General features: G+C 41.9%; 1 protein-coding gene across 2 annotated transcripts; it reads right to left on the reverse strand.

The window, feature by feature from the left end:
• Positions 1 to 544: 544 nt before the first annotated feature.
• Positions 545 to 31,551, reverse strand: SMAD5 (SMAD family member 5). 2 transcript variants are annotated; one of them, XM_014253175.2, is made up of 7 exons: positions 31,426 to 31,551; positions 12,192 to 12,725; positions 10,720 to 10,971; positions 9,635 to 9,754; positions 8,806 to 9,027; positions 6,253 to 6,509; positions 545 to 5,326 (listed from the first exon to the last, which is right to left on the reverse strand). In XM_014253175.2, the coding sequence occupies exons 2-7, from the start codon at positions 12,592 to 12,594 to the stop codon at positions 5,183 to 5,185; spliced, it is 1,398 nt and encodes a 465-aa protein (XP_014108650.1). In that variant the 5' UTR covers positions 12,595 to 12,725; positions 31,426 to 31,551; the 3' UTR covers positions 545 to 5,182. The 2 variants fall into 2 exon arrangements, with proteins under 2 accessions (XP_014108650.1, XP_005523581.1); XM_005523524.3 differs by lacking the exon at positions 31,426 to 31,551 and adding an exon at positions 23,127 to 23,215.
• Positions 31,552 to 57,767: the final 26,216 nt, after the last annotated feature.

The raw sequence follows: 57,767 nt of genomic DNA on the forward strand, positions 1-57,767 counted from the left end.
TAATATACAGTTCTAAATGTACATTTTATTGCAGCAGTAATGATACAAGAGGTATCTGAGCAACCTTCAATTCATGAAACACTGTTGGTCATTAGTTCAAAGCTCGACACATTCAGACCCAATGAGTTGTTTCAAAATGTTATGGTTGGCCCCAGTGGTAAAAAAAACCCCAGCCACCCCCAACAATCACCAGACTGCTGAAGTCTTACAGATAAACAATTTTCTGTACTACCAACTGAAGTATTTCTGTAAGTATATCAAAATTATACCATTTTGGCTATTGCATTCTACACGGAAAAAAAAAAACCAAAACCCTCTTTAAAATGAAGTAATGAAATAATTTAAGTCTCTGCTTCCAAGAGCACAGCAGCTTTTATGTTACCAAAAAGCTGCAGAAAAGTATTTTTAAAATGACAGGATCACCTCTGTGTGAGGAGGAATATGGGCATGGAGAGATAGCAGCAGCAAGTTACACGTGATAAATTAACCCTTGTAAACAAATACTTGAGACACAGAGTTACAGATAAAAGAAATCAGAAGAATATGTGGGGTTTTTGTTTTGTTTATTGAAATATGAGCAGCAGTATGCAAAAAACATTTTTAAAAACATTACATAGCAAAACCTAGTAATTTTAAAATTAACAAAATAAAAAGATGTTCAGAGTTAAATGAAAAAAAAACCTCATTGCTAGAACTGTGTTTCCTACAATGTAAACAAAAGCATAAAGGTTATGCTCGCAACAAACACAGAAGCAGGTTTATGGAGCAGCACAAGAAAGCAACATTATGTTGTAATCTGATGGTTTGGTCTATTGATTTGAATTCAGAATGGGAAACCCTCCTCAAAAGAAACCTCTCAACTACAGAAGAAAGTTAGTCACATGTCTGTCATTTGAAGCAAAACATTCAGAAAATAGTTTGGTTTTGTTTTTGGTTTTTGTTTGCTTGCTTTTCCAGAAACTATCACCAGCAACACTTTGAGCAAGTAAAACAATACCCTGAAAGTTATTATTTCAGACTAGTGAGGACATTTTCATGTCTTCTAGAGTTACACTGCAAGAATCCAAGTTGATCTTACACCCAAGAATTGACAACTTTCACACTGTAATACTGCAGGGAAGAAAAAAATCATTGCTTCAAGTAAAAGAATTCCAGCATTTTAAACAATTCCATCCTGAATCGTAACACCTGGGCTGTTTCATCACTATTTTGCCTGCTGGGCTGTTGTGTCAGATTTGTCTCTCACTGCTCAGTTGTGCTAGAAGGTTTGATTTTGGTCCTGTAGATTCTACAACCCAGTGTCAGCCCTTCACAGACAACTACTTGATGCTGATGCAGTTCACAAGTGTGATACACAAGGCACTGCCTGACTGCCAGCAAGGCCCAGGTGTCTAAGGAGCAACAGCCAAGCTGCTGTCCTATCTCAGGGACTAGAAAAGCACTCCCAGGACAGTGTCCAGGATAAGCCTGATCCAGGCTCTCTGCTGGTATTGCCAAAGCTGACAGTCAGTTTGGGGTTGGTGCAAAGCAGAAAGATGCCCAGAAAGAATGCACTAGGAAAGCCAAATCATTTTTTACAGAGGAGTAACAACGAGTCTAAACTGGGCTACACTGGAAAGGCTCCATCTGCCACTGTCTGAGTCAATGACCCCATCCCTCCAGCTAGACCAAGGGGTGATTTCTGCACAATGTGCTGTACCAGGAGCAGCACTCCCTGCTCTCACTACACTTTACACATCGTTGGCACCAACTTTCCATCCAATCTCTCCATGCACCCATGTCTGAATTTTGTATCAGCAGCACAGATGAACAAAACAGGATTAAGCAAGACCATGAACCAGTAGCACACAAAATCTGCTCACCAAAAAGCCCCAATAGGAGAGAAGTGGAACACAGACAAATCTGACTGGGTTTGCTCCTGCAAGCCTGCCCTGCCAAAACCAGCAGTCACAAGGATATCCCAGCACTGCAACTATTACAGTCCCAGAATATATACACAAGCAGAAAAACGCCAGAGCATTTCAGTACTTAATGACAGCATCAGAAGTGGGTTAACTGGATATTATTGCAGAAATTATGGTTCAGTGCATGGGTAGCCAATCTAACCACAATACTAGCACTAAGCACCAGCTCTGGCTCACAACACCCACTGCAGCACCCACTCTTGAGTCATTCAGTTGGCCACACATAAGCATACAAGTGAACAGAGAAGCCAGGTGAAAAACATTTTGGATAAAGTAAAATGTTGTACCTACAACTGCAATCTTTTCTTAATTCAATGTGCCATGTCGTTCATTACATAAGCTAGTTAAGAAATAGAATATACTGTAGTGTCAGAACAGCAACTTGACAAATGTCAGGCCCCGAGAAGAAAATAGAAGCTGGATCCTGTGGCCAACTGACTTGGCATCTTATTCAATCAAAAGAACTCTGTGTGGGTTGCAGCATCAAAGAATGAAAGGGAAGAAACCAAACCTATGTGACAAACAATGTCACTCCCCCTTCTGAAGATGCAATCATCTGTTTTCAAACATACTTGAGAAACTGTTTAAAAAAAACACAACAAAACACAAAAAGCCAAGACAGTAATACAGAAATTCCTGTACAAAAGAACATTAGGGTTCTGCAGAAGTGTTACAGTTTATTCCTTTAAGGCAATTCATAAAAAACATTTTAATGACACGTAAACAATTTTAATCCTTTAAGATAATTTGTTACTTAGGTACCATATGATGAACGGTTTCCACATTTGAGGAGAAACTGTCATTCAACAGAAGACACAAGAACTTGTTTAAAAATAATTTTCTCAGGACTGCAGCAATTAACTGCAACATATCTTTTAGTAAATATTTGCATATTAGTTTTCAGCTTCTCCCCCAAACACTGAACCCTTTTCTGAAGAGGTGCTCAGGAAAGAGAAAAAGCAAGGTGAGGTTAAAAATATAATAAAGTCTTTCTGCATGCAAAGATTTTGTATATAATTCACTTCTAATTTTCTTAACATGTTTCTTTCAGCCTCTTTTTTATCATATAAAGGAGGGAAATATGCATACGTTATGTAATTGATTTTTAGTGTTTAACATAATGTTTAAATTCTCTACCAAAGTTTGCCAAATGCAAACATCATAAAGCCAAGTGCAAGGTCCTACACCTGGGTCCCAGCGATCCCAGACACACCCACAGGTTGGGCAGAGAAGTGACCAAGAGCAGCCCTGCAGAGAAAGACTTGGTGATGGCTGATGAAAGGCTCACCAGGAACTGGCACTGAGCACTCAGAGCCCAGAAAGCCAACAGAATCCTGGGCTGCATCCCAGGAACGTGGGCAGCAGGGTGAGGGAGGGCACTGCCCTCTCTGCTCTGCTCTTGTGAGACCACACCTGCAGTGCTGACAACAGTTCTGGGGCCCTCAGCATAAGGAGGACATGGAAGTGCTGGAGCAAGTCCAGAGGTCACAATGCTGGTGAGAGGACTGGAGCACCTCTCCTGCAAAGAGAGGCTGAACAAGTTGGGGCTGTTCAGCCTGGAGAAGGAAGGTTGAGTGGAGACCTCGTGGGAACCTTCCACTGTCTGAAGGGGCTACAGGGAAGCTGGAGAGGGACTCTTTGTCTGGAGCTGTAGTGACAGGACAAGGAGTAATGGGTCCAAATTGAAAGAGGGCAATTTTAGCTTAGACATACAGAAGACATTCTTTACTGTGAGGCTGGTAAGGCACTGGCATAGGTTGCCCAGAGAGGCTGTGGATGCCCCAACCCTGGTAGTGTTCAAAGACAGGTTGGAGAAGGCCTGGAGCAACCTGGTCTGGTGGCAGGTGCCCCTGCCCATGGAAGGGAAGTTGGGACCAGGAGATCTTTAAGGTCCCTCCCAAACCTTAACATTCTGTGATTCTTTAGCTGTGAGAGAGAAATTCCATTGTCATATTAATACAGTCCTTCAATCCCATAAAGATGCCAACCACAGTTACAAGTCTTCTGATTGAACCCCTGCCATCAGGGACAGGATCGAGAGCACTGTTTCATTCAGGCTACAAAGAAGTGATTACTTTTGGTCATTACCAACAGGTCTGAATTAAATTACATGATCTGGAAGTAAAAGCTTCTGCATTCAGTTACTCATTTGCTAAGCCACTCACAGTCTTCAGAGACTCAAATTCATACTCGAAAGTGAATTAAATACAGTGTCATCACTAATACTGCATAGTGTCTACTGAGAGACTAAAAAGGCCTAACACAGATCAATTCCAGACAGGCAAAATAAACAGCTAAAACACCAAAAAGAAAAAAAAAACCTAATCCTTCCAAAAAGTAGTAAGCACTGCCATTTACAAATAGTAGTGTTTATGTTAAAATAGAGAAAGGTACCTAAAAAGAAATAGCCTTGGCAACCAAATCCAAACTGTATGAGTGTAAATCAAAGCAAAACAAGAATCACTACTCCAGAAACGTGCAGGATGTTTACCTTGGATCAATTACTACTTTAAATGGTGGTTACAAGAGATATTACAAAACCAAAGTGGGAAAAGGCTAAGAAATGCTATTCTGCATTAATATACATTGTGTTTATGACAGCATTTTCCAATAGAAAATACAAGTATTTTTACACCACTCCAATATTTGTAAAAAGTATATTTCATGTGTACACTTAAAAAAAAAATCACATTGCTCCATCTGAGGCAAATTAGCCATGATAAAGTCTAATTTTGCTTATGACAGATGTCAACCTTAAGATGTTAAAACACTATGCTAAAAATACAGCTTGCAAGCTTTGCTGCATATGTTCAAACAGTTTCAAAAACATTAAGAAATCCCAAATTATGATATGTATTTATTTTCTGAAGTCAGTCTTCATTAATTCTTGTCCCTGCAGGAAAAAAAGGTTTTCCAGTTAAGACATTTGTCTGTTTAAGCTTTAAGGGGAAGAAGAGGAAAAGTGTTCTGAATTTTTCAAGACTTTTTTTTCCCTTAGGGCTCAACTGTCACTTAAGCATCAGAAGAACAATTTGAAATGTAAAACTGATTAGCTATACACAATGGAATTGGTCACAAGGGATCTAAAAAAAAAAAAAAAAAAAAATAGAAGTTAAATCATTAGCTCCATTCTCCATATAGCTCACAGTATCCACTGGAAGTTTCTCTAGAATTAGAATAAGTTCGCTAAAAATAAGGCTGAAGATGGAATTTCAGCACTATGAAACAGATGAGATGGGATTAAGAGGAGAACCCATTTGTGTAAGTACTTTATCAAGCCACTGGAGGGGCCCATGAAGATGAATTTCTATCCAGCACGGGGTGCTTGTGACATCCTGCCGGTGATATTCAGCTCCCCAGCCCTAGAAAATGAACAGAGTGGTACTGATCAACTTGAGAACATGCTTGTCTTTTAAAATGTAACTACTAACAAGAAGCAGGAAATCTTGATCTCAAGATACTTATCTGAAGGTAATTCACAATCTAATAACAGTGATCAAAAGGAACAAACCCAAGGCTGGGAAGGAGCAGGAAGGAAGCTGCACCTGGAAGTCTGAATCAAGTCTTGTGTGCTCCAGCCTCCTGTGGAGCTCACTGTTGACCTGAGGATGACTCCTGGCCATGGCCAGGAACATCTCTCTTCACTTTCAACCTCCTGTTCCCTCTCCTCCACACTCTCAAACTGAGCAGTATTTGTCGTAACTAACAAAGCCAAAGAGACTTATTTTGGACAAGTTACAAACAAAATGCCTGGAAAGCCCAAGTTTGGACTCCACACTAAACCTGAGACAGACTGAGACGTGATTAAACGACGTTCAGGAAACTCTCCTGTGACAGTAACAGCACAGCTTGACTTGAGAAACTCAAATTCTGTCTTTTTTCCATAACCAAGAATTTTTGAAAACTAATAATCAATTTGAAGAAGCTGAAAATTTTCTTTAATAATTATGCTCCTTTCTACTCACATTCTTTTAGTGGACTTGTTATTCACTTTACTCCTTGAAATTTAGAGCACAAACTTAAATCTCCTTTAACAAAATTACAGCAACCATAAAGAATAAATTCCTGTCCTGAATACTGAAGTAACTGAACACACAGCCAATATTCAATACAGCAATCTGTGCTTTTCCCTTCTTGCACCAATTTCCTTCTCCCCCAGTTAATCACTTTAATCACTTATCATTGAAAAGAAACACATCAGGCCAGAACAGCTTTGCTACAGTGCTAATGGAATTACTGCTTAATACCCAAATCCACAATAAGCTTAAAAACCCTCGCCATAATTTACCTTTACAAAACTCATTCGAATTGTGCACATTTTGGTGAGCTCATATACTGCTTCAAATCCATGGTTGACAGACTGAGCTAAAAGCTGAGCGAACTCCTGATTGTTAAAAATTTTCAGACTGCATCCGCTGGGAATCTTGCATACAGTTGTTGGATGAAAGCCATGGTGGTAGTTGCAGTTCCTGCTCTGTACAAATATGCTGCTATCACTTAAACACTCAGCATAGACTTCTCCACCAACATAGTAGAGATGAACTCCTTGAAAACAAAGGTAAGAACATTTTAAATTACTTTGTTGTCTCTGATTTTGAGGTAGTTATCGTAAATTCTATTTTATTGGAAAAAAAAAGAAGTATCTGCCTGAGGAGGTTTCCAGAAAAGCTTTTGCTCGCACTGTAACACACTGTGTCATTTCAACATAGCAGGTTCATGATACACCAAGCCACTAGATGTCCTTCTCTGATCAGTTACACAATAGAATTAAAAAATTACTGCCACATTTCAACTGTTATTTAAAGCTATTTTTCTAGAGAATTTATGTGGATTTCCAGTTTTATGCACCTGGCAGCTTCTGCCTATGCCAAGTAGAACAGAAATAGGTGTGTCCTGGGAGAAGGGTCAGTGACGGACATGAATGAGAAAGTATATCCACAGTGTGCTCTGACTTTCAGTACATTTTATCAAGCCAAAGGACAATAAGTCCAACAGTTGCTGCACTTAATTAGCATCAGGCTTTACAAACCTTAACATCAACAAAGTCCCTAGATTTATCACATCTGTCTGTGTTCAGCTATGCATGTGTTGAAGACTACACAGCATTATTACTGACTAAAAATTAATATCCAGAAGTTGCCCATCCCTTCAGCACCCAAAACTCAGGTGGTGCTGCTTCACTGAGACACCTGATTTCCTTCCCCTATCCCAGATTTTACATGGTTGGGATACAGCTCCTCCTAAGTCTTCCCTGCAATACCCTGAGAATCCACTATGGACTATCCTTTGGTGTGCAGAGGAGGCTGCAGCAAGTCAACAAATGCAAGTTAATCTTTCAGACAGCAGCAACTGTTGTGAATGTTGCTAGACCCGCCTGGGACTAAGGTGGGATGGAGGTTACAGAGGAACCGTTGGTTCAACACCTACAAGCAGCTGTCAGGCAATCTGGGGTAGGCAAGAATGAATTTTCAAAACACAACCCTACTTATTTAAAAAGACAGTGACCACCACTTGCCAACTACAGTAAAAAACCTTAGCACATATGACTGGGTGATTCTAAAGAGGCAAAACCTCAAGACCTTTCAAGCAAAAGCCATAAATAAATAGTATTTTATCCCTAAACAACCTTAACTCTTGTCAGAACAGTTACCATAAAGCAAAGTTTAAGTTCAATAATTATTATTAGAGATGCAGACATTTTAAAGCTTATTACAACATGATGATGGGTCCTGGTTACACTTCTGACCTTATGCAGATGCACTAGATTTCTCTGCCAATACCATCAAAAGGGGTGAGCCAAAACAAAAGAGCATGACAAACCACCCACACCCCACAAATCATTTGTTCCCCTTTATAATATTATTTTATTTATAATTTTTTTTTGACAACTGCATTGCAGAGCCAAGTTTCCAACAGATAAAAATAGAACTTCTGGTCTCCAAATTATCTGCAAAATTTTGTCATATTTAACATCGTTTCTAATTAAAAGAATGTTATGGGACAGGGTGAATTTTCATCAGTCAAGACCAACTTTATCAAATGCTCTTAGGTAAAAAGGCTTCCAAACATTAGCAAGAGAAACAGGGTTCCCTTATCAGGACTCATCACAAAAAAAAAAAAAAAACACACACAAAAAAAGAAAATCAGAAAAACTGTTCTACAATTTAAGATAATCCAGGCACATTCCATCAAAGATGAAAACTCTGCATCTCTATGTACTATCAGCCAAAACAGTACAGGAAAACTAGAAGATCTTGCAAAACCTGCTGTCTCCAGGAATCCCTCCCACACACATCCACACCCCATGGATTCACTCAGACAAATGAGCCCTTGCAGTTTTTCATTAGCACTTCAAAGTCCTGCTGCCAACTCACCAAGATATCTGAACATACTGTAGACAGCAGGTAATACCTTACAACAACAACAAAAAAAATCTGACATACTGTAAAGGTGTAGGGAGAATTTGATTTAAGAAGTAGATATAATGTAGAATATCATGGCATATCCTGTTATGTTTCTTGGTGCTGAAACACAAACCACTACACATCATTTACCCTAACAAGCAAGCCCCAATGGCAATCTAGTTTGGTAAGGAAAGGGTAATATTTAGTCTTTTTAATTAGTGACAAAGAAAAATGCATGCAATTCCTGACTAATTAGAATCAAACCATACCTAACTAAGCTGTTTTCTGATACTGGAGAGGTAGATAATGTATCACAGATTACCTCTAGCATTCTCATCTGAGAATAATCACCGCTACAGTACAGAGAAGCTGAAATAAAACCAAGGACTTGGTTTCTCAGCCATGGGTAAGACCTTTTTACCTTTTTACAGTTTTACCTTTGCCAATGTGCCGTCGAGTGTTCTCGATTGTTGAGTTACGATTAACATTGGAGAGCAAACCTAAGCAGAACCTGTTCTTGTTATTGGAGGGATCTGTAAACCCATCTACTAAGACACTTGTGGAAGATGCATGGAAAGCCTCCCCAACACGGTTATTTAACTCGTAATACACAATGGAACACCAGTGTTTGGGTTCTTCATAGGCAACGGGCTGAACATCTGAAAAGCAAATGGAAGTAACAGTTTACACAAGTGTTAAAATATTAAAGCTTCAACTGTCAAGCAAACCTTCCAAAACACCAACCACCAAGTAAAATCTTAGTGAACAATTATGATGGGCAAGAAGTGCCCTGATTTAGAACTTCATGCATTTTAGCTGGTCTGTTGATTTTACCATTACTTTCTAACTTTAAGCCAAATATTACACAAAAACAACCTTACACACACACACAAGACTATGTGACAGCAGGTAAAACATAACTCTTCTGCCCACTTTTAAAAAATCTGTTATAACTGGTATTTTGGGACTCAATTTTCAGAGCCTTTTGCTCTTTGTGCTGAAATGTTATTTGTAGCAGAAAAGATATGAAAGTTCAACTCACTGTAAGCCACATTATGCACCTGAGGCTTTAAAAGGAAAAGATGAAAATAAAAATAAGCAAGGCAAGTTTTATTTCTCAATTACGTCTCTCAGCCCCAGTTTGCTAGGAGAACTGCTTCTACCTATCAGCAAGATTTACTGGCCCATTTAAAGTTATTTATTCAGTTTGGTCGTGAGTTGCAAGAAGCCAAACTATGTAATTTTACACCAAACTATACAACTTACCTCTGGTAGATATATTTGGCATGATTTGAGGGATCATTGTATTGCTTGTGTCCATAGACTGTGAATTATCCTGTGCCATTTGTTCATCAGGGGGCATATATGCAGGAGGTGGAGTATCAGCTACAAACATGAAAAAAAAAAGAAAAAACTTCAACAGTTCAGGGTATTTATGAACTTTTCTTTCTGTGTTTTTTTTTTTTCTTTAATACCTACACTCCTGCATTTGGACAAGATGACTCTGCTTTAACATTAACTTTCTTGCTTACTCTCTTCTCAGTGTTCAAAAATAAAGCCACAGAAAAGTAACCATTTGTTTAGTATAACAAATGCCTAAAACAGTTTGGGGCTTTTTGCTGCTCCTGCAGGCTGAGTTCATTATGAAAGTCTGGACCTGTTCTCTGCCATCAGCACAACACTCAGTGTGGCAACAGCCCATTATGCCCCATAAATGCACCCACCCCAGTGATCCCAGAACTTGGCCAACACAGATACCCAGACTGGGACAATTCTGGGGAACTGAGCAACCAGACAGAACCAAGATGAGGCCACTGAGCTAGTGGAAAAATAACATCTTTAATGAATTCCTGGCTTTATAAACCACACCAATAATCAGACAGAATCAGTAAGACTTCTTTCCTTTGCCCCATCAATTGTTTCTTCTGTATTTTCCAACTCAGTTAAACAGAAACAGTTTAAGCCAATCTGTTCCCAACAGAAACATTACTTTTTTCCAGTTAAACACCATATTTTAAGTGCTTTTATTCAATAAAAGACATCAGTAAACTTCCTGTTCAGCATCGTGCATTTGCTTTTTTTTCATTGTTAAATATTATTCTAAAGTATGGATTAAATATGCTATAGTGAAGCTGTGCAAAATAACTCACCAGTGTTACATCCATGACAAAAAACAGTTGGAAAAATAAAACTGTAACAATCAACCAGTAACACAACTAGGAAGAAAATCCCATACAATTCAAAAGAAAAAGCCATTTATTGCAAATACCATGAACTCCTCAGGTCATAGGTCACAACAACATGTGACATTTCAATGATTTTTATTAAACTGACATTCAGGCTGTACTCACCTGGCAGCTGAAAGGGACTGGATGGCCCAGAGCTGGCTGGGGAGCTTGGGTAAGTGCTGCTGGCTGGAGAAGGGGGGTAGGGGCTGTTTGGCGAGATGGAGAACGGAGTGCTGTTGGGCTGCTGGAAGGAGTCTGGAAATGTCGCGTTGTGTGGCATGTGGGGCTCGTTGTGGCTGAGGTTCCTGAACTGAACTAGCAGACTGTGCTGGGGGTTGAATTCACTATGTCTAGGCACTAACACTGGAGGTAGAACTGCAAAACACAAACAACACCCAGATACATTTAGATTAAAACCTGAGATATAAGGTAAGAAAATAAATAATGCGCTATTCTGCTCATCATGATAATTTCAACTCAAGCTGGGGTGGAAAGAGGAGCAGGGGATGAATCTGGCATGCCTTTACCCATCCTCTCGCCCTTATTTTTCTACATCATGCTTGATGGAAGATTCAAACTTCCCTCTTGCAAGAATCATGAAAACACACACATGTTTCACACAACTTGAAGATGACCTTTTTTAAAAAATAATAAACCAAACCAGGCTACATGTGGCACATACAAAAATACTGATGCAGAAGTGAAAAACTCACATCTGCACACATCAGCAAATCAGAGAAAATGGAAATACAGTCTCTATTACTACAGTCAAATTATGTAAGTATATATTGTCCCTTCCACTGAAGAGAAACAAAATCTATACTGCAATATATTATAACTGCAGTACTGGTGGAGTCTGGAATTCCAGTGCTGCAGCAGTGTACTTGAGCACTACAGTCAGTGCAGCAGTTACAACCACTTTGGGAAGCAAGGGAAGCAACTTCTCACCACACTGTCCACAGAAACATTCATCTCTCCCACTGTAATCCCAATCCTCCTCACCTTTCCCATGGCAGCACACTTTAACAGCAGGCTCCTTACCTGACATACATCTGACACATACCTTCCTTTAACTGATCACATCTCTTGGTTCTATTCAGCTCTGCTGTCTCCTAACTGGGAAGTTATGTGGGGAACTCTATCACCCTAGAATTTGATTAATTTTATTTTTTATCTCCTCAGATCATGTCACACATTGATTAAATAGCAAGCCCCTTAAAGGCAGCCACCAACCTCCCTGCAAGGACTGAGATTTTGAAACAAGTTTCTCAAAGAAACTGAAACTGAAAGAATACATCACTGCTTTCTCTTTTATGACAAAGGAGAGTTTTGCTATAGCTTTAAGGGCAGCAGGCTTAAGAGGTCAGTGGGAAAAAGGTGATTAATCTCAAAAAACAGCTAGTACAGAATAGACCACACACCTCCCCAAAACACCACCAGTAAGGTACACTTTGAACATTCCTCTCCCAAACTGCCTCATAAACCACTTTTAATTGATTGTACAGTACCAGAGGAGGAGGAGGAGGATGGAGTGAATAGTTAAATGATTACCAAAGATTCTGCTCAGTTTTTAGGACAGTAACTTTCAAACATACCTGGGCTCTCCACCCTCTTGTAGTGGTATGGATTGATGCAGACTTCCTTTTGTTTGGATCCAAAAGGAAATTCACAAATATCCAATGGCTTCAGCTCGTGATGGCTTTGTAGATCCGGCCAGCGCCACACACGACAGTAAATCACGTGGGGAAGGCCTTTTCTGTGAGAAACCTGGAGCCGTCCATCTAAAGAGCGGGGAATAGTAACGCACTTGCTGGGCTGCCCTGGACTGCTCAAGGCTTTCTCCAGTTCTTCCATAGCACCCTTTTTCTTTTTCAGCTTTTTTACCAAAGCATCGACAGCTTTTTCTGCCCATTTTTCCTCTTCATCTCCTTGTTTCCAGCCCAACAGACGCTTTACAGCTGGGCTAGTAAAGGAGAACAAACTGGCCATTGACGTCATTTGACACAAGTCTTCAGAAAGTTTGTTGGGTTTTGTCTGTTGGGGTTTTTTTGTTTATTTATTTTTTTTTTCTAAATAGATGTCAGTGTATACCCAAAGCAGTTACTACAACTGATGAGCCGTATTATTTCCTGGAGGATGACAAACAAACAGAGATGTCAGTGATGAAGTCTTCACATCAAAAATGATGATCGATTCCTCCAATTCAGTACGAGGAAAAAGATAATTTAACAAGGAATTAGCAAACAAATAAAGGCTGCAGTAAAACAAAAAGGCAGATATGAAAAGACTTCCTGTTTCAACCCCAGCATTGTACTCGATTTTGTTTCAAAACAAAATCCCAGAAGTACTATGATCACATTCCAAAAAAGCTCTCAGTCCCCAAAGCTTGCATTATTGATTAGTGGTAAGAGGGATCATCAAGGGGTGATAGGGACAGCATAGTTCCTGTTAATATTCCTTAAATTGATTCCTTTCTCTCAGAAGACAAGCTTGTGGAATATGCTTTAAAACTAATACTACCCCTGGCACAGTGCTGCATTAGAAGACTAAACTTGCTATGAAGAAATGAGGAAGAGGCAGGGTGGAACCTGCCAATGCCAATACTGCACAGAAATACTCAGCTTCTCAAATGGATATTTATTTCCAAAAAGGAAAAAAATCCAAAAGCATCTGCTTTCTCTTGAGCTCTAATTAGTTTCCCCATGTTTTTGGGAGCATTAAAAAAAAATAAGAAGAAACTGTAGCACAATTAGAAGAAAAACCCAACGAAGAGCACAAACCATTTTCTATCCACCTAGAGACGTGGTCAACCTTTTTTCAGCTGTAGCTAATTTTATGCTGCACTTCCTTATATCTTTTAAGAAGAGTATTTGAAGAGCTAGATACTTTTAGCCTTGGCAAAAATAAATAAAAATTGTTTTCTTCTCCCCAGAAAAAAGAAGTGGGGAAAAGACATGGTGGAGTCAGCACTAGAAATGCGACCTTTACTACAAAGTGCCTCCGAAAGGAGAGGAGCAGAACAACTGGCTCATGAATGGTGTTTTACCACTCACCAGCCCTAATGCAAATCCTCCCCCCAGCAATTCAAGGAGTACCGATGACAAGAGGAAATGATGTGCTGTGGCAACGAACTGATAAGAACTTGTAAAATCCCTTGTGAATACTAAATAAGCAAGTATGGACAATGAGTAGCTGGCAAAAAGCAAGAGCAGAGCTAAGAGAAAGGATGTCAATAACAAAAGATGCTTCCTCTCTTGCTACAGAGACTGCCAAACAACATTGTCTCTCCACTTTTGATAAACCACGGTGAATTAGAACACCTACCTAGCCTGAGACACCAAATCTGCACATAAGAGAGAAAGGGGGTGGGGGGAGTAAAATGTTAAATATCTGTGCTGGTTCTTTCAGATTGCTACCTTTAATCAAGAACATCTTTTTTCCTCCCATCTTTGATAAACTAAAAGTCATCTGGTAAAGCTTTTTAAGTGTCTGGGCACATTTACAGGTTCATTCAGGCGCTTGGACAGATACTTTTATATAACAGAACTGTGTACTAAGCACCATCAGCCAAAGCTAAAGCAAACACTCCTAGGCAAAGCATTCATGTCCCACAGGTAACCATCCTATATCTTCTATTATGGAGTTAAGAGAGTGAGGAAAGTAGGGAACAAACCCAAGGACACTTGGTGTTCCTTTACAGGAAAAAAATCCATTTATTTCATGCAGTAGGTTAATCCCATTGGTACTTCTTTGATTATTCAGCTTTGTTTCAGTAATATGGAAAAAAAATCAGAAAAGCAAAACAAACAGAAAAATTGTTTGAAGGTCTTTCTTCCTAAAGCTCTCTTAAAAAAAAAAAAGGAAAAAAATAAGATAATAGAAGACTCCCACTGCTTCAGTAACTCCCTAGAAAAAGGTACTGAGGAAAAAAAAAGGAAAAAAACCCCTCAAATAATTAGATATCACCTCTGTTTTCTTCAGAAATATCACCATGTCTGCACTTTCAGACTAATTTAGTTCCCTCAGACTGTTACACATGAGAACCTTTGCACCCTTCAAAGTAACAGGAAATACATAAAGGGAGATAAACTTGGCCAGGAACTCAGATTGAATTTTTTCTTTTACTGAGGATAGAAGTTTACTGTTTTAAAAAGTAAAAGCTGTTTATAGTTGCAACTAACTTGCTTTCAAGCCTCGCATACATTCAATAGCTGCAAGATCAGCAACTGCTCACACCCCTAGAAAAGGAAATGAACCCACCTAGAATCTCAGACCAGAAGACAATTAAAATGTTCTATTTTTGCTTTCAGCTATGCTTTCAAAGAACCTTAAGCATCATCAAGGCAGAAGATGCACTGGAAATTCCTCTAGTTAAGTTGAGCTCAAAGGAGATCTTAACAAACATCCCCTGATCTGTCCCATTACAGGAGTCCCACCTGTATTAAGAAACCAGATTTAAAGACCTATAATTCTATGCTATGATCATGTAAAATTTTGGTTTTTAGTATATTTTTAACATAATGTATCAACTAGGAAAGATATTTTACTGGTTTTATATAATTTCAACATCATTTACCCACAAGTATGCTCATGGAATAAACTCACTAAGAGGAAAGGAAGTTGGAACAGTTCTACTAAGATGACATTTTGCAGTAACCAGTATTTGTAGGTCAAGTGTCAAGGGAATTAGGATAAATGACTGTCCTACAAACTATCACTTTAGAAATAATCTGCTTGCAGTAAGCAACAGAGTTCACTCTAAAAATTTTACATTTGTCTGAGGGCCCAACAACAAAAGCAAAGCCCGGTAAAACAAGTATTTCAGAAGCATCAGAACAGATTTGATCAAAACTGCTTCAACTTCTTCAAAAAAAGTTTCCACATAAATGCTTGTAACTCTAACCACTGAAAAATGAGACTTGAAGTTTAAAACCTTAGTACCATTCACTGTAACTCCATTCTGGCCACTTATGAGGCTTTCAATATTCTTCAGTAGAAGTGTATTTGAATCTGTTCAAGAAAATCAAGGGCAAGAAAGAAAATGCAACAGAATATTAATAGACTTTGAGAAGTACAAAATAACTCTGAGTTTATCCCACTGCACACCTTCCAGAAGTTCATTTTGGAAGGCAAAACACTGACAGTTTACAGCTTTTGCCTCTTCTTAAGAAAACAAGGCGGAACTAAAAAGCTTCATGAATCATGAGCTGGCTTCATGCGCTATTTAAGGCCACAAAGCAGTAGGTTCAGGTATTTATGTAGAAACCAAACATTTCCATGTAGAAACTGCAATTCATGTAGGGTTTTTAGATTTCTGAATGTGTGACATAAAACACATTTAGAACATTTACTTGTATTTGCTGTAATTTCAGCATCTAATTTGTGAAAGGTTTCTAAGTAATCCTGACATCTTCCAGGAACAGATTCCCCAGATCATCTGTACTTACAATCCATTTCTTCTGAGGCTTAAAAGCACAAGTTATGAGTTGTGATTGCAGTACCACAGAGCATCACTGAGCTTTGAATATAGAAACAAATGCTTTAAAGAGTCACATTTTCATTCAGTGGTGCACAAATTACTTGTATTGCTGCACCTCTACACACAGCTGGTTAACTACTTTCATGGGGAAAAGAGCTTACTTAAATTTCCTTAAGAGGCAGAGGGCTTATTATGTATTACCTTCTTTTATTAAATAACTTTTCAGCTGAGCTACAAGACAACATCAACTGAAAACCACGCTATTACATTAAAAAAACAGTTAGAAACACTCTTTAAAGAGTGAGTGTAATGAATTACATGGAGTAGTGTGAGGGGGCTTTTAAAGTGCAAGTAAAAATGGAAGTAATCGCTGTATCAAAATTAGACTTTGGGGCATGCACTAGTTATAGTTTTAAAGATCTTGTTAATGACTACAGCAAATGGAAGGAAACTAGTTGGGTGAACAGGTCCATTGTTTGAATCCTCTCCTTAATACCTTATCCACCTAGCCAGATATAAACAAAGTTGGCCAACAACAGAACTTACATTTCATTTATGGAGATGGGAGAACTCTACCACCTTCCATCTGCCATCACAGATACTGAGCAACTTGACTTCCTTTTAGCACTTCTTGTGAAATTTTCTTACCCTACTACATTAAACTGGCACGTTCTGTAGGTTCATACCAAGGAATCTCCTTTTGCCAAAATAGGACCTGAGCAAGAATCACTGCAGAACAGAGAATGTAACAATACATACAATGTACCTATTTTCATGAGATGCATTTTGTATGTAATGTGTTCTCTCACTGATTCCAAACTAATTTACCAGCTGTAAAATCTAGGTCTGAAGTACCATTAAGCAAGCAAACCCATCATCCCAAGCAGCAGGGCAAAGAATGGTGCTTTCACAAGCACAAGAATAAAACGGGTAAAACCAATGACCCTCATGCCTTCCTACTGCCAGTACTAAGCCTGTGTTCAAATGTACAAGGACTATTCTTTTCCCACTAATTTATTTGTTCGCAAATTCAGGGAGCCTCCTGTAGCATCATACCTAACCTGAAACAAGGAACTTCACTGCTGATGATTAGAAGCTGTTTTGAGACTCAACTTCATACAATAAACAAAGCACCACTTATAACCAGCACAACTGGGAGTTCATTAAAGCTGCTGCAGATCTGCAGTTAAAGCTGTTCTGCAGTCAGCTCTTGTGCTTAACTTTATTGCCCTTCAAACTCAGAAATGCTCAAATATTTTGAATTCATACACACATTGACATACATACTCATACAGAAAGCTCAGAAACTCAACTGCAGTATATTACAGTGCATTATGCTATATACAAAGATCAATACTTTCTTTAAAACTACAACCTCACACATCAATTTCACCTGGTTTTATTAAAATCCTTCTTTCCTTATAAATTTCCTAACAGGAACTGTGCAGGATTGTGCTTGGGTTTTATTATAATTTTCCCAAGTCTACAGCTTACATTGCAGCCCAGCACACAGTCCCATTCAATGGTACAAATTAGAGTCTTTTTTTGAGAACAAACACAGGAGAAATGTTAGCTCCACAGTTTCTCCATACACATCAAGCATAGAACAAATCCTAAGACGACACTGTGGTTAAAAAACTTGTTCAATAAACTTGAAAGGCCTGCATCCTTCAGACCATTGCCACAGCATCTCCACAGAAAAGATTTTACTTCAATTATCCTGTGCAACATCTCAGCCACGAAGAATACCACCAATGAAAGATCTTCTTTTCTCCCTTCTCCTCATAAGTTTAAGATAAAAAATATTTTATTAATTATATTGAAAAGGAACTTGTGGTATTTTCATCAGAACTGGGCTTGCAGTACAAATGTACATCCAGCTGACCAAAATCTATGGTAAGCGCTTTTACCCTAGCACTAGATTTCTTGCTTCAAACATGCCTTTTAAGGCAATATCATCTAACTGATAATATATGTAAACAAAAACAGAAAAGAACTGTCTGGTGTCTTCAAAACTTTTACTAACCATGACTGCCCTCCAAACAGAAAAATCTACTGACAATTGCTGACAGGGCTTTCTCACACAATACTTTTGCTTTTAATTTCCACATCTGTACACCATCTAACACAGCTTTAAAAAAAAAAGCTGAAGCATTTAGCTCTGTCAGCTGAGATGTATTTAACCAGCACTCTCTTACAAGAAACCTAATGAACTCTGAGGCCAAGCACAAGCAGCAATATAATATACATGGAAGATATAGCTCAGATAGCAAAGTGATGCTTCTGCTTCTTCTTTAAGTTTCCTCAAAACCTACAGTCAAAAAATAGTACCAGTGATAATGATTTATACCACAAAAAAGGTCCAGGCAAAGAGATCACTAAGAGAGCTCCACTGCATTTCCAAAGCACCCTCACTTTCACCTGATGTCAATAAAAACTCAAAAAAATTATAATCAAAGAGCACTTTTGAATCTGTCCTGCATCATGGCAAAACTTGAGTTTAACTCTGACACAGGGGAAGGGAGAGGGAGGGAGAGAACACCACGACTTGCCATGCCTAAAAAGTACTATCTATTTCTTAAAGCATCCACATTTAGAACAAAAAAGATCCAATGTTTCCATGGCCCTGGTCTCTGCAGCTGCTCTAATTACTGAGCAATTAGCTTTTGTAGAAATTCTCAAAACTAGAAATTCCATCTTGGAACCAATACCTGTTTCCCTTAAGTGTCTTGTCAGAACTGTACATTTTCTCACACTTCTATTTCAGCTAACTGGCACTTTCCAGCAGAAGCATTATGCTGGAAAATGCAACCAGCAGACAGCCCTGAAACTGCCTCCTGTTTTTAAGGTTAAGATCTACTCTAACCAAAGCAGATCAAGTACAACTTAGAATCCATTTCTTAATTAAAATTCCAGAGAAAAGCACTGCTACATTTCACTAAACATGAAAACAAAGGCCTATGCCTCCATTGGTAGGCTGGTGGACATGGACAAGCAAGTGGGTGATTAGGAATGACCTCAGTACTATACTTGGAGACAAAAATGGGAAAATAAAGGGCATCTTGTACTTTTCACAAGCCCTAAAGTATGCTAAAAAATTAACAAGCTGGATAAAGCCTTCTGAAAATTTAGAAGTTCATGTGCAAGACCTTCATTAAAGACGAAGATTCCAAATACTGTGAGTCGGCAATAAAAGTATAACCTGGAAAATGGGACACTCAAAAAATCTTAAAAGAAGAAGAAAAATAAAGATGTATATGTGTGTGTGTGTATACACTCCCACTCCAACTGAATTGCATTAAGCCTGTGACAAGTTTACAAAAGCTACAGGATTGGAGGGAACACTGACAATACTAATTCAGCAAGCTTTCTTTTCCCCTTGCACAGAATGAATGAATGGCAAAGTATTCTAAATTTGTCAGTTTGTGACATCCACTGACCCAGAATTCAGAGACACTACTTCATAGTTGGTGTATCAGTAGCAGGGACTCTGACAAAGATCCTCTGTCAAGGATGACAGTGCTGGCAGGCTCAACCTTGGTGGTAGGTCAGTGGGATACAGACTTGGCAGGCAGCACCCTGCACCTTGCCAACCCACACTGGTCAAGCGCGCTCCAGTGCCAGCCAAACTTTTCTACGTGGTCACAGGAACACGGCTAAAAAGGCTTCCAGAAAACAGTGCAGGAACCTGCATTGTGACTAATGATAACAGCAAAAGTGTTAAATTACTGCTCAACTTGCTTTTAATGAGCTGTTTATCGTTAGCCATGAAGATATCTCAAGTGCACTCAGCTCACACAAGAACAAATCTCATCCTGAACAAGAACTCCTTACCTGTTATTAAAAAAAATCAGTAAAGATCTTTAAAGAAACATTAACAGATTAAAACAAAATTAATGCCACCAAATCTAACAAGGACATTTGAAGAAATTTGAATTAAAAAAAGAAAAAAAAAACAAAACAAACAACTAACATGAATATAACACAGGGACTTGCACAGAATTGCCACAGGAGTATTTCTGCAGGTATGTAATTCAGCCAAGGGCAATAAAAGAGTTCCTACCATTTTCCTTAGAAATCTATAAAGAAAATAGAGAGGACAGTTTTCTGTAATTAAAAGTGTCCTCCAAAGCACTAAAGATCACAATATAATTTGCAAAGAATATTCAAGTAAACCCAAAAAGTTTCTTAACTGAGCATAAGTACTCCATCTTGGGAAACATATTTTTCCAGCTCAAATATTCTGTGATCATTCTGTGATCATTCTGTGATCCGCACAAATAACCCAGTCCAGGTGCAAGATTAAAAATCTGACTTCCTAACAAGTACAAAATAGTACAGGGTCAACAATTACAGTTCCTTCAAGTTCCATCAGAGGTTACAACTACAAACCTCAAAAAAAAAAACCAAAAAACACACCCACCACAGCTGTACACAGCAGCACGCCCTGTTGTGATCTTTTGTCATCAAGAGAAAGAAATGCAGAGGAAGCCTCTCTTCCTTCTTTCCTATTTCTCAACCCCATCATGATTGTCCATCTGGGCTTCCACTAAGAACATCCTCTTCAGAAAAAAGAGAGAATTCCTATCTCAAATATATGTCCCTCATATATGAAAGGAAAAGAAAGGTTTGAAAAAGGTAGGTATCCCAGTAAGCACATGGTTTGTTGGGGTTTTATTTCAGAGAAGTAAGTGGCATTAGGCACTTAGCAGCAATTTCAAGGCCAAGTGAACAAAATTTTAATATCAGAGGTAAGAGTAAACCACTACCAAACGGTAGGGATTAAGACATTAAATCCAACACAGACAGGGCACTCTCAAAAGTTACAACACACTAATTATGAAACATCTTCAATTAAGTTATTTGCTGCTTCTATTAACTTCCACTACCACTAGCTGCCAACTTCATAAAGCATTACAGATTTTGATGAGCACAGGCACATGACTGCAAGTATTTGCACCTTCTTCTTTACTCCAGTCAAACCGAGATTCCTCAGAATACCAGGAGGATATTCTGTGCAGAACCTCTGTAACACATGCAATGAACTACGCTCATTTCAGTTTTCAGGATTTTAAAGCCACCCATGGAAGGCTAATTATCTGATATTAATGAAGGAATGAAAACCAGAAAGAGATTTCATCTAAAACCATCATATCCTGACAATCTAATTTCCCATGACAGACAAAACTTTGCTGATGCAAATTCTGACAATTATTCCTTGGAGGTTTTGTTAAAGCAGCAAGCCCAAGTGATTCACTGCACGGAATTTCTAAATCCCTATCTATTCCACCAAGAGACTCAAGAACTATTACTGAACCTATTCAATAATACATTCAACACTACTGCTGAATCAGTTCTGTCTTATCTCATTTTCCTGCGAAACATCACTCAATTACCTTGAAGTCACATAAGAAACCCCACAACTGGAACAGAGAACAGATCACTTGATTTCTAGTCTTGTGCTTTTAACCGCAAGAGCATATTTCCTCTATTAAATTTACAACCCGCAGAAGAGAAAAACTGCCATTCTAAATCAGCGAAGCCATGCATCTGTTGTCAGGCAGCTCTCAGGGCTGGGCGCACGCGAGGAAGGCCAAGGTGGCCAAGTGTGTGTTTGCGCGTGTGTGTGTGTCTGTGAGCGCTGTATGTGTGTCTGTGTGTGTGTGTGTCTGTGTGTGTGTCTGTGTGTGTGTGAGCGGTGTGTGAGAATGTGTGTGTGTCTGTGAGCGCTCTGTGTGTGTGTGTGCGTGTCTGTGTGTGTTTGTGAGCGCTGTGTGTGTGTGTGTGTCTGTGTGTGTGTTTGAGAGCGCTGTGTGTGTGTGTGTCTGTGTCTGTGTGTGTCTGTGTGTGTGTTTGTGAGCGCTGTGTGTGTGTGTGTCTGTATGTGTGTTTGTGAGCGCTGTGTGTCTGTGTGTGTCTGTGTGTGTGTTTGTGAGCGCTGTGTGTGTGTGTCTGTGTGTGTGTTTGTGAGCGCTGTGTGTCTGTGTGTGTCTGTGTGTGTGTTTGTGAGCGCTGTGTGTGTGTATCTGTGTGTTTGAGAGCGCTGTGTGTGTCTGTGTGTGTCTGTGTGTGTCTGTGTGTGTGTTTGTGAGCGCTGTGTGTGTGTCTGTGTGTGTGTTTGTGAGCGCTGTGTGTGTGTGTCTGTGTGTGTGTTTGTGAGCGCTGTGTGTGTGTGTGTGTGTGTTTGAGAGCGCTGTGTCTGTGTGTGTCTGTGCGTGTGTTTGAGAGCGCTGTGTGTGTCTGTGTGTGTCTGTGTGTGTCTGTGTGTGTCTGTGTGTGTGTTTGTGAGCGCTGTGTGTGTGTGTCTGTGTGTGTGTTTGTGAGCGCTGTGTGTGTGTGTGTCTGTGTGTGTGTTTGTGAGCGCTGTGTGTGTGTGTGTCTGTGTGTGTGTTTGAGAGCGCTGTGTGTGTCTGTGTGTGTCTGTGTGTGTCTGTGTGTGTGTTTGTGAGCGCTGTGTGTCTGTGTGTGTGTTTGAGAGCGCTGTGTGTGTCTGTGTGTGTGTTTGAGAGCGCTGTGTGTCTGTGTGTGTCTGTGAGCGTGTTTGTGAGCGCTGTGTGCGTGTGAGCCCTCACTTCGCCTCCCGCCTCTTTACCGGTGTCTGCAAATGTGTTTGTTGCTCTCCCCTCTCTCGGTCAGGCCTGACTCCAGCTACCCGAGTCCAAGTCTTAAAAAAAAAAAAAAAAACCACGAAAAAAACACCAAAACAAACAAACAAAAAACCAAAAAAACCCAAAAAACCACAAAAAAATGAAAGACGACCCCCTCGATCTCCGCTGAGCACTGCGATGTTCGCTCCTGTACCGGCACCACGCGTGTCCGAGCAGCCCCGCGGGCGGCCCCGCGCTCCCCTCTCCCTGCCGGGGCTGCTCCTTCCCCCGGAGGCCGCTCTTCGTCCCCTCCCGCCCCGCCGGGACCCCCGTGTCACCGCGGGCCCGCTCGAGGCCTCGGCCCCGTCTCCCCCACCGCCGCCCGGAACCCGACTCGCAGCGCCGCGACCCCGCGGCCCGGAACTCCCCCCACCATCCCGCCGCCCCGACACGACCCGACCCACCCGGCGCGGAGCAGGCGGCCTCCCCCGGGGGGGTGTCCGTGAGGCGCCGGCTGGGCCGCGGCCGCCGCTGCTGCAGCAGCGGAAGTTTGCCGGGGGAGGCGGCGGGACGGGAGCGGCGGCGGGGGGGGGGCCGGGGGGGCCCGCGGCGGGACCCGGATGTGCGCGAGGGGCGGGGCCGCGCGCGCGCCACGGCGGCGGCGGGAGGAAGCGGGAAAAGGGCCGGGCCCGGCCCGGGTGCCGTGTGGGAAGGGGCCCTGTGGGGAATTGGCCCCAGTCTGTGAAAGGGAGCGAAATGCATGCAATAATAAATCAGTAAATAAGCGTGCGGGGTGTGCGTTCGGTGTCCAGAAGGCAACGTACCACATAACGGAGAAAGAGAAAAGGCCCCGAGGGTCCCGCTGCGATGGCGGCGCTCTCCCCCAGCACCGTGTGCTGCTGCCGTACAGCGGCTGACACGGGCCCTGGGCACGGGGGCTGTTTACACATTGTCACAGGTTCACCTGGCTTGGAAAAGACCTCGAGATCACTGAGCCCAAGCTATGACCAACACCACTGTGTCAACCAGACCATGGCACTGAGGGACACGGTCAGTCTTTCCTTAAACACTTCCAAAAAGAGTCACTCAGCCACCTCCCTGGGCAGCCCCTTCCAATATCTGAGCACCGTTTCTGCGAAGAAATTCCTCCTGATGCCCAACCTGAACCTCTTCTGGAGGAGATTAAGACTATGTCCTCTTGTCTCGTCACCCAGGAGCACAGCCTGACTCTAACCTGGCTACAACCTCCTTCCAGATTTGTAGAGAGCGGGATGGTCCCCCCTGAGCCTCATCTCTTGTGGGACTGGGTGTTATCCACAATGTCTTGGGGCAGCCGAGGTCCTTCAAGGGCTGCGTCTCTTACTAAAATACACAGTAAAGCTTACAGAAAATGTGTCGGTGCTGTTAAGGATGGCTCTAGAAAGGATTGCACAGATGAAGAGTTGTGTGTGTATATGTATGTACACATATACTGTGTATAATGCCACTACAGGACAAACTCCTCTGTCCTCATCATGTCACATGGAAGTGAGTACTGTTGCCTCAAAGCTGCTGTTGGACTGCACAGAAGAAAATTTCAGAGTGATACTGGGCCAAAAACACATCCAATGTGCCACAGCAATGTCTGACCTCGGTAAAGCACACTGCATGCGCAAGTGTTTCTTGTCATTTTTAACTGAGTGAATTATTAGATATGAGGATATATTAAAAAATAATTGGATTTCACGCCGTAACTTGATTGCAGAAGGTTTTCATTTTTTAAATTGCTGTCAATACACAACTTACTTTTGGTACTCCAAACACCCCAATTTCCACTAAAGAATGGGCTTTCTTCCACTGAAATCAGTTATAAAAATCATTTGTCCATGCAGAAGTGTCTCATGGCACGGAAGGACCGGCCAGGTCTTGTTTGCTTTACAAGAGATGAGGTGCTCTAGAGCAATGCGTGCAAGGCTGATGCACGCACTCAGCTCTGTTCTTCAGGACCAGGTGGAGCCGCTCACCACCAACTATTGTTGAGGTCTGAACTCCGATGGCTTGGCTTGGAAATATTTATTTTCATATGGGCAACAGGAATATCCACAATTAGGGAAAGTATTTCACGCTTCAACTCACAAAGTGATTCTAAGAAGAAACTTTTCCTACCGGACAATTATTTCATAACCCAAAGGCTACTCTCCTTAGAGGAGGCTGATGATGGCCAGCTTCAGACACACTTCTGAACTAAATTAAATCCTAGTCTGATAACTACAGAATTCCTACAGAAGGTTTTCTTCCTCTGGTCAAAAAAAATTGTGTAAAACAGATGTAGGGGGCAAAGCCATCATTTGTACATAAATTTGTGTCTCTGTTGTAGAACATGTAATTACAGTTAGAAATCTGGCATGCCAATTGTATCTGGCACACCAACTGAATCTTGCTATCAGATTCCTTTTGGAAAAAACATAGAAGCACACAAATGTAATGAAAAGTGATTTTATATACATATAAAAATACATAGATAATTAAGCTAGAAAGAAGCCACATGAAAATCTGTGTTTTATTTGTGTAACTTAAAGGTAAAACATCTACCAAAAAGAAAAAATAAATCAAGAAAAAGCAATGTAAAGTTGACAGAAATAGGGATAAAAATCAAATGAGCCAAGCTGAAATTTCACTTTCAAGTATGTTTGAGTGTTAAAGAAATTTTCTTCTGGTTCAAAACTACATGGCTCTTGATTATTTTGGATGTAAACAGAAGTTCTTAAGAAGTCAATTAATAGCCCAACAGGCTATCTCTACTAAAGTTCATGACAGCAGTGAAGGAGCAAGACTTTGGTGTAATGTAGTCCCAGAAGAGAGATTATCTTTGGGGACTCCTCTGTATCTCTGCACCAGCAATTGTTCTGCTTTGGCCAGGCAGTCCAAAATATGGGACAAGAAAAAACAAAAACAATAACTGTTGGCCTTCTTCCAAACCTTTTGTGTAACTTAATTAATAAACCAAGTAACAAACAACAAATTGGCAGCAGGCATTTTAGGTGTTGTTCATGCGCCAACCATCATCTAGAAAACAAAATGTTCTCCTCTGCTGAGGTGTTACAAAACAGTTGTATACTGCTGGGTGAATCTACATCACAGACCTCCAATGCACTTCCTGCTGTGGAGGTTTCAGAGTTCCAGTGATGAGGAAAGCTGAAGGTGTGCATGCAAGAGTATGGGAAGACAAGGAAAACTCTAAGGTTTCCAAAACTAAGTTTTCCTAAAAATTCTTTATTTAAAAGTACAGGCAATTGAGACATGTCTGCTTGTGGCACACCCTCCTCAGAAAGCAGTGATTTTTAAGCACAACACAGAGGCTCTTTTGGAGTGTGGTGAAAGGAATATGGTAATTGGTCTGAAAAGTAGCTTTCCTTTTTTTTTCCATGCCATTTTTTCACAGACTAATGTTGAATGGGAAAACCCCAAATGTTTGAAGTCAAATTATCTCTTTGTAGTCAATGAGACCGATGAAATAAAAATAAGTGACACTGGCTATCGGGTGATTCAGGTTTGTGTGCTCTTAAGGCCACAGGAAAACTAACACCACTTTCACTACTGCCTATTCATACATGGTCTCCATCATTTGGATCCCTAGTGCCACATTCCAGTGGGTCCACTCTAATAACTTACCATATTCAATAAAATGACAATATAGAGACTCAAAGCACCCTGAACACATTTTCCAGAAATCATGTGATTTCACAAATTCCTGAATTTCACAACTCATGGAACCATTGATCCTATTTTATCACTGTCAAACCCAGATTTTCCAGCACAGACATGCAGCTGTGTTAATCCAAGGAAAAATGACTAGCTAACCTCCCCCTTACTTAAATATTTTATTAAATTATGTTAGATTCTGCAGAGACAACTGCATCTGTTTATACTTTGGGGCCTGCCTTATAAAGTCAGCTGAAGTAAAAGTACCTGATTCCAGGCTAATGGCAATGAGGGCAGAAAAACACCTTCCCATAAAGCTGATTTACTGTAGGTGTTTATGTCAGAGTGAGAGATAACCTCAGTCTGATCAAAGTACAAAACAACCAACGTAAGAACTACCTACAAGTATCAGGCTTTCCATGATTGGGAAGTGTGAAGTTGAAGAAGTTATCTTAAATTCCATTATTTTCATTTTACTCTCCAAATTTTGAATACAATTCCTGTATTTCTTAATGAATTTTTTATTTGGTTAGAAGCGAATTAGTACGAAAATCAAGTAGATAGCTTGAATTATAAGGAAGTAGTTGTATTACAAAACATTGTTCTTTCTGTAACTTCTTAAATGGCCATATTGTTCAATTTCATACTCTATCAACTTTCTAAATTGCTGGGGGAAGAAGGTGGAATGTTGTTTAAAAAAGAAAAATAAATATATGTAAACAGTTGCCATGTCTCTACCCACATTAAGCATTTGCAAAGCCACTCTATGTTTAAAAAATCCTGTACTGTGAAAGATGACTTGGATATTTAAACCAAATCCAGCTTAAAAACAGAATTGGGGGAAATGGATAGGATAGCTCAAGAAAGTTCCACTCACAGCTGTCAGCTGAGAAGAAATGGGGGAAGGGGGAAATGCTGAGAAAGGAATTTATTTTTTTTTGGCAGTGAGGAGAGGAACATGCCATCCCTGTTTGAAAAGTTTCAGGGTGGGAAAGGCTAAGGAGGGGCTAACATACTATACATACCTTTATGTATATTTTTGAGGCAGAAAAACAGTGTAGTGTTTAAGCAGAGTTCAGCAAGTGGAGAGGGAGGTGACATTCACTCTGGCCATTTGGCTCTCTTAAATAAGCCCACAATTGACAGCAGACTGAGAACAGGCACAGGAGGTGGTAAGAGGCTGCCTCCCAAGAAGACAATACAAATGCTGTGTATCTTGCATCACATATGTAAGAAAATGGAAATAACCTTTAGTGTCTGGAGGAAAAATATTAAAGAGTTTATCTACAAGGCCCTCAGAGGTGTAGGTTCCTGTGAAGTTACGCTTACTGGCTCACAGCCTTTGAATCCCCAGAGCTAATTCTCAATTTAGGTACCCTGTTATTGTTACAGACACACTTCTGGGTACCTTGCATGATAACTCACAGAGGAAGGGAGAGAATTAGTCTTGTTTCCTGAAGCTACAGATAGAAAACATTAACATGAAACTGTAGACCAGGGGAGAGAGGGAAGGCAAGCCAAAAGTATTCTTACCAGCAAGTTTACAGCTGCAAACTTTTCTTCCTAGACTGGAAGAAGAAATGGGCTGAGACGTGGCTGAATAATGGTATGGGACATCTATGGGGATGTTAGAAACCAAGACATAATTATGTAAGTTTGGTAAGTTCAGCTTCACTCCACAGAATAAACTGTGAATATATGGGGTATGGTATATCCAGTTCAGCAGACCTGAGAGTCACTTAGGATGCAAAACTGAAGACATAATTCACGGAAAAAAAGTCTGAAAAACATATTAAAAAGGTAAAATCCTAAGAAAAGAAAAAGGACACTGCAGGAAAAGTAAGACATGTATGAAGGAATGAATAAGAGCATTTGCTTGAGAATTGTCACAGTGTCTACATCAGAGTGGAAACTACCATCCATTGATACCTATGGATAGAGTCTGGTCAGGGCAGAGTATTCCTAAACAAGATCTTCTTCTTGGAATGGGGTGAAAACCTTCCCAGAGAAATGGAAAAAATGTCCCAGCAGATGAACAAAAAATATTATAGTTCTCTCAGAGAGGAAATGATAAGGAAGAGAGTTTTAAACAGCTTGATTCCTTTGACTATTCCTCTGGTGTTATTTTTGTGGACCATCCCCAGCTTGCCCCCACTATCACATCAGCAATATAGAAACATGGAGTGCTGTCATTCTTTCTAATCAGTGATTTTCAACTATTTCCAGAATATGACCTCGCATTACAAGAACACTTTCTGGGATCTGACACCCGCTACTAAGCTCAGAAAAGAGTTGGCTCTTGCCTCCTCAAAGCTGGCTGCAACAACCAGACCGATTTCCTATGGAAAACAGAGAAGTTGGACCATGGGATTGAGATAGAATATGTTGTACAGAAATAGGATGAATCTGACATCACAGTGAAGCCCTGCCATGTACCATAACCCTGCGATCACTCTGAGCTTTTTTCTTTGATGAAAACTGGGCTTCAAATTAGCCATGAACAAAATTGCGTCTTCCTTTCCTAAAGGTTTACTCCCTTCCCTTCATTTGTTTTACATCCCATACCATTGGCCAAACATGGAGATTTCTGGGTGAATTCTTCAATGTTATCTCCTTCATGGTCCCAGATTTTCCTAGGGTTTTTCAGTGCCCAGCCCAAGCAGTGCCTCCCAAGCATGGTCCCTTGTAGTGGTTCCTGGCATTTGGGTGGGACACATGCTCACTTCAGGAGAGTGAGAAGATCTGACATGCAGCCTCACGCTCAACAGAATCATCTGCTGACACAGTCATGAGCTGTGTCATCCATTTCTTGCAGGAATTGAAGGAACCAGCATCCACAATAGCTGTGCACTGAAAACTTGCATTTGTGGCTCCATGGCCAAAACCACAGGAAAACTATTTTTAGCACAACAGAGCTCTAAATAGTGGAAGCACTGAAAATTTAGCTCACATCATGGGCCAAATTCTTCTCCTGGTTACACCCACTCTATGGAGAAGCTTGAGTGTAGTAAACAGAGACACTCTGAAACAGAAATTAATTTTTTTTAGAAGTGGAGTTTTGCTTATGAGCAAAATAAGTATTTTTAACTTTAAATGAAGAAGGTTATGCATCCTCCAGCATTTCCTCTGGAATTAAATGAAAGGAGAAAGGAACGGTTTGAAATAGAAGCTCTCTATTAGAGTAACTGTATCTGTTGTGATAAAGGTAATTCTTCCCACTGTGTATGTGTGAACCATACCCAGAGCTGACATCTCCCCATTCATTACACGGCCACTTTTGGCCTAGACCAGTGAAAAGAACACTGAGTTTATCTGTATCTTGAGAGAAGGTGACACAGATGAGTATACCTTATGAGTAACAAATCAGGTTTTAATAGCTAGACCTACACTTAATTACTCACAAGCCAACTTTCTAACAGCCGTTTTATCACCTCAGGATTTCCCAACACAAAACAATTAGTGATGGCACTGCAGAGCACTCAGGCTTTCTCATGTACGAACTGACAGGACCTGACTTTCTCCTGGGTGTAATTCCAACGGAGTCGCCAAGTTACAGGGTGCTGAGCCTTTATAACTTGCATTTAAATTTTGTGGCACACTTAGGGACACAATTTTTTTTTTTCTAGCCTCATGACCAAATAGTTTGGTTTAGTAATTTCCTCTACCATATCAAGATCTGCATATACAAGCATAATAATGTCTGTTGTAAATTAAAGTGCTTTTGGGCATAGTGTAGTACAGGTTTTGGACCGTGTTGCAAGCAATTTCTTTCTCTTACCAAAATTTCCACCAAATTTTTCTTTTTTTTTTTTTTTAGGGGAAGCAGGAACTGGATCATCTTCTAAACCCAAAAGTTTTTGGAAAAGCCAGTAAGATAAGAAAATCATAGAACAGTAATATAGTAATGATAATGTTATTTCTCACTATCTTATTGTTGATGAGTCTTCTGAAGCACTGCTCTATGACATATGTTTTAAAAGGAAGTACAGGAATGAAAATCAAACAACACATTTTCAATTTGGTTACATTTTTTCTAATGTGAAAGAAAGTATTATTGTTGTTGTCTAAATACCTTCCTAAGTAACACTGGAAAGGGCAAAAAATAAATTCATAAATGCTCCAGCTGCTTAGCTGGGCCCTGTGTAAGGCACTGCCACTAAAATAGTTCACACCCGTAATTACAACTCGCCACATCTTGGGAATGACATTTAGGATTCTCGAGGTGCTTTTAGATAATTTTTAGACTCTGCTTAGAAGTTCAGCTGTTACAAAGTCAGTTTTATTTTGTAACAGATTTTATCCTTTGGAATGTTATGTTTGGAGTGAGCTGAAGATATGGAAAAATACATGCAATATAGTTTGCTTACCGGGCTGAAATATAACTCCTGAAACAAAGCTGAAACTTTTTTTCCCCTTGATGTTCATATTCCAGCCTGTGCTTGTCCGCAGCTATTTAAATTTGGAAGTGGGGGCGATGGGGGAGGCAGCAGAAAAAACTCTCCCCTACTGCACTATTCCGACTCCATTAGTGGAGTCAATGAGAATTCCTGCTCTCGCTCCAGTAATTAAATAAATATTTAACATTGCGGGATGTAATTGGAATCCCAAAAGTTAACAATAGCCTCAGCTATCGGTGTCGCTATCTCAGGGGTTCTGTTTTCACAGGGGTATATTTAGATCTCGGCCACATCGCCCACTTGCATTACGAATAGTACAACCCCCTCTTAAAGGAAAAAGAAAACAAAACAAAACAAAACAAAAAAAATCCAACAAAACCACGCACACACAAACCCGAAAAAAAACACCCAAGAAACAAAAACACACAAACAACAAAAAATAAACAAAGAAAACAAAAAACAGGAAAAAAAAAAAAAAGGAAAAACCAAGAAGCTCGGTAAAATCTGGAAACTTTTATAAAGTGACGCCATCTCCGCGGATCTCCTTCCCTGCTGCACAACGCACTTCAAAGCCTAACAAATGCAGCGGCCGGCAGGCTCGCGGAAAACAAACAAACAAACCAAAAACCCAACTACAAAAAACAACAACAACAACAAAAGCAGTGAGGAATGAACAGAGCGTTACCTTCCAGCAATTACTGCAGCTCCATTTTCTCGCCCTGTGTTTTGTCACTCTCTCCCTTGCAGGGGATCCCTATGCCCGGTTCCCGGGGAGGAGCCCCGCGCCGGCTCCGCGGTGACACCCCCGAGCTGCCGGCGGAGAATGCACATCCCCGCGTTAGGAACCTTCTGCAAAACTCGTGTGTCGCCTCTGCTTTGTTTCCTTCTTTCATCCTGGAATATCGCCCTTCGCCCGGTGCAACGCAGCCATCTTTTGTGCTGTGCCTTTCCCGCACTCCCTGGATTTTGCCGGTCTAAATTATAGCTTTGCCTGAGCACGCTGATCGCTTTTGGTAATTAATTTATCTAGTCTGCAAAACGGGAACCACGATCGTGTATAGATTCTTTGCGTTAAGTCTATGCACAAAAAGAATAGGCACAATCTGAGATTTTATGGATATAAATGTGTATATGCATGTATAATACATGTAAATACGTATGTATACACATATTTAAGATATTCACATGCTATGTCTATGTTCACATCAACACACACCTCAAAATTGGGAAGTTTAATTAGTATAATGATGCTTTTCATATAAAAACTACAATTATGAGGTATGAATGATCTTTATACCAAGCCTATGTTTGTATTTTACTGTGTGTATAACCAAGATGGCAGAAATGGAGAGTAACGTTTGTAAATGAGACTACAGGTCTGGAAAAGATCATTCTCTGTGTATCCACTGAACTAAACACAATAAAAACTGATTAGTCTTGTTGACAACAGAGTTCACAGAGGTTCCAAAGTCCAGTTAACAGGAGCAGTTTAACAGCTGCACCCCCTAGAAGAACCACTTAAAACAGAAAATCAAATTTATGCAATTAGATGCCTACAGAATCAAGACATTTATTATGAAAATAATGAAATTATTATGATTATGGCTAGTCATTAGGCCTTGCTCTTCATGAGGATGACTAGAGCTGTGTAGGAATGACCACCTCAACCCTCTCAGACCACAGTTTGGGAGAAATTCTCCCTCACACTGCAAGCTTGAGTTCCCTGGCCAGAACATCAATGTTCTGACAAGATTTGAGCCAGCAGTGGAAAGGAAGGTTAAGACCCACTGTGAGGTGTTGGCTTGTCAAGTGAAAGTCAGACTTTGCAGATTACTGCTGGTTTGCTTTGAAGGATTCAGCCAGAGTGTGAGGAAGATAATATTCTTCTTGATGTATTCAACCTGGATTTCTAAAAGGCTCTTGGCAACGTCTCCCACCTGTCTTAGGGGAGATTATCTGCCAGGGAAGGAGAGGTAATGATCTCCTAAAAGGTATAACCACTCAAAAGAAGGGCAGCAAAGAGTGGCAGTTTGTGGTTCCTTTTCACAGCAGAGGAAGTGGAATTTCACAGGGAAGAGTGCCCACTGGAGCTGCTCAGTGTGCCTCTGGCTGTGCTGGAGAAGGCACTTAGATGAGCTGTGGATAACAAAGTCATGTATGAAAAAGTGAAGATGAGGACTTGGTGTGAAGAACTGAAGGAGGAGTTTCCCACAACGAGTGGAAAAAAGGCAGATAAAATCCAGTCTAGATGTAAATGCAAAGTAGCACACATTGGGGTGAAATAACATCCAAAATTGCATGATCTAACATAGTATCACTCACTAGCTATGTTTTTAATAGTTCAGTGCAGGTACTGGATGAATTTTTGATCACCAGGAGTGCACTGAACATCAGGAATTGCTACAAAATCAATAGCAAACAAAGCAAAGATTGATTCCATGCTGGGAATTCCTGGTGCACCTGCATCACAGGTTCCAGGCAGAGGGCCAGTTCTCCATCTCAAGGAAGGAATGCTAGAACTGGTAGAGGTACAGCCAAGGCCAAAAGGAGTGACCTGAAGATCTGATGGGTCCCATGCAGAGCATGCCTAAATAATCTCTTCCATCTGGAAAAGAAACAGCTGAAAAGGGATATTAAAGACATCTGCACAAAGCCCAAATTGAAAAGGTGAAAGAAAAGCCTTTGTCTTCAAGTTCTGGAGGAAGAAAGCTTAGCTGCAGGCTTTTGAGAAGAAGAAGGTAGTTCTTCACTCAAAGTACAACAAGTTCAAATTTCTGCCACCAAACATTGTGGATACTAAAAGTTTACATGAATTCAAAAATCAAAACTGGCGATGGAGCAAATTCACAAACGAAAAGCCCGTTAAAAGTCATTAAATTCAAGACACTGGTGTCTGGCTCTGGAATTGCCTTGGTTTCAAACTGGTGGGTGAGGATTCCATGTCATCACTGTTATCCCAGTACTTGCATTCTTCCTCTGGGCATCCCTGGGGTGGCTGTTGGACAGGACACTGAGCTAGACAGGCCTCTGATCCCTCCTGCAAGGGTCGTACTCATGTTCTTCACATGATGTCAGGAGAACTGCTTTTCATTCTGAAGCTCATCTCTCACTGCAGTCATATTTTATTGCCTATAATATCACAAATTCTGCTCTGCATTTTTCTAAATTGTGTGATACCCCAGTTCTACCTTTCCACCATTCTACAAATATTTCACATCTACATAAATAACACATATAAAGACATCTGTTAATAGGAATAAAAGTCTTCTATTCAAAAACTGTGAAATTGTTTTCATTTATGTACCACTCTGGCTTTCTCAATAGGCTCAGAAGCAAAGATTCCAAGAAGTCAGTAATGAGTTTACACTCTGAGTTTTAAGTTTAAAACTCAAAAATTCATCAATTATTCTAATCTACATTAAGAAACTATTATTAGGAGTTCTACATTAAAGGTAATTTAAATAGAAAGTTCAAATTAGTGAAGTTTCAGTATGGTAGAGCATGACTATGAGAGCTCATAGCCCAGTGCAGATACTGAGCGAGCGAGCCCTGTTGCATCTCTTCATCCACATTTTTCATTTAACAGTGAAAGTTATGTTTTGAAACAGGCATCTGGTCTCTTCCAGTGATAACAGGGCCGTGTAATAATAGGAAACTTCCTTTCATGCCAAACAAGGGGGAAAAAAAAAGGCTTTTTTGAATTTTCTGTGAAGAAAAGACAGAACAATAATTTGGCATTTGAAAAGCTTTGTTTGATGGGAAAAAAAATCCTTTTGAAACAGTAGCACCAGTGAGGAAGATCTAATGGAAAAGCAATTTTCAAAACTTGAGTTTTTGACAATATTGACAATATTGATGATAATGAAATGGGATTGCAGCTGAACTTCTTTTGTCCATTCTCCTCCTCTAAACTAGCAGTAAAATACAATGTATTTCATGAGGTACTTTAACAAATTTATATAGACCAGTGGAAGAGATGTAGGACAAAGCTTCTTTGTTCCAGCTCAAAAGGATGGCAACATACTTGAGGAATATTTGATGATTCCACTTTCTAAGAGGAAAACCTTTGCATTGCTATTAGAAATATGAAGAAAATTAGATTCAGCTACAAAATGCCACGTGTCCAAAATCAGTCAGATATATCAGTGGCAATTTCAGGGCTCAAGCTTTTAATTAAACCCCGACTTTTTTATTCCAAAGACTGCTCTGATGCAGAGGATCGTTGGTGTATAAACACAGAGCAGTTATAGTTGCTCTGCAGTTCCCACTACCCCTAAATACTGAAATATTTTGGGGTTTTGTAGAGCAAGGAGGTTTTTCCACTCTAGATTGCCAAAGAGCTGTTTCTGAGAAAGCCACACAATTCAACTTGAAATAAGCTCTCTTCCTGCCTTTCTTACACATAACTCATCACACCCAGATTTTTAATATTTGTGTTCTTGTTTCAAACCTACTCTTCTAATTTATTATATGAGCGATATCTCGATTTTCATGCTGTTGAACGGATTTCTTGGAAAAATTCTGGTTTTAGTGCCAGGTATTATTAGTGGGATAGTTGGAACTGCTGATAGAAGGCTATAAACTTTAGTTTTAGGAAAATACTGATTAGTGCTTACATTTAAGCATAAGATTAATCTCCCATTTATTCAATGAGGTATTTATGGCTGTGCTTTACTTTAAGCACATGTTTAAATTCAGTTAACTTCATTTTAATAATGGACTTAAGTGCTTTGCTCTCTCAGGATAATAAGACCATTGGCATTTCATTTAGCTGGCTGAGCTTGTTTTTAAGTAAATTTTGTACTCTCAAGGAGAAACTGACAAACATGCAAATAAGAGTTACCTTTTTGCCTAAAGACAGAAAATGATAAACCAAGTAGTTTTCCAGTCCATGAGGGGAAACACCTAGGGAAGGAATAGATTTTCATTTCCCTGATACTATCATATTAATTGTCTGGAAGTGAAACACTGCCTAGCAAGGAGGCTTTGTGCCATCTTTGATCTCCTTCTGTACTTGAGCAAGGAAAGACATAAGTGTTGTTTTCCATTGAAATGAAAAACATTTGTTTGCTTGTTTTCTAGACAAAGGCAAATGTCTTTGAGACCTTGTGGGCCATAACTCCACTTGATATAAACTGGCATGTCTCTTTCATTCCAGCAGAATTACACTAATTTTACACCTCAGAGTGCTTCTCAGAGACTTTCCACGTCATGTATAAACTTGAATAGAGAGATTCTGTATCATGAGGTGAGATCATAATATGCAAGTGTTTCACAGACATAAAACTATGAGGTCTGGGAATGCTTGACAGTAGCTAGTAAATACAGTATGGTCTAGTCATTAAGTGGGACCAATTGTTTATAAGCAGAACAAACCAGTTGGTAGGCAGAGCCAAAAAGCAGTTTTCTTTACCATGGCACTCCTAATTAATAGCTTTTCCTCACTAAAGCAATAAAATGAAAAATTATTATGGATTATTAAAGTCTTATGTGGCTCAAAAAAAGCCCTTTTAAATGTCATTAACATTTGATCTGTTCACCAGAGAAGTAACCATTTTAAAAAGAAGTAAAAGAATAATTGAAAAATTTCAGTATAAACCAGCTTATAGAACTGGCAAGGCTATTTTTGATGCAAATTGAAAAAAAAAATGCCAATTTTGCCACCATTCAATGTTAAAGCAAATAAATTATGTTGTCATAGTTACTTCAATTAATGTGAAATAAAATACTTTCAGTATTTTCTAACACTGTTAATATTTCTGGAACCAGACCAAAAGCAAGCCCAGCAAAATTGGAATTTCTGGTTTTCATACAATTACTTCTATGAATAATATTAACAAAGGCTCAGTATGAAAAAATACCTTGAACACATGTAGCCCACTTCCATTTTCTATATTGTGAACATTACTGTGATTATTTTCACATACAGGAGAATAATAATGCTAAGTAGGATGGCTTCCCCATGTCCTGCCCTTCATCTGACTGATAAACACCTTTTTCTAAGCTGAAGAAATACTGGGTTTGGTTTGAAGAAGTCCCTCTGGCTGACTGCTCCTCATTGCCTGCCTTTTGTCCTTTCCACCTACTTTCACAGGCTTTGCATAATCTGCCTATAAGCCCTGAAGATATTGTTTAGTCCTTTCTTTTAAAAGGCAAAAACGTCTGAGGACAAAATGATTTCAGGCTGTTCAAATTCCTGACATGGAAAACCCTGTGGTTAGTCAAAAGTAATCCTGTTATTTCCACCAGTTTTACAACACTATAACCATCACTTCCCGTTGGGTGGTTTTGATGCTGCATCAATGCGAGGGGAGAACAAAGTTAAACCATATTCTTCTGAGTACAGAAGGGCTTTGGAACCTCCATTAAACTTCACTTCCTTGTTGTAAATGATAATAATTCAGGACAATTCTTCATAGGTTCTTTGCATTTAAACATCAAATGACACACAAGGCTTCAGAAGCACTCACAATCTGCTGAGAATAAGAAGAAAGGAAAGCAGTAAGAGTTAATAACTTATTTGGAGCAAATCGTCATTTACAGCTGGTTCACCATTAATGTGTACCTGAGCAACCACTCTGAGTTCATAAAGTTCAGCAGATTCAGTAAATTTAAATGAATTATTGTATATTAAAGGCTGAGTCATATGTATTCTTATGCAGGCAAAAGCTTCACTGTTTCTTTCTGAATAGGGCCTGATTAACAACAGCAGAATTCAGCTCTATGTTAATGTACCATTTAGTACCTCACTTTTGCACAACTGCAATGCTGCATCTGTGCCCATTTCATGTTCTCAGCTAAGTTAAAAGCCAAAAAGAATTGTGTGCATTGCAAGTATCTCACACACAGTCTTCCTCATAAGCTGAATGGCTTTTTTTGTAACCAAAAAATGGCCTCTTTTCCTGACTGGAGGCCTTTTCTAAATCTGAATCTGGCTTTTAAAATTCTTTATGGTAGTAGAGAGAAAAACCCCATAATCTACATTGATGTGTTTACAGATTGTCCTCCTTGCAGAGGGCACAAAGAGCTGCCTGGCTGGTGCGTGGTTCCACGGGAATCATCCATTTTTATCACTTTCAGTTATTGTTTCCTTCCCTTGCCACAAATATTTCCCACAGTGCCACTGTTTTCCCTTGGCCTCCTTACTCATCCAAGCTAGTAGTTAGGGGCACACTGGGCATTTTGTTATGCTTTTCTTTTTATGTTCTGGTAAGCATGAAAACACTCAGTAGGGATTCCATTATGTTTTAGCACTTGTGTTGAAGGGTGAAATAACTTCACAGCCTGTCAGAGGAGTGATGCATCATGAATAGTTCCTTCCTTTATTCTACATATTTTTATTTAAACATTCCTAGCCATGTTTTGTTGCTGCTTTCACTGCACTAGACTGTCCAGAGGAGGAGGATCTGTTTTAACTTTCAAATGACCATGAAAGATTGGAGAGAAGCAATAAACAAGAACATCTCTGTGCTAATTTATCAAACTTCTGGCAGGGACCTGAAGCTGGAGAGTCAAATGTTAGCAAAGAATTTTTACCTTTGTTCAAGGTTTTGCTACCCTTATTTTCAAAATTTTCATTGTTTTCACCTGGGTATTGATTTCTTCTCAAACTGTGACAATTTTATCTCTTTTGTAATTTCTTTGAAGGCTGAATATGTCAGAATTTAGATGGAGAGAGCAATGGGCAAACCAGTGTCAAAACCCTAATGGATACCCTTTTACTGAAAATATTCACATTTTTGTCATGAAATTCTGTTTCCAACACAAGAAAATGTCAGCTTTGACATTTTTACTCTGTTGCAAGAATTCATCTCATTACCACATCCAGCACATTAACTGCACCTTTTATTAATGGACATCTCTGATGAGTGAAATACCCAAATCTCCTTTTTTGATATCAAATGTGTAAAGGTCATTTAGCCTTAGAGGGTGGCCCTGCCTGGAAAGGACTGTGACATGGTCAAGAATGGATTGTCAGGGAGAAGAGGAAAGGGCATTTTCCACCCCTCAAAGCTTTTCACAGTGCAGTTCAAGCCTGAAGACTCTTCCTCACCTCTTTAAAACAAGTACATCAACAATGGAATGTTTTTTTATATATGCACAAATTGAAGTCAAGTCACAAAAAGTTAGCAAAGTCTTCTCCATCTGATAGTTTCCTTCTGGCTTACCTAGCTTCATTTTGTGTTTGCTTTTGGAATTTCTCAGATGTTGGCCAAAGCCAACAACTCTGATGGTGCATCAAACCAGGACAACACATAATCACCACTACAGCCTTCATTATCTTGCCTTATGCACCAACCTGTGCTTGCTGTTAACATTGCTTAATTAAGCCACATCATTATATCATAATGTGGCTTATAATTAAGCCACATGATATGTTCCTCCAGATGTTCATCTTTAAAAACAGTCTAGATATAAATTATGGAATGCTAAGTTGAAAATGTAGGAGCAATATCTTCCCAACACTTGAGTCTGGAACATCTGTTGTCACTTTGCCCTAAACCCCACTCCTGGTGAGCATGATACATGCTGCCCAGAGGCAGGTTGAGACTTAGGTCATGATTCAGAATTCCCTTCATCTTCCTTCCTTAGGATTTCCTTCCTCCCTGTGTACAGGAAGTGGGTCCTACACCAGCTTTCTGCCTGGAACAAAGCATGGCCCCACTGCGGCATCTCGAGCTAACCTCTGGCAAAGGAAAGGAGTTCACTGCACACACAGCCCCATCAGTTCCTGTGACATCCAGGGGAGGGACAGAGCTGCCCTGCTGAGACTGCAAACTTTGGTGCTACCCCTGGTGTTAGTATCAGGAGCATCAAGAGCCTGGAGCTTGTCCAGGGATGGAAGTGCTTAGCAAATCCAGACCTGGTCAGGTTTGAGCACCCTGTGGAAGTTCCTTCATTTCCCTCAGCATCCACAGGCCCAGGATGCTGGTGGTCAGCAGCCATGAAAAGCAGGGTCATGGCATGCAGAGACTGCAGACTGTGCTGGCTGTGCTTTGCCCAAAGTCACAGGGACATTGTGACAGACCTCCAGAAATCAGTGGTCTCATATCAACCCCCACACTGAAACCAGAGCTCTGCTTCCCGGCTGATGCACGGCAGTCTGGCTTGGATAGCGGACCCCAAGGTGCTTGCATGCAATGACAAGCTTCCCATCTCATTTTCTGCTCCTAAAGGAAAAAACTAGGGGGAAGGGGGGAAACAACACAGTAGTTTTTAAAACAGTCCATTACTCTTTGGCAAAGATAGCAGTGAACTGGACTTGGGCATCCTGCACAGAAGCAGGAGACTGAGAACCCTCTTCTTAAATCTCTGTCGTTCTGTGCTGATTTACAAGTCCTAAAGACAAAGTTCATTAACAATATTCCCCTTATGAACTGAACTGGGAAAATTCTTTTTAACCCCTGGCTAGGAATATAACCTAAGAATGGTAACACCATATTATCCTATTGATGCAGTAGGAATAGATTCCAAACTGATTAAAACAGATGGCTGTGTTGATTCAGTGGCACTGATGTGCAAACTAAATGGTTTAACTAAAGGTTAAATAAATTAGCACCAAAATAGTACCAGAAAGCTTAAGAAAAGCAGTAAAACATTTTGGATCTCTCCTCAAGTTGCATTGCCATTGATTTACTATAATGGGAAGAGTTGAAAGGCATCTTTAGCCTCAAAACCTGAAGGAAGTAATAACGTGGTCCCTAAAATATAATGGCAAATTTACATAAAATAAGGAGAAATTTTGGGGAAGTTCTTCACCATGTAACTAGGCTGCTCTTTTAAGAAGTCCATATAGCAGCTGGGGTTTGCAAAAGCTATTTAGTAAATTTAGCAGCATGAAGGTAAGAGTAACTTGGGGATTTTTTCAGTTCAACAATTTTGATAACACACCTCTTTTCTTTTTTTTTCAGTTTTCTGAGAATTTTGAGATAAACCTTTTTTACATTTTTTTCAAAATAAAATCAGCTTTTCTTTTCTGATCCATTTTTAATGGATGTGACTGTGAGCAGCAGGATAAAATTGCTGGCTGCATGCAGTGTGTGCTTAAAGGACACAGACCAGACTTCAGGCTCCTTCTGCCTCACAGACATCAGTTGGAAGAAAATTAATAAAAACCCAGAACTCATTTGCATTTGCAAGCTCAATAAAAGAGAGGGAATGCAGAAAAGGTAATCACATGGGAATGTACAGAACATTAAAAGCAGCAGCAAAAGATAGTGCACAGTCAAAACACAGGTGCTTCATCACCATATTTTCACTCAAGTACCCCTATCCTCAAATAACCTCCACAAAAATCCCTGAAAGAGGTGATGGGAGGACTCTGGAGGATGAAGGAAACAGTGTGAGGAGAGCATGGAGCTAACACTGAAGGATCACAGGCAGCAAAAACTTTTTGTGTTAAACTTCTTCACATCAATACAAATCTGCCTAGTCACAGGCTGGGCTCTCTGCTGGGTGACCTGCTTTTATCTTCCCAGAACATACAGGACTGGATAAAGAAACTGGACCTTCCAGGTTTCTTTGGTTGTACATTTACAGTTAAATGAAGATCAGGTTGAGAAGCAGACTCTTGCTGAAGAAGGGGAGAGGAGAGGGCCGGGCTGGACACCACAGAGCTCAGCAGTGCCAGCTGCCATAGCGAGTGTCATTCTTCATGCTGAGTGTGCTGAAACTAAATCACAATGAAGAAGATGCTGTAAGTGTAGGAGTGTCTGTGTCGTGTTCCTCTGGTCACACACTCCTCTCATCGGGGAAGAAAGGTGCTTGGACAGCCAGAGCCACTGAAGAGAGGTCTCATACACACTTTTACCATCTCTGGTCAGAAGAAGCAAGGAGAAGAACCATGTATGCCCACAGTTACAAACCGGGGGCTTGATCCACAGTCTATTGAAGTCCATTGAAAGGTTTCCATTGACGTCAGCAAGCGCAGGATGGGCCCCTGGAGCTTCACTGCACACTCACAGCATCATGACTGATGTCAGCTGCAGCTTCCCTGGGTGAATTTCAGGACTGGCTTGGATGCCCAGTTTCCTGTCCTGTCATGATGGGTGAAAGGGCAGCCTGCAAGGACAGGGCTGCAGGTTTTTAGGCTGGTTCTAAACAAGGACCAAGCTTCTGCATATTGTGCAGCAGCCTTGGACTGTGTTAAATTAATGCCATCTGCTCCTGGCCTTCCTCCCCTGGCCTCCTCCCACCTCCCTCAGGGGGCTTCTGACAGTAGAGAATAGCTGAAGTACAGTCACAAGCATCACGCCTCTTCCTGTCCCTAACACACCCTTTACACCCTTTGTTTCTCTCTAAGTGTCATGGGTGGAGTAGGATCCCAGTGCACTGGCTCCAAACCAGCTGGCAGCATCTGGCCAGGCTCAGCCCCATTTCTCCCAGACTTGGAGGACCTGAAGCAGGCAGAGCCTCAGCTCTACAATCTCCAGGGATTAATGAGGGTTTTTTTTCACCCAGGAGAGGAGTTATTATCCCAGATGAAAGCTTATGAACTTTCCAAATTCAGAGGAGAATTGCAAATACCATGTGAAATCTTTTCTCACCCGAGGTTGAAACCTTTGCCAAGAGCCCTCTCAGGGCAAGGATCCCACCGCTAGTCTGAAAGTTCAAAAGGTAGGAGCCATTTCTCACTATCAGTGTTTGTGAAACCCAGCTGAAAGGAAAGATCCTAATTACATTTGGCATTTCTAATAGTCAGTCTCCCGCTAAACAAATGACATAGTTTGTGGCATTGGCAGTAAAAGAACCCACTGTAAGGGACTGTAAACAACAGTCCATCCAGCCTCATTCTTCTCTAACAAAGGAAAGGGAAAGGAGGGGAATTTCGCTTTTTTTTAATTTTTTTTTTTTTTCCCAAGACTTAGACATGTCCTGATACCTCTACAAAATGGTTTTGAAACGGTGGATGAAGCACACCCAGAAACTGGAACTTTTGGCAGCCCCGGGGCAATCCCTGCTCTCTGCAGACTGGGGGCTTTCTGGATCTGAATTTTGTGGGTCTCAAAGATCTGTGTGGTTGGTTTGAACCTACCTCTGATCATGGAATGTTGTATTTGATATTTCCATAGGATGCATTTCTTGTAAAAATGTGTGCTCCTTCCTCTTCAGCTGCGGGGGTCCCAGCCCACTCCTCTGTTCAGGGGGAAGGAATGGTTCTGTGATGAACTCCACAGGATTTTGGTGTAGAAATGAATCAGTCTGGCCTTACCAAGGAAATACCCTGATGCAGCAGCTGTGCATCAAATCATAATTTAGGGAACAGACAAAAATCTCATTATATAATGTGTAAGACTGCTGAATTTCGGTCTCAGGTTCTGTATTTTCTGGTTTTTCTGTGCAACAGCCTGTCAGAGGGCTGTGCTGGGAATCAGGACAACACCAGCTCAGAGTGACCCATGCTGCCAAAACAGGACGATTCTTCAGAGCTCTTCTTTCATTATGATCCTGCTTGACTCTGCTTAGTTTGTGATATTTGAGGGCATTGCAGCATGAGGTGGTACGAACACAGGCCATTAATTGTAACAGGATGCTGGTAGGGGAGGTTTGATACCTATATGCCTGTAACTGTAACCTGCACCCAGCTATTTTCAGCCCTTCATGCAAATAAAAGCAACATTTGCATTAGTGATGGATGATAAATTAAAAGTACAGTGCAAGGAAAAGACTTGTCTGTTCCATTAATGCCATGGCAAAGAAATACTTTTTTTTCCTTGACAGGTTCTGTAGATGGATGCCCTGTGCCAGATTTCTTTTTAGGCTATTGCACTCACTGCTGAAAAACAGCTGTTCATTTGGGTTGGCAGCTGGAGTATTATCTTAATACTTTCCCTCTACTCAGTTTTTGAAACCTTCTTCCTAGCTGCGCTTCAGATAGCTTCCTTGTCCTAAGGAAATGGCTTCACTTTGGTCTTTTTTTTCATTTGCAAAAGTATGGGATACATTCTCGATCCAAGCCTATGGGAAAATGCCCTCAGTTATGAAAGGGGATGTGTTCATAATGTTCCTTTCTCTTATTAATTTAGTTACAAGGCGCTCTCTGAATCCTGTGCAGTATCACCATGCAAACCCTTTCACGCTAGTTAGGCTTCATTCATAGGAGCACTCGCCTTGGCGAGTGTGAAAGAGGCCATTTATGCTTAATAATGATAATAACCAGCAGTTGGAGACTGGGAAAAGAAAGGAAAATAAAACCCTGCAGAACTTTACAGGAAAGGACATTTAGAGTTGCCAGGAGGGTGAGGAGGTCAGACATCTGGTGGTTAGTCTCGCCCTGGATTACAGGCAGGAATGCTCAGCCGCAGAGGTGGGGCTGGGCCGGCCACCGTGGCGCAGGCGCTCGTGGCCGATGGGACATTGGGGTGCCCCAGTGTGCCCCCACTTGCACCAGACTTCTTTTGTTTGGGGGTGCAGAGCACACAGAGAGCTCATTCTGCATAGCCAAAGTCCCAGGGAATTACCAGCAAGGAGAAGTTAATGTCCTGGAAAAATTTAGGAGATTGAGTTGGGGCAAAGACTACCGAGGAAATATATAGGAAATTCCTCAAAAATCAAGCCATATTCATCCTTGTTAACCATGAAAATGCCCAAGACACAGGATCACAGAGACCTCTGTGCCCTCAGTGAGTGGCACCAAGCTTTCTGGGCACAGAAGCCAGTGACAAACCATTCTCCCACTTGTAGATTTTTCCATAAAGAGCCCCAGGCATTCCATTCCTGTAAGGAAGAAACATTGTGAGAGTATTGCACCTGAGAGTATCAAACCTCTGCAGAATGCTCCTGAGGAATTAGTGGCATGGAGAACTCCTAGGGTCAGATCTCATTTTTTGCCAAGGTCACTGAAATAAAGAGAATAAAGCCTAGAATAATGCTGAGCCCACAGGTTTTATCTTAGTGTCAAAGTGTAAGATCTTATGATGTTTTTCCTTTGGTGCTACAATTTCAACCCCCTCAGCACTTCATTGTAAGTTATCTCAGACATTTACTGTGTTCAGTTTATGTTCAACTCCATCTATTTTTAACAAAAAATAAACTAATGCACATTGGAGCAAGACAGTATTTCTCTGTAGTATCATGAGACTGCTTCATCACATCTTTTCCTGGCACTTAGTCCATCAGTTTATGAATTATTTTGTTACACTGAGTACATGGTTGATAGTTTAATAGCTGGGAGTGATTGTTCTCAAAATATGGATGGAGTTGTCATGAAAATACATAGCTAGGGTTGCTAAGGCATGCTTAAATTAAGGCATGCATTGAATTCTCTCTGTTGTTTTAGCTGTTCTTTCCTTGCCATGTTTGGAGAACATCCTATCTAGTGCAATCTTCTAGGACATCTTACTGGATTCCCCATCAGGCTGAGAAGAACCCAACGCTTTGAGTCCCCAGTTTGCCATCCCTGGGCTCCAGCCAGGCCCATGCAGCAATGGAGGGGCAGTGATTGGCCTCCAGTACTGCCTGTTTTGCAATACCAGGAATTCCTTCCAGCCCCTCTGAACTAAATTATGAACAGACTTGCACTTCAGCAGAGCATTTGGCTCCATGATACACAGGAAGGTTTTCAAGAGCATGAAAAAGTTCAGACAACAGTAAGAGCTGGTTTTCTAGAATTTGATTTTTTAGGGTTTTAAAAGCACTGATAGCAACAGATGGGGCCCAAGGAGATTTTCAGAAACACATCTTGAAAAGTGTCACCCTGGGATTGCCTCCCACAGGCCCATGCAGCAATTTGTTCAGAGAAGGGCACCACAGCAATTTCCAATTAGAAATTCAGATAAGGAAGATTTTCATTGAGTATCTCTGTACTTCTGATAGACCACAGCATTTCTGGCTTCTCTTGAGAGAGCTCAGTTACACCAGTTACATCTCTGGTCATGTGTGACCTGTCACTGGGAATATTTTTCATGCAGTCTTACTGACAGACATCATGTGCCTGGGTGGGATGTGGGATAATTACCCTAAAAACAGGCTCCTCATGACCAGCCCACTTCAATATTTTCAGTAGGTTTAGTCTGTGCCTCCCTATCTATACACAGTGAAAAAGAATATCTAACAAATCCTTATTTTTGTGCAAATATTTGTGGCAAAAAGCATTATTGGTAACTCTATGCAAAGTCTCAAATCCATGTGGGTATTTGAAACATAAGTAAAGGGAAACCTTCAGACTGAAACTCAAGGAGAAAGAAAAACAAACCAAACAAAAACAACAACAAAAAACACAACCCAAAAGAAAATAAAAGGCCAGTCTATGAACATGTGGAAATAAAAGTTTCAGACTTGCTAAGTGAACAGAAGCCCTATATTTATCTCGGAATATCCTATTGCTCTGGAAAAAGGAAATTCACAGCAATAAGAGCTAGCAAAGAAAATAGTTTATCATCAAATCCAGTGACATAGGCTAATAACTGCAATAATTCATTGCAACTGCAGTCAACACCTTTCTTGTAAATCCAGCAAATAAATATTCACTGCCCTGTATGTGATCTTCAGCCTGCAGTAGAGATGACCCCAAGTACATCCCAAGCGCATGGGAAAAGGATAAAAACAAAAAGCACATGATGGTTCTTCAGAAAAATGACATTGTCCAAGGGACAAACACACATGGCCTTCAGATTCATGTAAAACAATACCAGGGCTGCAGCAGGGCTGGGGCTGGGAAAAGCAGATGCTGCCCAAAGCGGGATCTGCTTACGAAGTTTAATGTGCACAACACACGTCAGGAAATCGCAGCCTTTTCATGAAAGTCAGAAGAGCTCATGGGAAGTGCATTTCCAGCAAGCATCAATGAACCAAATGACAGAGTCAAGAGGCAGAATTCAGCCCAGGAGCCCTAAGTTCACTTGGTCTGCTTGAGTTTGCCTGTATGTTCAGCTTTTTGGTGAGAAAGGAGCCGGCTACAGAAACAAGGCCAGGCTTAAGGTCAGCACCTACTGAAAACTGTAGGAATAATTCTGCAGCGTTTCATGCTGTTATCCATGGCAAGAAGCAGAACATTTCAGTTGGTGCTCGTTCATGTAAAATGAAAAACTCACACAAAGCAAAAGGGTCCCTGAGACACATAGGGAGGGTGGAAATCCCCCCAAGCCACATGTTTTTGACTCCTCCAAAGACAAATTCAGTTTAACCCTCAAATCTAGAGCTGTTTATGCAAATGTAAGAAAACCTCTAGATTTTAATATGTGCCAAACCCATTGCTTTGGCTAGAAACTCAGATTAGCTTTGGGCCAGTGTAACTGACCTAGTGATTTACTGAAGTCACTTTTACAGTGCCTGTCATAATTTTATAAACCAAATACAAGATGCAAAGAGTTTTGGAAGCATCCAAAGGCAATTGGTACAAAGCTGTGGAGACTGCATGGAAGCTACCAGCATTGTTTCTGACAACTAAAACATCTTAATTATTTTAGCAATAAAGGGAGTTTGCAAAAACATCTTCATTTTTCCACATTCAGAGTAACAGACGTGGAAAATTTAAGCCATGTTTACAACTGAGTTAGAGCTAAAACACAGCTCAACCATGAAAAAAAGACAGATAAATCTCACTAGATAAAATAGACAGATATTGGTGGTGTTTATGTTCATTGTGTTCATGAGTATCTCCAGAGGAATTATCTCCATGAATGGTCCTGGTGGAAGGCATGGAGCTTCCTCTGTGTGTGCAGTTGGGAATTCAGTGGCTTCTGTGCACACAGCTTACAGATGGGAGAGAAAGAAACCTCTACACTCAGTTACAGCTGCCTGTAGGAATAGGAAAGGCCAGGTCACCACATTTCAGGTCCTCCATTCTTCTCCCACAACAAGGTTTTTGCAGTGAAATCTTGGATCTCTAAGGAGGCAGCAAAGACTAAAGCTTTTCCTCATCTGTCATTACCAGGCACAAAGAGGTGATGCTCAGAGTCCCAGTGAGGAGGTGGAGGCATCTGCATCCTCAGTCCTCACTGAAGCAGCACTCCCAGCCTCCATGGATCTCCTGTGGGATCTTGTGGAGCCACTGCTGTGCCTTGTGAGCGGGGTCAGGTGAACAGCAAAGCTCAGGACAGAAGTGACCTGGGAAACATCTGGGTCCTGTGCAGGGAGGAGGCCACAGCACCAGTATTGCTGTTGGCTGCCCACCCTGCCCGGGGCATCTGAAGGGCTGGGGCATCCAAACAGTGTGCAGGGAGTGCAGGGCTGCAGCTGCCCAAGGTTTAGGATGTGAACGAGCCTGTCAGGGCAAAGGAAAAGCAGCTTGTGCCCTAAAGCTGTTCTTCCCTTTCCTTTCTAAACAAAAAACCAATTTATTCCAAGGCCCAAAATATTATTCAGAGCACAAGGGTGACACCTTCTCTAAAAGGATTTTTAAAAGAATCCTGTGTTTTTTCAGGGTGTTATCTTAGGGAGTGTTATGAGCATCACGTGAGGCTAAAACTCCCCTCCGCACCCGGAGCAACAACCCAGCCCTGGCACTGGCACATGAGCTGCCAGCCAGAGAAACATGCAAAGCAGCCACTTGAAAAACAAAATTCCCCACTTTCTTGTGCATGTGGAATGAGCATGATTTATCTGGGAAGGAATTTGCCCTCAGTGTTGATCTCCTTAAAAGAGACTGTAACTAAAATAGCTACAGGCCACTCAAAAATTAACCAGTTGTCGTGTGCAGTGGCCTTCCCATTATTTTCCCTCATGCTAAACCCAAATTCTCATCTCAGTATCCATGTCAGTATGTCCTAGCCAGTCTCCCCAGCAGACAGGGCAGAGATGGGTTTCCCTGCAGGGACTGCTAATTCCACAGAGGAGCTGGGGCACCACTGTCACTGGCAGCTGGAGCAGAAGAGCTGTTCCCAGCCTGCATGGGCAAAGGGCTTCCCAGCAGTGGAGAGTTATTTGGGAGGCAGGGAAGAAGCCAATTGACACAAATTGCTCACCCAGACAAACAGTCAGGATTGCAAGTATCAGGAAGCAGGATTAGAATCACAATTTGTTGGCATACACATTATTGGCTTAATACTGTTTGTGAAACCTAAAGTGAATTGATTGGGAGGAAGGAGGGGAATCAACCACCCACCAAAAAAACCTCGCAAACAAAACAGTCTGTCCTTTGTAGGTTCGTATACAAACTCTCCCACACAGCCTGGGACCAAGTTTTGGATCAAGGCCTCAGCTTGGCTTTCATTTTCTGGCCAAAAAAAACGGAGTGGATTTACAGGGGGGAGGGGCTGGGCAGTGTGAGGGAGGTTGTCATCTCCTTGTGTTGGCTGGGCTGGTTCATGTTTCCCTGTCTGCATCCCAGCTGTAGCAGCCTTTGAAAGGAGGAGGGAGAGGAATCCAACTCACTTTATAAAGGTCCTCACTCCTGATGAGTGCTCAGAGCTGGGTAGGATTTAACCCCTAACACCCACAACTGTCTGTCACCAAGAAGTGATATCAAATCTGGAATGCCTGCGATGATGGGGCACGCCTTGGGCAGGAGAGCTGCTGAGGGCAGTCAATGCCTGGGGAAGCTCCAGACACTCAGGTGCTGTCCCACACTGAGGCATCAGCAGGATGTTTGCTCCAGCTTCATAAGAATGACGAGGTACCACTGGATGCAACAGCACGTTTACCAAGTCTTTTAAGTCAGGTCATTATTCACAAAAATCTTTGGTTCAGTCTTTTGTTTAAGAAAAAACAAGAGGTTTTAATGACCCTTTAAAGATATCACTTCAAGGACTGACAGATTAACTTGCCAAAACAGCGTTATTGAGCTCCTGGAAATTCATGGCAAGGAAACGTGGCTTTAATGTACCTCATTTAACTCCTCTCATTCAGAGGAGTCAGCAGGTGTATTTCTGTGAAGCACTCGAGATGCTAATGGATACAGTGTGCAGTCAACAGCCTGTGCCTTGCTAGAACTTACACAGCTGGAAGGAAAGATACTCTTTTTCTCTTCTCCCCAGAGGTCTCCAGAGGCAAAGGGATTTTTTCAGTCTCTCAAGATCCAGGATTTTTGTTCCTCTTCGCTGCTTCAGCCAGAATTTATCCCCACCTCACTGTGAGCTTCACAATGTTCAGATACTCCATTCCAGCAAACTTCCCTTGATGGACCAATGCCTAAATATAGAGGCCCCTATTTATGTACTACTCCTGCAGTGTCAAAGTAAATACTAAGAGATTTTCTGGAACACGGCTTGAATATCTGCCCTAAACAGCTGATTATTGCTCTTGGAGCAATATAATCATTGGCTCTAGTGAACCAATGTCCACAGGAACAAAGTCAGGGTGATGTCACAGGTGAGACAGAACAGATTTTGTTTGAGGCACAGAAAACCCTCACTGTCTTGCTCACTCACCTGAGGAACTGAAACACCACTATGCAGTTTCTGTACTCACCCCAAGCTGTTCCAGTTCTCATGATCCCATTTTCCTTCCTGCAAACCCAGCTCCCCACGAGGCGCAGTCACTGCCAGCCCCACACTCATGCAGTACTCAGTTCTCCAGGCTGAATTCCTATCTTTTTGCACGAAGAAACTGAAAGCTGCCTCTTGCACTTCCCAAGAGAGTGACTACTGACAGTGGCTTGTGAGCCCACTGTTCTACCCCACAGTTAAAGGCTTTCAAATAATTGAAGATTCACTGATCTGAAAGCAGCACTGCTTATCCTGGCATCAGGCAGAGTGGAACAGTTCTGGTCTTTGCTTCCAAAACTGCTCCATCTGATGGTGAGTTGATGTAAAACATATCCATAACCCTAGAAATGCCCTTTACTCTAATGTTTTGCCCCAAACACTAGCTCCTTTGGCAGCCTTGCAGCAGGGTGCTGATGCTCACACCCAGCTATTCAAACGCCGCCTAGCACAGAGGCTCAGTGCTTAGGAGGGGGATATTATGAAAGTGTTAAGCACACTTACCCGTGAAGGGTAGTCCAACATCCCCAGGACAGCAGCCTGGCACCTGTGTGAGAGTTTAGGTGATGTTTAGGTGATGTCTACCCCCTCCTCCATAAGCCTGGCAGTGCTCCCAGATGCAGCCTGGCCCCATCAGAGATGCTGTTGGTGAGTGTGCAGAGAGGAGTACCACCTGCCTGGGCAGATTTTGCCAAAAGGACATCCTCTACTCCTGAGAACATAATAGCAAGGGAAGAATGACAGGAGAGGAAGAGACAGATCTTTATTGCTTGACTTTGTGCTCCCTAGGGAGAGCAGTGCTGGGGGCCTCTCTCAGCTGGCCAGTGCTCACTCTCCCACTTACTGCTGGTGTCAAGTGTGTGGCAGCAAAGATCAGGATTGCAGACAATTGCTACTGGGCTGGGTGCATCCTAACATGAGACAGGAGACAGTTGGAGGAGATAAAAAGGCAATTATTCTGCTATTTCCCACAACGGAACTCTAGATCGTGCTAATGAGAGATGAGGACACCTTCTGCAAACAGAGCAGTTTGAAGCAACGATGCTGTTTCCCTTGTTTCATTAGACCTTCCTGTGTGGCTCTGAAGAACACAATCCTTCCTGATGTCCTGCATCTGCTTTGCTCCATATCCATGTTCCTTTTTCTCCACTTATTTTTCTTCCCATGCAGGTATTTGTGAAGCAGTGCAGCCAGCAGCTGATGGGCACAAACTCCCCAGCCCCTCTGCCCTCCACTTCCCTCTGTGCAATGGGTTTCTGGAAACAATGTTGGATTGCTCCTGTTTACTAAATCAGTCCTGGTTTTTACAGCACCATTTAAGCTACTTCCTCAGGAAATTTCACAGGCACACTGGCAGGCATTGATTTCAAGCAGAAAATATCCCAGCAGGAAACTTAAAAAGGGAAGATGTGCTGTAATTATATCTGTTCTGGGCTCGCAAGACAGAGGAAGACAAGATATAAACTAACACATGCACTGGAGCTATAAGGTGCAGTAATGCTGTCATTAATACTATCAAAGCACTCCAGAGCACAATTCAGAGCACTTTTCTTGCAAGCAGAGTTTTGAAGTTGAATTGCACAGCTTTCTATTTGGTCACACACATGATCCCAGCAGCATCAATGCTAAATGGCACAGACCATCTTATCTCATATCTCATCTCATCTCATCACTACACAATCCAGTTAGATAGGCACAAACAGTTAAATAACCGTGACAACTTCTGGTTCTCAAAAAGAGGGGACATGCAAGTCCAGCCTTTCAGTTAATTTCTAGAAACAATAAATGCTTTAATAGAAGAAAGAAAACTGCACAATGAAAGGGGATAAGGACTTGGAGACGTATGAAAGTACTTCACACTGTCACAACAACAGATATTAATTTTACACAGCTTCTCTAAAATGGCCTTTTTCTCAGCCAGTTTAGGATTTGCACATACAGTCTGCCCTTTACCTAACTGAAAATTCATCTGTGCCTTTTTCCTTCAATGCATACATGATTTATAAAGCATTGATGGGTTTTAGGGTGATGCTCATTTTCAAGTGAAATTCCCAAATGAAGAAATGAGGGTTGGGGTAGGAGATGACTAGATTTATAACTTCTTTTGCTTCAATTAAACTGATTTCAAGTCTGTTCTCTGAACGGAGAACCCTACTAATCAAAAGGTATATCCTGCTCTGCTAGTGTCCCAAAGCCAACCCCTCATGATGGGCAGCATGGACTGTCCAGAGCCAGACATTATCCCATAAAGGTTTAGAGAGGGATTAAACCTGTTAGACAAGACCATTTGGGATGAGATTGAAACCACATACCTCATTGAACAAGGTGCAAGTGGGCACCAGGAGCCAGTGAACAAGAATGTTTCACTTTTAATGTCCTTGAACCTGCACTGGTGAAGACAGCTGCCCTGCAGAGCCAGTCCTTCTCCAAAGCAACAAAACCAATAACTTCACCTATGGGATGAATACAGTGAGGATTTTGCTGAGGTTTAGCCATACTATTGGAAAAAAAAAATAATTAAATCATTCTATAATTCTTGTATCTGAAAATTTGCAAATAGAAACTTAGGGTTTTTTCCCTGAAACTGATTTTGAAGTATCATTGCCATTTATATTTGTGACATACAAGTACCACATTCATTTATAACAGGGGAAAACACACTAATTATTTGAGATCCCTGCTCAGAGCAGATTTACCTCTTGTAGTTTGCAGGGGGAGAAAAAATCTTATTACTGGCACAAACAGGAAATTCGGGCATAACTTTCTGACAAGGTTTTATAGATCTGCTTGTGGACAGGCCATTCCTTTCTCTCTTGGTGATTTGTTCCATTTTCCTCACTCCAGAGGTGAAGAAGAAATCAAGTTTTGATTTCCAGGCTCGGTTTTGCGTTCTTGCAGCAGGGCTATTTATACTCTCTGGAACAATAGGTGACCTTGGCCCGACGCGAGCACTTGCTCAGCCCGTGCCTGCATTGTCCCGCAGCATTCCCACCCCGCTCCTGCGCTCCTGCCCTGCCCAAGGCTGCCGAGCCCTTGGACGCAGGGTGGGGACATCACAGAAATCATAAACGAAGCAACCCACAAGGCTCGAGGCTCGACCGACGGCGTGTGCAAAGGCGGGGAGAGGTGATTTCTCCCTCCCACGGCAAACAGGGATAAACTTCCCTGCTGACCTCTGTCACGGGATTGTTTCTGTGCTACCAACAGCTGCTTCTTCCAGGACAAGCGAGCCTCTCCGTGGCGGGTTTATTCCTTTCTTCCTGGCAAACAAGCCAGGTGTCCCGGTTTTCCTCCCGGCTCGTTTTTGCACGAGGGAAGCCGCAATCGGAGCGGTGCAGGGCCCGCCCCGCTGCCTTCACAGGCCGCTCCCCGTGCCCTGTGCAGCAAGGGAGGATGCTGCCAGCCCCACCGCCCTCGGACAGAGCCTGCGAGCTTCCCGGAACCTGCCGGGGATTCGGCAGAGCCTGCCAGGGCTCTTGGGCAGATGGCCGGCGCCTCTGTGAACGCAGAGCAGCGATGTGCCGCCCAGCCAAGGCCAGCATCGGCTGGAGGCCCCGGCAAGGAAGGGGTGTCAGGAATCCCTCCCGGAGCAGAGGTGTCCCTCGCCTGCCTTGGGGTCAGATGGACAGAGGGGCTGTCCCCAGCCCTGCCCGGGGCCGAGGTGTCGCTGCTGCTCGGGGAGGTGTCGCTGCTGCTCGGGGCCGGCGGTGGAGCGGAGCTCCCCAGCAGAGGGACCTCTTGCTCAGAGCTGGGAGCGCCGGCTGAGGCCGGCCCGCGGGCCCGCTCCGGCTGGCCACAGGCTGCCTGTGCTGTCCTGCTTCTCCCTGGGCCAACACCTGCCTTCAGCTCGCCCACAGGAGGGGCCAGGACTCCCTGGGTAGGGTGGGAGGTTCATGCAGGCAGCAGCTCATCTCCCGCAGCACGGGAGGAGAGGGCAGCCCCACCTTGGCTGAGCCCCCTCAGCACGAGGCCATCACAGCTCCCCCCAAAATGGGACCTGGCTGAAGTCAAATCACTGCAGTGATGACGAGGAGCAGAGCCCGAGCTCTCACTTCGAGCCCAAGCTCGGATAAATATCTCGGGATACAAGCGCCAAGCCCCAGGGGAGCAAAGCCCTGTTCTCATTTTCAAAGAGAAGACATGTGCTCCTTGTCCCAGCATCAGCTGCCACTTGTGAGGAAGGAGGAGCAGGAGTGACAAGGGGCTTTTGGCCTCACAGGTTGGCAAAGCTGCTGAGGAGCCACCATGTACCCACTGCAAGAGCACCGGGACTTCATCATGTCAGCAACTTCTACCCTTCCACACCCATTCCAAATCAAACCTTGGTGAACAAGAGAAAGTGCACATGCCCGTGAGACAGACCAGGATCCAATAACCATTCACTGAGAATCACATTCCTTTTCTGACTCATTTAGACCACAACCTTGTATTTGCAGTTTAAATCCAAGGAAAGAGAGAATATATTTCATCCTTCACCATAACGTTTGTGTAGGGATTTAGTTCTGATCTTTATATTTCCCAAGCAGAGTAGAACTGAATCAGCACATTTGCATGCAAGGGTTTAAGTAAATGGATTCCTCATCTCCCATTAAAAACCACTTTTTTTGTGAGATCTTCACATGCACACCTTGGAGGAGATATGGAACACCCATCAATACCCCAAACCAAGAAGCCAGATACAATTAACCCCTCCATGGGCAGACTGGAGGCTGAATGGACCAAGGGGACATTATCAGTGTCTGTTTAAGGCTACACAACTTCCTCCTCCCTCTCCCAGCAGGACCCTCAGCTGGCAGGGTGCCCAGGGGGCAGCAGGAACCTCCCATGGAAGCAGTCCTGAATCCCAGCTGCTCTGGTGGGAGGTTTTTTTTCTCTTTAGCATGAATCTGAGTATAATTAAGCTCCCACAACAATTGGATTAGAGGTTAGATTGCCTCCCCAAATCCCCAGGAGAGCCGCAAGAACAAGGAGAGGATATGGAGCTGCAGTTTGTGCCAGCACACACCTGCAGCAAACCCCAAGCAGCCTCACAAACAGCAGCCAGCAGGTCACGGAACAGGGGAGGTGTGATCCAGCAGCGCCCACAGCAGCCACGGCCTCCCCTTTCCCCAGAGCCTGGGGAAGCAAAGGCAGCCTCTGAGCAGGAAGGCTGGGATGGGGTTTAATTACTGACAGTATTTGAAGGGGTGAGTAAACACACACAAACATTTATGAGTGGAAGTCTGTGATTAGGCCCTGTTTCCAGATGGTTTCCTTGGAAAGGCTCTGGGATGGCTGCTCTGTCGCAGCATGCGTGGTGCTATATACACCACTTTAAAACCTTTCTCTGGAAGTGCTCAAAGCACAGGTTTCCATCCAGATCCACATTCCCAGCACCACCTGGTGCCTCCATCCAGGCTTCACCTCCCAAACACATCACCAAAATTTTACAGAATTTTGTTTAAAAAGCTCCTTCTGCCTCACATCATCACCAAAGAGATGGCTGGCAGTTTTGAATTTTATTTCCGCTGTTAAAACATCCACCAGATGTTGGGAGTTTTTTGCTCTGATGGCACCACAGTTCAAACATGCTCTGAATGCACCACAAATCAGATCTAGATTTTTAAATATAAAGCTAATTTTGCTGTGGAACAATTTTCAGTGATGATAGGAATGGTAGTTCTAAATGGTACCTCAAAAAAGTGCTAACCATCCATATGCACAACTCCACCTGTTTAGTAATAAACTTTGTACTGTTTAATAGTGAGATGGCAAAACTCCAATCTCAAAATTGCCCCCAGCCTTTGCAAACATCTTGTGATTTCTTGCCTGAATGATAAGGTCCAAAACGAGCAACCTTTCCATGAGTGAGAAATAATGACTGCAAGCAAGAAACACCAGGCCCCTGAATTATGCACAGATTAATTCTTGTATTGATGCTAAGGGGGTTTCCTTTCCTGATATGATAATTTCCTTTTAACTGTTGAACTTGGAAGGGAGCCATCCCTGTGCAGTTGGGCAGGGCTGCAGTGTACTGGCCATGGAGAATTGTTATTTTTTGAGTGGGGGGCTGCTCCCAGCTCTCTCCTCCCCAAGTCTCATAGTGTGGTGTCAGGGGGAGTCATCCCACAAACTTCAGCAGTGAGATGCTCCAGTCACACTCTGCTGCCTGGCAGAGAAGGAAAGGCCCCAAGCTCTCCCTTGGTTTGCTGCCTGTACGGGGGGGTCTCTGAGGGGGCTGCTGCTCTGTGAACACAGCAGCCCCCTGCCAGCTTCTGAATGTTCCAGTAAAAAGCTCAGGTGCTGTTTAGTCTTAGTTTTCCTTTTTTTGGGCAAAGGGTGCCTCCTCACCAGCAGTGCCTGGTGTCCTCAAAACACCCCATCCTTTCCTGGCCCTTTGATAGTTTGAAACCATTACTCTTTGTCCTAAAAAAGGTCAATTTAGGTTAGATGTAAGGAAGATTTTTACAATGAGGGTCATAAAACACTGACATAGGTTCTCCAGACAGGTGGTGGATGCCCCATCCCTGGAAACATTCAAGGTGAGATTGGATGAGGCTCTGAGCTGTTTGGTCTAAAAGGTGTCCTGGGTCATCACAGGCATGTTGGACAAGATGACTTTTACAAGGTCTCTTCCAAGCCAAACCATTCTATGATTTATTATGATTTTATTATTCTATTCTGTGATCTGTCACTTGTTGCCTGTTCCAGCCTTTTACCTTTCCTCCATGGCACCCTCCAGGTCCCTCTCCAGCCCCACAGCTTTCACTCAAGGGCACACGTGTGCAGATGCTGTTTTGATGGGTGGTTGAGCCACATCTCGCTGCAGCAGTCTCCAGGCAGCACCACACCAACATCTGCTTCAAACCCCGTTTCCTCAGTGCCCCAGATGTGATTTCAGCACTAAGTGATGTTTCATCAGTAGCTGAAGCAGCTATGTGTCTGCCTCATCACAGTGAGTGCTTCCCATTAGCATGCCACAGGCTTGAAAGAAACAATTCAACAAAAACCAAAGAGCTACAAAGGGGAGAATATTCCCTATGGCCTAGTTGAACTCCCACTGAATTACTTCTAAGTGTTTCCACTGACTCCAAGGTGAATTTGCTCCAGGGCCAGTCACTATCCAGGAGGCAACCTATAAATGGATGATATTTCTGTGTGAGTCATCTATATGTACAGCCAAATTTTGCTCCTTTCTCCACTGGGTCTTTTGTTTTGTTGTTGCTGTTTATGTAAAGAGCTCTGTCCTTCTGTCACCTCAACACTTTAATGACCAGACACCTGGCATCACACACAGCGTGGTGACTGTAGGCTGCAGAACATGAAGCATCACCACCCAACTTTCTGCTAGAACATGAATTTATTTCTTCCTTCATAGAATTGTAGAATTATTTTGGTTGGAAAATACATTTAAATTAATCAAGCCCAACCCAACACTGCCAAGTTCACCGCTAAACCACATCCCCAAGTGCCACGTCTTTTAAATCACTGCAGGGATGGTGATTCCACTACTGCCCTGGACAGGCTGTTCCAATGCTTGACAACACTTTCAGTGAAGAATTTTTCTCCTAATATTCAATCTAATCCTCCCCTAGCACAACTTGACACCATTTCCTCTCATCCTGTCTCTTGTTACCTGGGAGAAGGGACAACTCCCACCTGGCTACAACTTCCTTTCAGGGGGTTG

The sequence above is a fragment of the Pseudopodoces humilis genome, chromosome 17 (assembly GCF_049639895.1).
Source record: "Pseudopodoces humilis isolate 2021_Gansu_Grassland_sample_001 chromosome 17, ASM4963989v1, whole genome shotgun sequence".
In the NCBI taxonomy this organism is placed as follows: domain Eukaryota; kingdom Metazoa; phylum Chordata; class Aves; order Passeriformes; family Paridae; genus Pseudopodoces; species Pseudopodoces humilis.

Excerpts from the sequence above, each read along its gene's own strand:
- SMAD5 (XM_014253175.2), bottom strand. The coding sequence starts at position 12,594 with ATGACGTCAATGGCCAGTTTGTTCTCCTTTACTAGCCCAGCTGTAAAG. Across the intron at positions 10,972-12,191 it reads CAAGAGGGTGGAGAGCCCAG|TTCTACCTCCAGTGTTAGTG; the intron begins GTATGTTTGAAA and ends TGTGTTTTGCAG. Across the intron at positions 9,755-10,719 it reads CAGTCCCTTTCAGCTGCCAG|CTGATACTCCACCTCCTGCA; the intron begins GTGAGTACAGCC and ends TCATGTTTGTAG.